Here is a 72089-nt window from a genome sequence, read left to right on the forward strand (position 1 = left end):
CCATATTAAGTTTAGGTTTCCCCAAGCAGACAAGATTAGTGGAAAAATTGAAAGAGTTCGTATTCATTTGGAGAAGTGTAAAGAGAGAAAGAAGGACACCGATGAACAAGAACCAAGACCTGGAAGCTCAATGAGCAATATTAGCCTCAAATGAGTCAAATGAGTCAGATACTTCAATTTCCGAAGGATCTATTATGTCCAGCTCCACACCAGCAAAAAGGTTTAAAAGTAGTAACTTAAATAACTTAGTAGTTAGAACATCAAATGATCAGAAAGATGCCATAGACAAGCAAGTTGCCCGGTTTTTTTTCAGCTCTAACATGTCTTTTAATTCAGTGGAAAATTGTGAGTTTCAGAAACTTTGTTCTCTTCTTTGTCCTGAGTATGTCCCACCAAGCCGAAAGAAACTGGGTGGAGATCTATTAAATGAAGTCTATGATGTTATGTCAGCTGGTATAAAGAACGAACTGGAAACGAAAGACACGTTGATAATTTGTCAATATGGATGGTCTAGTATTCAGAATGACCCAATAATTGCTCACTCATTTTATGATGGAAAAAAGAGTTATCTGTACAACATAGTTGACTTAGGATCAGAAAAAAAACTGCAAAATACTGCTTCAAAATCATCAATGAGGCTATAGTTAGCATAAAAAATGATTATAATAAGTTTGTATTTGCTGTCTGCACTGACAATGAAGCTAAGATGAAGAAATTGAAAGAGCTGATCAAACAAGACTATCCTGATATGTTAACATATGGCTGTAATGCACACTATATGAATTGGGTACAGAAATTCTTTTTCAACAATTCTAAAACAGGTTGTGGAAGTTCAGAAATATTTTAGAAATGTGCATATGGCCCATGGTTTGTTAAAGGAAAAAGGTGGATGTATGCCTCAGCTGCCAAATGAAACACGCTGGAACTCTCAAGTTGTCTGCATTGAGACATACCAGAAAAATTATAACTTCTACATGGAGATCTATGGAGAGAAGATGGAAGATTTTCCAGCCAATATTGGAAGAATAATTGAGAATATAGCAATCAAATGTGAGGCAAGTCATCTTGCCTCACATTTGGCAAAATTGGGGATTGCCTTAGACAAGATGCAGAGTGATTCTTGTCATCTCTCTGACGCAGTTCATATCTGGTATTCATTGATAAAGGATGAAGAGCTATCAATATACTATTATGCAATAAAGAAGAGATTTCAAGATGCTGTACAACCCTTTCATCATATTTTGGCCTATATAACTGACCATCGCTATGTAGATGATTACATTGATAATGATAATGAAAACAGTGCAGAACAATGGTTAGAGGACAGGAACCCTGATTTCTTGGGTTTAATATACAAGTTTAACTTGAAGGACAGGGAGGTGTTCCCCAAGTAAATGTTCTCAGAATCACTGAAGGTTATCTCTCCATCAGAATGGTGGAACATCATGAAAAGAAAGGTTACTAGATCTCAAATCAGGGATAAAGAGGTTTCTGCCAATTTCTGCAGCTTTCTAGCTTCTCTACACTCCTGTCCTGCTAGCTCAGCCTCAATGGAGAGATGGTTTTCAACCTTTGGATTTGTCTGATCAAAGATCAGGAATCGTCTTGGTGCAGATAAGGCAATGAAACTTGTGAAGATTTACAAATCATTTCACAATAGCTCAGCAGCTGACAGCAGTTCCTGTGATGATATCGAATCTGATCAATAAGTAGGTAAGTAGTAGAAAAATCGTTTTTAACTTCAGTATAACCATCTAAATTCTGAAAAAAATTCTATTTCTATTATTTAAGTGTAATTTATATTTGTTTTAGTTTATTTTTGATGATCCCAGAGGAAGTGTTTAACTGGAAATCTGTCAAAAACATCTGAAAAGCTGACAAGAATTGAAAATTATTGTAATAATCAAACAAAATAAAATTATGTAAGGAGAATTTTATTTACAGTTCTTCAATTTATTAAATTTTCCTTCTAAAAGCTCTTTTCAATAAATAAAAATAACTATTACCATGTGTTTTTAATTATTATTTTGAAAAAATTAAATGTTTAAAGATAGTTTGAATGCAAAATAGGTATTATGTCTTTCATTTTCTAAGCAAAAAAAGCTATTTTTAAAAAAATACAAAAAAACCCAGTGGGCTGGGTTTTTTAAAAAAAAACCGGGTCTTTTCCAACCCTGGTATATACTATGTATACTGTATATAATATGACAGTATACACTATGTACATAGTGTATATGTACATAGTGTATACTGTATAAGTACATAGTGTATGCAGTGTATATAATATGACAGTATACTCTATGTACATAGACTATGTATGGTATACACATATACAATAGTGTATACTGTCATAGTATATACAGTATACACTATTGCATATATAGTACTGTACTGCAGTTAAATAAATAAAATGTATATAAAGTACACTTGAGTGTACTGCAATACAGTACTGTCACAGTAATCGTCACAGCTTACCTTATTATTACTGGTGTTATCAATACTATAATTATTTTTTATTATTATTATATTGGGCTCACCTACAACCATATATAGCATCAAGAGGAATACAACAAATCTGGGAACCTTCCTTTACTTTTTTATTGTAATGTTCAATTTTTTCTTTTGAATCAATTTTAACGAAGTGAAAATTTAGTCTACAATATTCATTAACAGACTTTTCTGCTTCATCAAAATCATTATAGTTCTTTATGAAAATATCCTCCATTTTTTAATCTTTTGAACTCTTATTAAAACTCTTAACCCTTATTATTTCTACAAAAACTTTCTTCTGAAATAAACTCGTTGTTTTAAGCATGCGCACTTAGGAAAATGAAAGTAAATTTTCGAAAATATTCTAAAAATAGATTTTCACTGTACCTATCAAAAAACGCATCCTTATAATTAACGGTTGAATTGGTGCTTAAAGTAAAAATAGTTGAAGCGAAAAAGTAATAAAGCAATATTTTAGTATAATGTGCAAAACAGAGGGTGTTTATGTGTGAAATTTTTAATTTTGAGTTTTCAAAAGCGTTTTATTTAGTATTCAAATTTCTACTTGTTCTTACGACAAAAGAAATTAATGGCTTATTTAAGAAACTGGCGAAAATGCCACTCTAATGTTCTAGCTCTGGCAGAATCATCTTCTAGTAGTGAAGAAGAGAAAGTCAAAAAAAATAATGACAATTCAAAATTTACACAAAATATCAGTTAAGTAGAAGATAAAAATTCGGAAAGCGATTATGAAAGTGAAGAATTTTTTTATTATTATTTGTCTCAAAGTGACAATGATACTGTGTTTTTCTCAGAAGAAATTGAAAAAAACAATGTTTATTTTAATCATAAACTGGCGAAATGGTAGTAGAGCACTGCTGTTCACGTGAATAAGTAAACGAGCTGTTAGCTATACTGATAGCAGAAGCCTTATGCTATCTGCAGAAACAGCTTTTTGTATACCAGTCTCAAGACCAAAATAATAGTATTGACCACCACACTTGCTTTCGACAGTAACTGATTTTGGAGCTTGAAGCAAATTTCTTTTATCTTTCAGAGAGGATAAGAAAAAAGGAAACAAAGTACCAAAATTAGATAACGTTGATAAGTTCTCAATGGCTGAAGGCAGTATGTTATTAATTAGTTTTTAGTGAATTTTTGTTTAATCGTATTGGGTTTGTAAAAATATTCAACAAAAGTTGTTTTGTAAAACTATTTTAAATTATAGAGTTTTAAAAGAGAGTGTTATATTTTCTTACTGATATAAGAAATCCTAACACACAGTGACAACTATTAAATAATATATAATATATATGTAATAGTGAATTTATAAGCCAAATAAGTTTTATTTTGTCAGTAGCTAAATTTGTTGAAGTGGACAAGATATAAGATGACGAAAAAAACACAGTCATCAGAAGTGAGTTTTAATAAGTATTTTATTAAATAGTTATATCATTTAGATTCAGAACTTTTTTTAATTTTATTTCTAAAGCTTCATGTCAAAACTTATAAAAACTTATAACTGTATATATTAGAACAATGGCTTCTTATTTGGTAGTATAATTTCAATGGTTTAAGGGCAATTAATGTTAAATGTCTATAGTTTCATTTTCATTAATATGATTATAATACATTATGAGCGAGGTTAGGCAATTTTTACAACCAGATGCTATTCCTAGTGTTAACTTGTTATTCAGATCAGGACTGATTATTTTTTTCTTGTTATACTAACAGAAGTTTACCAGACTATATGGTGCTATGAAAGGTGTACCTTTATAAGATATATGAAACTTTTTTATTTTTATTTACAGCTTCTTCTATTGGATACAATGAAGCGACTGAAACTTTAATTGGTGGCATTTTGTCTGACTTCTTAAAATACGCTCCATTTCGAAAAGGTGGCGGAAAAGAAAGGAAATTAGATTGATTGTTATAAATATTTACATATATTTTAATAAAGAAATATTTTCTTGTTGTCTACTAATTTTTTTTTTCAGTGTTTATTCAACATTACCAAAAAAAACTTCAGTTATGAAAAAACGTAGGATTGAGTTGATGTTTTAAGTAAAATAAGAAAAGCTTAACTGATATAATATTTTTATTTTAATAAAAACAAAAATACTAATGATGTGGTATTAAAAATTGGAATTAATATTAATGTTTATTAGATAAGAAGATGTGTAAAAAATAAGTTACAAGTTATTATTTGGTCTTTAAAATTGTTTGAATGATAATTTATTATTTATTGAAATGTTTTCTTTTTTAATTTTTGTTGCTTTATATTTTCAATCAAACTAAGCTTTTGTTGTGTGATATTTTATAATAAACTTTATATTATATTTTGTTTTAGTAATTAATATTATCTATTTTTGTTCAATATTCTGTATTACTATTATGTAGTTAATTATGTTTTAGCAACCTGGGATTCTTTCATTATTTTCCTTTGATGCCTTGAGTTATTTAAACATAATATATTCAGAACTATGCAGATTAATATAATAATAAATATATTTATAAAAATGAATTTTTAAAATAATAAATTTATAAAATAAAGAAAATCTTATCTTTGCTAATAATGTCTACTAATATTATTGTTTAGCAAGTATCGTGGTTATAAAATGTCAAGATTTAGCTAGTTTAACTAGGCCTGTTAGTACACTTATATTATGGTTTCTTCATTTATTTATTAGTTCATATAACATTTTCAAAATCAAGTATGTGGAAAAGAGCTGTTTGGAATGAAGATTTACAAGGAGAAGAAGGTGTAAATCCATCTAATTGGATTTGTAATAAAACTGTTTATTGGCCTCCAGGTACTAAAGCATTGACTACACTAAAATGCTGAGAAGAATTGGCTTAAGTTTCCACAAATCAAAACTAAATTATCTTCAGGTATTATATCTATACATTACAATTATTATTTTTTAAATAATTTAATTAGGAAGAGTTATTTTGTTGATACAAAATATATAACTATTAATACAACTATATATACAACTATTTCAATTCCACAGAAAGCAAACAAGATTGTGAAAAACTTGAATTTACAACTACAAAAGAAAAATGTTATAATGAGAATGTCTATTTAGGAAAAAGAAAATGTAAACAAAGAGAATTTCCCAAGTATGTATTAGTTTTATGTGCTTTGATTTCATAAATTCCAATTTTTATACCTAAAATTAAAAATGTTTTTGTAATTTATACCATAAATTAGTAATTATATATTACAGGTTCAGTTATCAAAGATTTAGATGAAGTGTCAATGCACCTGACCTCCAGTTGTTCATTGATCAAATCTATAGGTAAATATATATATATATATATATATATATACATATATTTTTTTTTGTTATTTCACCTCCCCAAGACCCAGAAGGCCACTACAGATGAGGAGGCTACTTAATTGTGGTTATAACCCTCTCTCAACTCTATAACTCCGAAACACAAACCTTGACGAACAAGGCCGCTGCACGGAGAAACAAGTTGAGCGCGGTACTACCAGGGACGTGGTGGGGATCAAACTCGGAACCTCTCGCTTATGAAGCGAGCGCACTACCACTACACCACTACCGCATATATATATATATATATATATATATATATATATATATATATATATATATATATATATATATATATATATATCAGGCCTTGTTAAGAATTGCTACGCAGCTCGCATTTTGCCAGCGAAAAGGCGATTTGCCTACGCGTTCAGCAGTTTTGCGCTACGCAAAAACTTATATCTTTTAGAATATTTAAATTATCTTTTGATTACCGTTAACGTGACGTTTATTCAGAAGAAATAAAGTCGTAAGTAAAAGCATTTAACCGCAATTGTAAAATAATAGATTTTTTTGTTAAAGAAACAGTTTGTTTCATAATTTTTTTTTTTGTAATTAAAAATTATTTAAAAAAAAAATGTGTTTCAAGTTTTATCTTAAGGAATTAAATATATAAATTCCTTTTAAATATATAAAAATTATTTTTAGTCATAATAAGTTTAAAAAATGCACGATTTATTTTGATGTAAATCTTTTATTGATAAGATATTTTGTTTATTGTTAATTCAATAACGTAAAGTTTTGATGACGTTCATTTAATTTATGAAAATAAATTATGATCACGAACATGTTATCGGTAACTGATGAATAACAAAAAAAAACTTTATTGTTTAAAAACATTATTAAAAAGAGTTCACAAATTAAATGAGAAAAAATGTATTAACAGTTAATAAAATAACCAAAAACCAAATATAAAATAATAAGAAAATAAACAAATATTTTACGTTTCATGAAAAAAATACTTTTTTCAAAATAAAATTTAGTTCATATTTGAAAAAAATAAAAAAAAATAAAATTTTTTTAAAAAGAACTTGGATTTTCTTTGTAACTTTTGTTATAGTGAGAAAAAAACTAACTGTTTGTATGATTTTTAACGCGTTAATAAAATAACTTTAATTACAATGCGGTACTTGAAAAGATGCTAGTGACGCAATATAACTTCTAACGATGCAAAATATATTTGCTATGTTGAGTTACTTAGAAATGCGCTACGCGTTTTCGCTACGCAGCGTAATCTCGTAACAAGGCCTGATATATATATATATATGTATACATATATGTATATATATATACATATATGCATATATATATGTATATAGTAAGTTTAATTTTAAGTTTTATTCAGCAAGAGTGCTCGATGAATGATATCAGAGCTATACAATTGATTTTTTGATGAGATTAAATAAAAATAAAAAATACATACATATTTTTTTACCTGATGATTGCTAAACACATGAAACTTTTAGTAACGGGTGATGCGGAAGTTATCGGACAAGATAAAAACAACAATAACTTATTTATAAATAAAAAACAAACTACTATTATATTTTTTTAAAATAAAGTATTTATCTTTTAATATAAATATATTATTTTTTATATGAAAAAACACCACCATCTGCAATTGATCTCAATTTTGCTCTGACGCCTTTCATATGCGACTGTAAAAAGTTTAAATCAATTTCTTGTAGTTTTAGTTTAATGCGATCAATCAAAACTTGCTCTGTTTAAGCTTGCCAATCTCCCTCGTAAACCTTCTGTGCCAAATGTCCCCAAAAATTTTCAATTGGTAGTGCTTGAGGCACATTTGGGGGATTGGATTCTTTATCAACGTAATAGACATATTGGTCCTTCCAATTTAGAGAATCTTTAGAATAATGAGATCTTGCTAAATCTGGCCAAAATAAATAGTTAAAGTCTCCATGATACTTGTGAATAAATGGAAGAAGTCGTTTTTCTAAACATTCATTATTATAGACTGATGAATTATTCGCTACAGCCTTGGAAGTGCGAAACAATGGCTCGGACATACCACGGTCAGATATGGCTATCCACATTAATAATTTTTTTGGAAATTTCTCTTTTCCTATAAAACGAACACTTTCTGAGCATGTCTTTTTGTTGTTTGTGTAGTATCCAGAATTTCCAGGCATGTTGTCCCCTGCAAAACAAAAGTATTTTTCGTCATTGATGACTAGAAGCGATTTTGTGTTATAGAGTTGGTTAACTAGTTTTCTGCTTCTTTTCTTTGCCTTTATTTGTTGTTCTATAGTGAATTTTGGAGTCTTTTCACGTTTTCTATATTTAATATTCATTTTTTTTAACTGACAACCAATTGACGATTGATTTACACCGAATTTAATACCTATTTTTCTCTGACGGACCCCTTTTCGATTGTTAACAAGTCTCTTTAGTTCTGCTTTCTTTTCTCTAGTCCAGGATGTCGGACTACCAGGGTGCTTTCTATCAGAAAATGATTGAACAGTTTCAAGTCATTTTAGGTTATCATATATTGTACTTCGAGCAAATCCTTCCTTTTCAAAATGATTTATGATTTTTTTTTTTAATATTAGGTTTATTTACAAAAAACATTTTTAGTCACTTTCGAAAAGATTCTCGTTCAGCTGCATTTAACCTCATTTTAAATAATTGTGTTTCAAATAATAAAGTTTATATTTTATAGAACGTTTGCCTACGCATAAAACCACAAAAACTAATTATTATGCTCAAATAATGAAATTAGGATTTGTCCGATAACTTCCGCATCACCCGTTAGTAAAAAATCATGTTGTTATTTTTATTTAACCTCGTCAAAAAATCAATTTTATATATATATATATATATATATATATATAATATAGTGCTCAATGTTCTTAAAAGAACAGAGCAATTATGTATTAGTAGAAAATCACTTGACAAAACTTTTTTTTTATTTTACACTGAGTTTCATTAATAAAGACTCATCAGAAATGATGAGTCTTTATTGATGAAACTCAGTGTAAAATAAAAAAAAAGTTTTGTTAAGTGATTTTCTACTAATATATATATACATATATATATATATATATATATATATATATATATATATATATATATATATATATATATATATATATATATATAAATATATACATATATATATATATATATATATATATATATATATATATATATATATATATATATATATATATATTTATTGAAAGTGCAAGGGATTATTAAAAATTGATTTAGCAAATGCATGCTTTTTAACATGAAAAATGACATTATTGACCTCTGTCCAAGCCCCATAAGTGTAAAAACATGGGCGTTAAACCTAAATTAAAACAAAAAAATTCTCTATATTTGGTGCCAAATCTCCTCTAAAATCCTATTTTTCTTATGAAAATTTTATGTGGCCACCCCGATAATTACTTTTCAATGTTAGAGAAATTTAATATTTTGATTATTAATTTATTTTGAAAAAAGGTTGTTTCATTTAAATTAAATATTTGAAAAAATTATTAATAATCATCTACAGCAGGGCCAACCTGAACGGAGGGTGTAGGGGTGTAAGCATTTAAGTTGACACATTTAGCAAGTTTTGAACTATAGTTGGCTAATTGCAAATATTGAGGACCGTTTTTTTGTGTGTGTGTGTGTCTCTAGCTGGAAAAAAATACATACAATCTCCCCCCTTCAAAAAGGTGATGGAAAAGAGAAGAAATTTGTGTAGATTTTATTTAATTATATGTAGATTATATTCAATTATTTGCAGATCTTATTCAATTATATATAAATATATGTAATATTTAAATATATTTTTCAATAAAAAAAACTTTTATCTCTTGCTTTAATAATACTATTTTAACTAAACTAAACTGAAAAAGTTCTAAATAGTCTAAGTATAGACTATAAGTAGATTTAATATCCATAATATACCTTAATAATGTAATAGAGAAGTGCAACAGCACTATTGGACACGCATACTACGTTTTGATGGTGATCTCAGTTTTTATCAACGGTTTCTGTGATTACAAAACGTTTTTTAACAGCCAGTTTAACGTTGATAAATCAACGTTAAAAAAACTGTCATTCTTAACGTTGTTTCAACGTAAAATCAACGTTATTGTAACATTTTTTTGCGTCGAATCAACGTTGATATAACGTTTGAACCTAACGTTGATTTAACGTTGATAAATCAACGTTGAAAAAAACTTTCATTCTAAATGTTAAATCAATGTAAATTCAACGTTAGGTTTCAACATAAGTTCAACGTTATTTGCCGGCTGGGCAATCCAACCTTCAATAAAAAGTGTTGCCGTCAATAAAAAATGTTGTAATATATATTGTAAAATCTAATTCTTAAATTTTCATTTAAATGAGTTGACATTATCAATGAAAAGGTATGGCATTTTGTTAGGAATTAATTTTTTTTTAGAAGGTGGATGAAAGAAAATCCAATTAGTTTTTAATTATGTTAAATGATAAATTGTTTGATTTAAACTGTCATTGCTTCATTGGAAAAATATAAACACTTTAATATTTATAAGATTTAATATTTTAAAGAAAATATTTAATATTTATAAGAGTTGATATTTATAAGAAAAAGAAGAGGTCTGAGAATTGATCCTTGCGGAACACCACAGGTAATGTTTAGCAAATTCATTGGTGAAGGAACGCCAACGGATACAATTTGCTTGCGATTATTTAAATAACTTTTCAACCATTTAAGAACATTCCCATTTATTCCGTAATGTTTGAATTTTAAAAAAAATGTTTTATGGTCTATAGTATCAAAGGCTTTGAACAAGTCAATGAAGATGCCTAAGATATACTCAAATATTTCAAACGATTCAGTGATACTATATGTTAACTGGAGAACTGCGTGTTTCATAGAGTTGCTTTCTTTTAAATCTATACTGATGGTTAAATAACAATCGATTGTCAGTAAGATGTGTGTGAATTTTGTTATACATTATTCTTTCTAGAATTTTGAAAAAAACTAGAAAAACAGATATAGGGCGATAGTTATTAACATTTGTTAGATCACCTCCTTTGAATATCGGTGTAACCTTTGCTACTTTAAATTGATCAGGAAAAACTTCTTGTCTTATTGAAGATGAAAAAATCTTAAAAGAATGTTTTTAATAATTCCGTTAGAATTTTTAATTGTATTGCTATTAATATTATCAAAACCACTTTCTTTCTTTGGTTTTAGCAATGGTAGTCGCAATGGGCCATATATCAGTTTTTTTATATTTGGAATTTTTTCTGCTAAATTAGGTCCGACTGAGAAAAAAAATTTGTTTAGTTCAATTGCTACTTCATGAGAATCACATATAATTTAATCATTAATTTCAATGTCATTTTTAAAGCGCATGATTTGGATTTAGTTTTACCAGTAGTTTCTCTTAGAATTTGCCATGTGTGTTTGGAATGGTTTTTGTTTTGATTAAGTAAATTAGAAAAGTATTTTTTTTTTTTAGATTCCTTTTTAAGTCTTTTAAGAACTTTCGCATAATTACTAATTCAACATTACGTTTAAGAATGCAATTAACCATTGAACACAAAGATGGAATTAAATCATTATTACAATATACTATATAAATTATTTATTTTTAAAACCAGAATAATTTGCAGATAATTAAAAAAAAAGTTTCCACTTTCTTAATGATGATAATCATTTTTGAAGTAAATTTCTGAAATTTTTATATATCTATAAAAGCTATATTAGCCAGCTACATTATATAACATTAAATAACAACAGCAAGTTATTTATTTTACAATATTAATAGTAGATTCACTCAAGAAGTTTTGAGCAAATTCGCCCTCTTTAAAACCACTGATTAAATTATCATAGTAATACTAATAATATAATGAATATATTTACAATAATTACATTGAAAACAGCTTTAAATAGATTTTTATTTAAAATTGATTTATTACTATAAAAATTGATTCACAATGTATAGGCCATTTTGTTTGTTATTGAATATTTAAAAAAAAAAATCAAAAAAAAAATTTTTTTTAACCTAATTAAATAACTTAGTTAGAAACTTAAGCTATCATATCACCCAAAAAACTAATTAAAATCCAAATTGAGTTTAAAGTGCTAATATACATCTGCTTAAGTTTTTTGAGTTTCATATATGATATGTTTAACCTTATTTTAAAAAATTTTAAAATTAACTTACACGATTTTTTTTTAAAATTTTGAAATTATCATTTATATTATTATTATTATTATCATTATTTTGATTTATTTATAAAACAATTTAATGTTTTATTTTTGGTCAAAAACTAAAGAAAATAAATAAATCGATTTCTCATAAAATTCATAATTTTTTTGATAATTCCCATGAAAGAAAAATGCAAAAAAAAGATAGTATAAGCATTGAGGAAAAAATCATTTACTAAACACATCAAGATCTCACATCAACAATTATATTATATTATATTTTATATATATATATATATATATATATATATATATATATATATATATATATATATATATATATATATATATATATATATATATATATATATATGTATATATATATATATATATATATATATAATATTATAATAATTAATCCTCAAACAGTTGACAAGCAACTATTATTATATAAATTGGTGTATATTTGTTGGTATATAAACTGGTGTATACAAATAGTATAATGACCTTACCAAGTCAGAGCATATCACAACTTTGGACACATATTGACTTTAGGGGCTCACAAAAGAGCTGGTTGTTTTGCTCTCAGGAGTTTATTATTTGCCCTATAGGGATAAACATGTCCATAATTTTGATACATTTGTTTATACTTTTATTGCTATGGTAAAATATATATTTCCATATCATAACTAGTGCGTTATTTTTAATCATATCAACATTATTTAAAATTCAGATTTGACCAAATAAAATTTTTACTTTAAAAAAAAAAAAATTCTGCATTGAGTAAAAAAAAAATTATATAAAATAAACAGAAACCAAGCCCCTAAAATAGGTAAACTTTTGAATAACATTTTCTTTGGGTGCATCTGATGACATTTTTTATTGACATTGACATTTAAAAAAATGATAAAATATTTTCAAATTAAATCTAGTAATATAATCAATTTAAATAGAAATGAAACATTTAAAATAAAAATCCGCATTCAAAATAAATCTAACTGTATTTAAGATAAGTCTAACCGTATTTGCAGCTGAATACCACACTCACTGCTGCAATACTTTGAAGAATTACGAGCTGAGTTCACACAGCCTGGACCCAAGCATTGTTGAGGAGTTATAACTTCTTGTTCTTTCCTAGATGATCGAGTTGTTCTACTTGTTGCGAGCTTGTCATGGTAAGGTATAGTTTCCCTTTTAAAATTTGTTACATTTTCATATTTAGCAGGTTCTGAGTAGCGCTCACTGTAACTCTAAAAAATTAAAGCAACACTTTTCTCACTTTAATCTGCATTAAAAAACTGTTATTAAGAACCATTATTATATGTTTATAGAACCAATGACATATTCACACAATATAAATTGAAGACAAATTGATACAAAAAACTTGAAACAATATTTGTGGCAAAATGTAGTTTGAGCAACATAGTTAATCAAAGAAATAAAAGAAACACAATGTATGAATATGGATCATTATGACAACATTAACAAACACTATTCTCAACAATAAATTATTGCAAATAATTAGAAAGTAATAAAAAAATCTCAGAAAGTAGCAGTGCAACAAAGTACTCAGCAACATACATACATACATACATACATACATACATACATACATACATACATACATACATACATATATACATACATGCACACATATATGTGTATATACAGTATTGGACAAAACATTTGCAACCAACATCGAACAATGCTAAAAAGTGTTCCTAATTTTTCATGTCTTAAAAACGAAACGAACTATACTACCACAGCAAACAGTTCAGGAGTCTCGAGTCATAGCATGCCATGACATGAGCAATCAGCTGACAGGTGACAGCACACAGGCAGAATTTCGTTGACAAGTGCCATTTTGCAGCGGACAAAACAAGTGCAACTTTTTTGGTTTGTTTCTTTTTCTCAAGTCTGGTCTGTGTCAAAGTTTTTTAATAACTAAAGGAAGTATCCAGAAATTTGCAGAAGTTCCCAGAAGTATGCAGAAGCTTCCAGAAGTTTCCAAAAGAAGCATCTGGAAGCATCCAGTAGCATCCAGAAATATCCAGAAACATTCAGACGCATCCAGAAGCTTCCAGAAGCATCGAAAAGAAGCATCTAGAATCTTCCAGACCCGGTTCACACAGGTTCATTTTACTATATAAGATACACGTAAATCGACATGTAATTCAGTCAGTATATGGAAGTCAATCAGTCAGTATTATCAAGACAGTTTATCGAAGTGAGTTTTATCAAAGTGTTTTATCGAAGAACATCAATACAAGAAGTGAAATACAACAAGTGTTTCATTACATCAATACAGTCCACATCCAACCAAGACGTTATGTTTCACAGAGCATTATTGTATCATCACAAGGTAAAAGTAACACGGTGAGCCTTGAGAAGCATGATTATTTATTTTTATTATTTTTATGACTTCAAGTGCAAAAATGGCTCCCGACAGTCTTGGATTTGAACTAAGAAAGAAAATTATTGGCGATTACGTAAGTGGAATGTCACAAAAAGTATTTGTGATAAATATCGCGTGAAAAAATGGACTGTATCAAGACTATGTTCCTATGACTAAGAATGACATCATTCTACGGGGAAGTTGGCAGCAGATAACAAAGGTGGAAGACCGCATTCCACCACTTCTAGAGAGGATTCTATGATTGTCAGATCCGTCAAGAAGGATCCCTGGATATCATCAGTCGAGATACAAAAGCAATTAGAGCTGCCTGTATCGGACCGAACAATCAGACTACGTGCTGTTGAAGCCGGATTGTTTTCTCGACGCCCTGCAAAGAAACCACTGATTTCACTAAAAAACCAGAAGAAAAGACTCCTGTTTGCTACATCTCATATTGACTGGAATGTGCAGAAATGGCAAACTGTCCTGTTCAGTGATGAATCGAAGTTCAACATCATTGGGAGCGATGGCATTTGCCGTGTACGTCGACCGGCCGGAAAACGTCTCGATTTATGTTACTGCCATAAGACCGTGAAGCATGGTGGAGGCAATGTAATGGTCTGGGGGTGTTTTTCTGCTAACGGTCTAGGTCCAATACATCGAAACGATGGAATAATGGACCGTTTAATGTATAAAAATATCCTGAAAGATGTTATGTTACCTCATGCTCAATGGAATATGCCAATAAAATGGGTTTTTCAGCAAGACAACGATCCAAAACACACTGCAAAAGTAGTCAAACAGTGGTTTCAAGACAACCACCTATCGGTGATGGATTGGCCGCCTCAATCTCCGGATCTTAACCCTATCGAGAACCTGTGAGAGATCGTCAATCGCAGAATTAATCGTGAGGGTGTTCAGAATAAGAATCAACTGTTTGAACAAATCCAAAAAGCCTGGGCAGCGATTCCATAAAGTTTCATTGATCACCTGATCGAATCTATGCCTCAAAGATGCAAGGCTGTGATCGACAACAAAGGATTCGCCACGAAATATTGATAGCGAAATACTGCTTGGTCAACACTTTGTCAAGTTGCACTTGTTTTGTCCAGAAGGAAATCAACTTTTTTTAATACTTTTGATTAATTTATTAATTTTCGTGTACAAATAATAAACTTTGTGATGAATAAAACTTGAAGAACTTTGTCTCTAAACAGTTACATAGTTATTTCTCTAAATTGAAAAAATGCAGCACTTTTATATAAAGAAACTAAATTAGCATTATTTGATTGCACTCGTTTTGTCCGATACTGTATATACATATATATATATATTTTTTTTAACTACAACTCAGGTTGACCATTGTACTACAACTCAACCACTTGTTTGTTGGTATGTCATCCAATTTGTATGACAACTAAACCACTTGTTTTGCTTGTCATACCAACTATGCAGAATTTCTAATTGAATAAAGATGAACTACCATAGTACTCATCAAAATGCTTGGAGTTTTTTTAACAAAGAAGGCAAGGTTTTAAAATCCACACCAAAATCTTGAAAGTTATATACTATGCACCTTCAGTTTGTTAACTATTTTACCAATCATCAAGTTAAGTATGGAACATTCACTTTATTGTCTGGTAATTCTGAAAATATTGTTTATTTTATATATGAAATAGGCGGTGCTTGTTAAAGGAGAAACTAACAGTGAAAGCTTAAATTAAATAAGTGTTTTTCTACTACCTTTTTACTAAAATTCTTTTAAACCATCTTTTTGAGTTTCAATATAAGTAGATTCAATAAGTCTTTCTTCATTTTTTAGTCCATCTCATGCTTCCTGAAATTCTTGCATGTTCTTCACAGATATTCCTCTATTTTTGATCAAATTTCTTACTTTGCTTTTCAATGTGGCTCTAAAACCATCAACTACTTATTTTCTCTTGTGTGATGAAATGCATAACAAACTTGCTTTTGAATTGACAGCAAGCATTGTTGGATTAGAAGCTTATATTGATTAGTGTTTCCTGAAATGTTTTAACAATATCTTCCAAAATTGGAGCGACAAGAAGTTTGTCATGTTTACTAACATCTCATAATGATGTGTAAGCCAAATAAAATCTGGAAGTGACGGATAAATTACCTTCAAGAAAAAATGAAGAGAGCCTTTTTTTTCAACCTTTTGGATCTAAATGTACTGATTGGCTTAAATGGTTTTGCTTGATTTTTTTGGAGGTTGACAATTTTTGGCCAACCTCAAACACTTTTAGGTCAACAGTTAGGTTGGCATTCGGCAATGCCAACCTAACTGTTGACCTAAAAGTGTGTTGACTAATTCCGAGGGTTGTATATATCTATATCTATATCTATATCTATACCTATATCTATATCTATATATATATATATATATATATATATATATATATATATATATATATATATATATATATATATATATATATATATATATATATATATATATGAGGGTGTCCTTTAAATCAAATAAATCTCATTCTATAGGGGCTTATATTATATAATAAATATTAAATGATAAAAAAATTGTGTACATTAAAATTACATTTACTATAGATTTTTTTAAACATTAAAGGCATAAAAGTTTAAAAAAAAGCTTAAAAACTTTTATTAAGTTATTGTTATCATTATTTTTATTATCATTAAAGTCGAAATAAATATAAAGTAAAGCAAAACTGTTATGAAAAAATATTCGTTTTGATTTTTGGTTTCCTTAACATAAAATAAAATAGCAAGCTAAAGATTAAATTCTCATTCAAAAATTAGGTTTGCATAATTACTACAATAACTTATTAGGTTTTTAACTTATTATTTATTAAATTTTTACTTTCGTTTATTTATTATTAAAAACAGTTATTATTATATCTTATTATTATATCTTAAATATTATAACTTATATATTATATCTTATATATGTTATATCTTATATATTATATCTTATTATTATATCTTATTATCATATATAATTGTCAACATGCAAAAGTTAACTTTGAAAGAAAATATTTTAAAACGTTCTATCTTTAAAAACAAAAAAATTTCATACATTCCATTGTCTTTAAAAAAGGTTTTGGAATAAATTTTAATTCATTTTTTTAAATCTTATTTTAAGTTAGTGACCAAATGGTTTAGAATGTAAAAGTTTTAAATGTTAATTAAATCAAGGAATCTAATTACTTTTAATTCCATTTTATTTTTCTGAAGAAAAAATGAACTAGCTAAAATAAATTAAAAGTTTTGTTATTTCTACTCTGGCTTAAGTTTAGGGTTAAAGGAGGCTGGCTGAGAAATTATTAGGTACAATAGGTACAATTAGGTACAGCCAAAATACCTAAAAATGAAAATAAAAAATGAAAAAAACCTCAAAAGTCAAAATTTACATCTGCTACTTTTTATTATACGAGAAACCAGAAAATTATAATACAATACAATACAATATAATACAAATATATTATTACTATTCAGAGCAATAGCTCCTATAGAATGAGATTTATTTGATTTAAAGGACACCCTCATATATATATATATATATATATATATATATATATATATATATATATATATATATATATATATATATATATATATATATATGTATATATATACACAACCCTCGGAATTAGTCAACATACTTTTAGGACAACAGTTAGGTTGGCGAATGCCGAATATATTGCTCTGAATAGTATTTATTTATAAGTTTCTGGTATAATAAAAAGTAGTAGATGTAAATTTTGACTTTTGGGGCACATTTTCATTTTTAGGTATTTTGGCTGTATTGTACCTAATAATTTAATTGTACCTATTGTACCTAATAATTTCTCAGCCAGCCCCTTTAACCCTAAACCTAAGCCAGAGTAGAAATAAAAAAACTTTTAATTTATTTTAGCTGGTTCATTTTTTCTTCAGAAAAATAAAATGAAATTAAAAGTAATTAGATTCCTTGATTCAATTAACATTTAAAACTTTTACATTCAAAACCATTTGGTCACTAACTTGAAATAAGATTTAAAAAAATGAATTAAAATTTATTACAAAACCTTTTTTTTTTTATAAAGACAATGGAATGTATAGAATTTTTTTTTTTTTAAAGATAGAGCGTTTTAAAATATTTTCTTTAAAAATTAACTTTTGCATTTAAATAAATAGCAAATAGTAGACCTTAGATTCTTTTATTTTTTTTAAACTATGTCTGGAGTACAAAGCAATTAGTGCTTAAAGTTGCCTAATACCAATGATTGCTAGCAAATACTTAAAAAACTTTTGCCTATCTGAACACTAAACAACGTTTAGTGTTAAGGTTGTCAAAAGTTTACATATTATTTTTTGACATTTTTATCCGAGAACTTATTATCTTTTTATTTCCGTAAATTGTGCGACAATTAAATATGATAATAAGATATAATAATAAGATATAATATATAAGATATAACATATAAGATATAATATATAGGATATAATAATAAGATATAATAATAACTGTTTTTAATAATAAATAAACAAAAGTAAAAGTTTAATAAATAAATAATAAGTTAAAAACCTAATACGTAATTGTAGTAATTATGCAAACCTAATTTTTGAATGAGAATTTAATCTTTAGCTTGCTATTTTATTTTATGTTAAGGAAACCAAAAATCAAAACGAATATTTTTTCATAACAGTTTTGCTTTACTTTATATTTATTTCGACTTTAATGATAATAAAAATAATGATAACAATAACTTAATAAAAGTTTTTAAGCTTTTTTTTAAACTTTTATGCCTTTAATGTTTAAAAAAATCTATAGTAAATGTAATTTAAAGTACACAATTTTATTATCATTTAATATTTATTATATAATATAATAAAAAAACTATTGTTACTTTTGATTTATTTGAAACGAACTCTTAAAAAAAAATCTAATAGATAACTTAACTATTTTGATTTCTTTACTTCCCATAAAAAAACTTCGAGTTATCCAAAGAAATTCGCTGAAAGGGGACAGAAAATTGGTTTGACTACCTTTAACTACCAACTATTTCTGTCAAAAATAAAAACAATACCATGCCGGTATATTCCATTACACAGACTAGCTTAAAATGTTGATTTTATTATTGCTTTATTATTTGTTATTATTTATTATTGTTTATTAATTTACTTATTATTTATTATTGTTTCTTATAATTTGTTTCTCTAATTGGTATTTCTATTAAAATACTTAGGGATGTTTTTAAAGAAATGTCTGCCGAATATTTCAGCTACCAAAATTATTTTTATACCACTTAGCCGGAATATTACGGATTTATATTGCAGAACTGTAACAGCTTTATTTTATTATGTTTTCAAAAATAACATTCAATAAAAAAGTTTACTCTTTGTAAAATGTGATAAATTACATTAAAAAGATGTGATAAATTACTTAGTTTGGATTGTGACAATGATGACAATGACAATGGAAAAGATATCGATGGTTCTTACAATAAGATTGAATTAAATATTAGCAATTTTAATGAAGATTGTAATAATGTTGAAGACATTGAAATAAATATTGACAATTTTGATGAAGATTGTGCTATTGTAGATGTAGACAACAAAAATATCAAAGAAATGGAAGTTGAAAGTCCTTTAGATTATCATATAGTAAATAAAAAACAAGTCATCAACCTAAGGACTTGTCCCAACTTAATAAACAGTACATGGAAGCCTACAAATGGTGAATTACCAACACTACATCAGATCCTGGATACATGTATCACTTCAGAATTTATACAAGAAAACAAAGTCTAACTGATGCTATTGATATTAAACTACCAGAATGTTCAAACTTTAAAAATACTGAAAACATTGTTGTATACATGATGTTGCCACTTCTGAATAAAAGTTATATTTGGATGGATAATTGGTATTCTTTATGTTTATTCCACTTTCTGCACCACTATGGAACAATAGCATGTGTAACAATTTGATCAAATCGCGTTCCACTAGTTGTAAAAAATGCAAAAATCTGACTAATGAAATTGCTGCATTTTGCTTTGGCCCACTTCTATGTTTGAAGTACAAAGATAAAAAAGATTTTTATATGCTTAGTAGTCAACGTGATGAAACTATATCTCCAGTAAAAAGACATAGAGGAAGACCTACACTCTCAGTAAACACAAAACCAAGATGTATCGCAGAGTATGATTATAATATGGGTTCAGTTGACAAACACGATCAAATGTTTAAACCTAATTCAAATGCCAAAAAAAGTATGAAATGGTATAATAAATTAACATTTCATTTGCTGCATATTGCCTTGTTAAATAGGTACATCTTATACAAGAAAAACTATGCCAACACTAAACTCTTTAAGTTTCAACATGATGTTGCTGCATCTTTGGTATTTAATGATAACAATTCAATCGATTTTATAAAAAAAAGATAAAACGGGGATGCTCCATCAAGACTTAAAGAGAGACATTTTCCTGACGCATTAGTTCCTACTGCAACTTGAAAAAGCCACAGGCAAGATGTCGTGTATGTTTTAAGAAAGATATTCGATGGGATGTCAAGACCATTTGTCCTTTATGTCCAGGCAAACCAGGTCTTAGTGCATAAACATGTTTTAAATTATGGCATACTGAAATAGAGTATCGAGATAAAATAGAAAACAACTGGCTTTTTATACTAATAACAAACACCCTGAAGCAGTGTTTTCATACTATGTAAAACTTTTAACTGTAAAAATTGTGTTCTATTTATAAACTGTAAATATTTAAGAAATAAAATGTTTCAAGTTAGTTGTTATTATTTAGTAGAACTAATTAAGTCCAAATAACTATGTAACTTTATGATATTATTTTAATAAAAAATACTAAATGTTTTTTCTTATTTTATTATATTTGTGGCTGCAACCTTTTTTTTACATAAAATTAAAACTATCATGTTATTTAGCTAAAAAAAGAAGATTTAAATGCAGTATATTATTTAACTACGTAAAATGAAATGCCTTTTTTAAAATAGTTTTTGCATTCCAGTTATTAATAATAGTTATTAAAATATTCGTAAACAAACATCTGAAAATTTTAATTAATTTTATGGAAAATTTAACCAGAAATTTTAACGGTAAGCTATTTATAAATTTTATGTTTTTAATTTATAAATTTTTTTCAAATTTCAAAACTTTTAAATGTTATGTTAATGCAATTTTCAAGTGAAAGTAAAAATGTAAACATAAGTTAGATATTTGCATACACTTTTTTTTGACAGTTTCTTATAAAAAAAAAGTGTTACAACTCTTTCTCGTTATTAACTCCGGTGTAATGGCTGCCACGAGCTGTCGTTACACAAATGAGCAACGACAGCAGCAGCAACAGCATTGAATTTAGTACTAATATATAACAGATTATGAAAAATAATAAATAAATTGTAATATACAACAAGTATATCAAAACTTTTATTTTGTATCTTTAACAGTATTTACTAGTATTTTAATTACTATGAGTACTAGTATTAGTATAAAGTAGAATCTAGTAAAAAGTGCATTTCATGTATAATACATATTAAACTATATTGAAAACAAGTTTGTCAAAAGCTCAATTCATTCAAAGCAAAAAAAAATTCATTGATATAGTCAACTGTTGAGTCAAGGATTGAATTAAGCGATTACAAAATGCAAAAATCTGGAAAAACATCTTGTCTTCAAAATTTTAGTTTATGCAAAACTGTGTTCTTTGTTTTCAAGGGGCAAATCAACTTAAATTTGTTATAAAAAATAAAAGAATAAACTTACAACTGCAAAAGTAATAGCACTTTAGTAACTAACTGCTTTATAAAAGTAATAACGCTATAATAGTTTACTTTTACAACACACTTATAACTTTGATAATTCATTCTTTGTTAATTTTAAAATCAACCAATAAAAATTTTTTATTGGTTGACTTTAAAATTAACACGCTTTTTTACGGACTTTTAGCAATATTTTTTAAAATGCTAAACTTTTTGTAAAGTTGTTTAAGCGTATTTGTAAAAGTTATTTAAAGTTGAAGTTTTTAATAATATTTGAATATCCACTTTATATTTTCTAGATGCTTTTCTACTTTGATTAAAGTTTGGAAATACTAATATTGTTTTAACAAAAAAAGAACTTTGAAAGTTATAACTTATAACTTTCAAAGTTCTTTTTTTGTAACTTATAAGTGCTTTATAAAAGTAATAACACTATTATAGTTTTATTACTTTTATAATGGTAGAGCGTTTACTTTTTTAATCGTAAGTTTATTATTTTGTTTTCTTTTTTATAACTTTTTCGCAAACAAACTTATAATAATTTGCTCCTTGAAAACAAAGCACATGGCTTTGCATAAGCTAAAATTTTGAAAACCAGATATTTTTCATAAAAGGTTCAGTTGATTTAATAGTAATAAATACATCATCTGTTTCTTGCTCATTTGCCTCTTGCTCCAATACAGGTGACAATGTGGGATAGTTTGTTAATAATTTTCCAGTAGATGTAGTGAGTGATGTATTAAGCTGAGAAAAAAAAAATTTAATTAAATAAACAACAGAACAAGAACACGAGGATATGCTGTAAGCGTTCTATATTTAATTTTGTTAGTTTAATTATATTCTAACTATAATATTATATAAACTTTGATTTTAAGAACTTTTGTTTTATGTAATATCTAGTGTTGTTAGATGAACTTAATAATAAAAAATCTAATAACTTAGATGATATAACTTCGACTAAATCTGACTATGTTATGATCGACTTGTTGTTTATCTTTAATGTAATAATTAATAGTTAATAATAACTAATAATAGAAATCAATAAATAAGATAAAAAAAAAAAAAAACTGAAATGTCAAATGTTGTAGAAAACAAATATAATAAATAGTGAAACTTTTTAGTTCCAATGATATAAATATGTATTAAATCAAAAAATACTATAAATTATGGCAATAGGAGCAAATTAATAAGTAATACAAACCACAACAATAACAAATTAATAATTAACTTAAATGACAATTTTAATGAAAAGAGAAAAATTCTTAAAAAACACTTAAAAAAAAAAGAAATCAAAAACAATTAAACTTTAACTATGATTGATTAATGATGATTTATTTGATGCTGATGATATGATTGATGATAATGATATGATTGATTAATGATTAAATGCTTATAAAAGAATTATAAAATCTTACAGAATCTGAGCTGTCTGATAAATCTTTGGATCTTCTTTTTTTTTCTCTATGAACTTGGTCATTCTTTTAAAAGAAATATATTTTTAATACTAACAACTACCTAACAATTATTATGTGAAATATATGATATATATCAACCTTCGGAATTAAGAGAAATGAGGTCAGCAATAGAATACCGACCTCAAACTCTTAGAGATTGGCAAAAAAAATTTGACACAAAGGGGTTACCATAAAATATAGAAACCAGGTAAGCAATTTTTTGTCGAACTCAAAAACTTTTAATTTGGCAGTTTCGCATTGATGAATACCAATCCTAATACTGAAGGTTGATATAAATATGTATATTAACCCTCAGAATATTTTAGGTATATATATATAAACCCTCAAATGCTTTAGGTTGCAAAAAATCGCCAAACTCATTTCTATGTTTTATGGTCAAACCTTTGCTTCACATTTTTTCTGACCTGATGCCGACCTCACACAGATTAAGGTCAGAAAAAAATTGCCAACCTTATTTTTCCAAATTCCAAGGACTGTGTGTGTGTATATATATATATATATATATATATATATATATATATATGTATATGTATATGTATATATTTGTATATATATAAATATATATATAAATGTATATAAATATATATATATATGCATATATATATACATATATATATATATATATATATATATATATATATATATATATATATATATATATATATATATATAATATATATATATATATATATATATATATATATATATATATATATATATATATATATATATATATATATATACATATATATATATATACATATATATATATATATACATATATACATATACATTAGGGCAAACCAAAAAAAAAAATTTTTGGTCGCGCTTTAAAAACCTATTCTATACATAAAAATAAGCAAAAATATGAATTTTCATTGTTCTATCTCAATTCTAGGTGCCAGAAGATGAAATCAAGATATTACGAAAATACGCAAAGTATGATGAAATTACATGAAGGATGGCAAAATAACAAGATTGCACCATTTTGTGTTTAGTTTAAGATTACAATCACTACATGACATATCTATTATAAACTGTTAATAATTTTTTATAGCTTAATAGTTAAAAATAGTTAAAATAACATTAACTTTTTCAAAAGAAATGGGTCCAAAAAAGAAGAAAAATGTCCATGTAAGTGAAAGTGTCAGACGACCATTATATCTGTTAACTAACCCAATTTCACAGCTACCAAATACACAGCTTCCAACCAATGGTAGTATTTTAAGATATTATCAATATTTAATTTCAAGTAAAAAGAAAAGATTTATTAAAACACAAATTAACATGGCCTGTAAGAAGCAAAAAGGAAGAAGGAACTTGGTGTGCAAAAGTAAGACATAACTGTAAAACATAAACATTTTTATTCCTAGATTAAAGAGGACTAAATAATTATTTTTTCAGGTGCAATAAATGTTAAATAAATAAAATATTTTTTAAAAATCTAAATTAGGTAGAGATTTTTGTGACCTTGAGACGCAATCAGACTGCTTGATTAGACAAATAGTCAACATTTGGACCAAAGCAGGATTTCAAGCATACATCATTTCAGAATATTCAATTCTTGACAAACTTCAAGCTCTACACAAGAAGTATCAACTTTTGAAAAAACGTGTTACCCTGAAAGATACCAAAGATACTAGAGAAAATATTAAGAATGAACTCATTTCAACAATGGAACAGTTGTTTGACATAGGCAAAGATAACTTAGAGCAACTGATGAGAAGTGACAAAATAACACCAAGAACACAAGCTGCTATTGAAGAAGACCTAAATTTCTATCTAGACCAGCAAACAGACAGGTAAGAGTATCAATTATATTGTAGCCTTTTTGTAAATTTCTCTATATTAATCAAATTGTTAGTAGCGCAGCTACTTTATGTAGGGCTTTCAGTCTGTCTGTCTTTCAGCTATCCATCTGTCTGTCCATCAGAGTAAGTTATTGCATTCTAATGTTATACATTTTTGTTTTAGGAAGTGGTTTATTTCTAAGCCAGATAAAGAGCTAGCTACCATCATTGAGAAACGACTAGAAAGGTATAAATGACAAGAACAAATGAGAATGAAGTACCTAGAGGAGAAAGAAAGATGTAAATCAGCTCCCCCACCACTTGATGAAAGTGATGAAAACTTGACGCCAACTAAGAAAAGGTAAAACAAGTGTCATAATTACTTTAAAACTGTTAAAAAACTTACTTCTTAAAAATGAAATCCTAACTTATTTATGTAAATATTTTAGATACAAGTCTGGTCCAGCCAATTTGGATATGTTTGACTCAACTTTGACAGATCCAGATTTTGCTGTAGAAGAAGACTCATTCGAAGGTAGTGATGATGACTTTGAATATGGTGCTGCTCATAATAAAACCCCAAAAGTCTTACCTAAAGGCTCAATGAAAGTAAATAAAAGATTACAAGAGAAGAATTGATGGCAGTAACTACACCTATTTGTGCTAGAGGGTTAATCAGCATTGAATTACAAACCTGGCTGTTGTCGTCTGTTGTTAATTATCTGGGAGGAGATGTTAATCAGATGGGCATTTCTAAATCTAGTATTTCAAGAGAAAGAGCGAAAGTAATTGAACATCAAGGTAATTTTTAAAGGGACTCCTAAAGAAAAAGTCTTTTATGCCAACTTTTTGCCAGTCAAAATTAAGTTTTTTTTTTCAAATCAAAAAGTTTTTCTTCAGATGCCATATTTCTTATCCCTGATTTTCTAATGTAAGTCTATTATAAATGAAAGTTATGATTAAAATCTTACTATACCTTTAAAGAGTGGAATATTTACCTAAAAATAAACCATCATAACAATAATATATTGTGTTAAAAATGATCTTTATTTAGGCAATACCATCAGAGAAAAATACAGAGAGACAATGGCTGGAAAACATCTTGTTCTCCACTTTGATGGCAAGCTGTTAAAACATTTAGATGAAAATACCTTGCAATCTGTTGTAAGAGATAGAGTTGCTGTCAGTGTTACTAGTCCTGAATTTGAGAATAAAAACGATCTCTTACTTGGTGTTTTACCTGCAGAGTCTGGCAAAGCTGTTGATGAAACAGAAATTATTCACAACTTACTTGAGTCCTTTGAAATATGCAATGAAATTTTCGCAATTGTTGCAGATACTACCAATGTTAACACAGGAGCCCATGGAGGAATTATAACCAGGTTGTGCTATATTTTGGGAAAACCTGTTCTCTGGCTGTTATGCAGACATCACATGTTTGAAATAGCAATACATAAGGCAATTGTAATTGTCCTTGGACCTACTGCTGCACCAGATAGACAGTTCTATAAAGATTTCAAGAAGGACTGGGAAGTATATCACGCCATAATTCAAAAAGCTAACCTGTCTGAGTTTAAGAAATTTGATGAGAAGAAGCTGGAAGTTGGATCTGAACTTCATAAACTTTACCTGGAAGCTCAGGAATATCTGAAGTTTGCTCTTAATCACGAAGTGTTTCCAAGAGATGATTATAATCATCTAGTTAAGTATGCTGCTTTTTATTTAAATGTCTCATCACCAAAGCTGAATGGTTTTAAAATTTATCAACCAGGAGCCAATCACAATGCTCGTTTCATGGCTGACAGTCTTTACAATTTAGCTATTGTTATGACATCAGGTATAATAAATTTTCTGCCTAAAGATCAGTTACCTCACCTGGAAAAGTCAGCTTTTATATGTGCAGTTTTTTATGCTCCATGGTATTTACATTCATACAAAGCAGAATATGCTGTTAAGAATGATTTCCTGTCATTCAAGTCAGCTTATGTTATACAACAAGAGTTTGATGTCAAAATTGGCAATGCTTTTCTGAAATTTTTTCAGCAGCACTCTTGGTACCTTGCCCCAAAGGTTGCTGTGTTAATACTGGCAGATCCAGATTTTGAAGAGAAGCTTGCAGTTCTAGACAAGCTGTTAAACTTTGAGGTACCAGATATCAACACTATTCCCAATGGTAAACCTGATGCTGTCCTAGTTTTACCAACCTCTGAGGTAACAGAGTTGATTACAGAGGAAAGTTGGGCTCTTTTCATTGTTCTAGGCATACAGGACGAAATTCCTACCTGGAAAACAGGTTTAGCTGCTGGAAAGCTGGAGGAAAATGATTCCTATATATCATTTTGTGAGTTTGTAAAATCTCTAAATGTTACAAATGACCCAGCAGAGCGGAATATCAATCTTATACAAAGATATACCAGTAGCACATTAAAGGAGGACAAAAAACAAGATACACTGCTAGTTGTCAGAGAGCACAGGGCATTAATATCATTAGAAGCTGACCAAAGTGCACTGGCCAAATTGTAAAATATCTGTTATAGTAACAATATTAGATTTTAAACTAAAAAATACCTTTCCTAACTTTTTTATTTCTTCATTTTCAAAAAAAATATTTTTTTTCAGAAAAAAACAACGATTTCTCGTATTTGCGTAAAAACCTAAAATCATCTTCCAGCACTAAATATGGTCCTAGAGAGTTCAAATTTGGTTTATATACTTCTTTTTATGTATAGAACAGGTATTTATACCGCGACCTTTCATTTTCTGAAAATCGTGATATTTTGGCATGGCCTAATATACATATACATATACATATACATATATATATATATATATATACATATACACACACACACACACAGATATATATATATATATATATATATATATATATATATATATATATATATATATATATATATATATATATATATATATATATATATATATATATATTTAAACAACTTTAAAAAGTATTCTATGCAATTGAGTGCTCAATGTTCTTAAAAGAACAGAGCAATTATATATAAGTAGAAAATCACTTAATAAAATTTTTTTCCATTTAAGACAGTGTTTCATCAACAAAGACTCATCAGAAATGCATTTCTGATGAATCTTGATGAAACACAGTGTTAAATGGAAAAATTTTTTGTTAAGTGATTTTCTACTAATATATATACATATATATATATATATATATATATATATATATATATATATATATATATATATATATATATATATATATATATACACATATATATATATACATATATATATATATATATATATATATATATATATATATATATATATATATATATATATATATATATATATATATATATATATATATATATATATATATATATATATATATATATATATATATATATATATATATATATAGATTTGAAGATCAAGGAGCTGTAAGTGATCTGCCACGTTCTGAAAGACCTAAAGCTGTATGTACGGATGAAAACAAAGAAAGGATTCATGAAAATCTTGAAGAAAATCCAACAACTTCCACCCGAAGACGATCATTGAAACTTGGAATTTCTCGAACATCTTCAAGAAGGGTTATGAAAAGTCTAAATTTTTAATGTTTTTAAGGTTTTAATGGAAGAATTATTTCTCGATTTGGTGATGTCAATCTCTTTCTTCTGATCTCACTAGCCCAGACTTTTTCTTGTGGGTATATCTAAAGGAAAAGGTTTATGCCAACAAGTTGCAATCTTTAATGGAGCTAAAGGAAAACATCACTAGAGAAATAAGAGAAATAACCCAGAAACTTTGGAAAAGGTTATGGCAGAGGTAATCAAAATAGCTGCAATTTGTGAAGCAGAAAACGGAAGGCATATGCAGGATGTTATTTTTCACACTTAACGATAAAGTTTCTAAAGCTTACTAAAAGTAAATTTGCGATAAGAATAAAATTAAATTTGTGATAAAAAATCAATTTCCATTGCCTTGACTTTATGATACTAAAATTTCATGCATATAACTGTTAAAATAAAAAAGTTATTTAAAATTGAAATGGTTCAATTACTTTTGGCCCACCCTGTATATATATATACATATATATATATATATACATATATATATATATATATATATATATATATATATATATATATATATATATATATATATATATATATATATGTATATGTATATGTATATATATATATATATATATATATATATATATATATATATATATATATATATATATATATATATATATATATATATATATATATATATATATATATATATATGTATGTATGTATGGGCAATTATATATGCGGTAGTGGTGTAGTGGTAAAGCGGTAATATGCGGTAGTGGTGTAGTGGTAAAGCGCTCCCTTCATAAGCAAGAGGTTCCGAGTTCGATTCCCACCATGTCCCTGGTAGTACCGCGCTCAACTTGTTTCCGTGCAGCGGCCTTGGCCACACACACATATATGTATATATATATATATATATATAATATATATATATATATATATATATATATATATATATATATATATATATATATATATACACACACACACACACAGCATTATATATATATATATATATATATAAATACACAACAGCAACTTAAAACTCAACTACAGATTATGTGGTCCCTGAAGAACCTGGTGTTCCTACAAAACTAGTTTGTGGCCATCAAGTCTATAGAAAAATAAAGAATAGAAAAGGTCAAAGCTATTTAGCAGTATATATACTAGTGTTTTAAATACTTTAGTTGCAACCGGCAATTCTAGGAAATGAAGTATCTTCAACTTTGAAAGTTGCATTATCAGATGCTAATGCCATGCAATTGTTTTATTAATTTTTTAAACTGCTTCAAATAAGCTAATAATAAATATAAACATATAAATTTATCAACTAATTGCACAAATTGTTCTAATTGTTATTCTTTTGAAGTTTTGGATACTGCTTTTGGATAAATTTTGGATACTCCAACCAAACATAAATTAAAGGTAAAAAAATTATCTATTTAACTGATTCTTAAAATGATTGGTTATTTACAAAGTCATTTTTGTAATCTTTTTTTTTTTTGGTTTATAATGTATATTTTTGTCTGTTAAAATTTATTGTAAAGTCTTCAAAGTTTTTTTTGCTTTATTTTTTCTATTATACTTTTATTAACAAAACTCATTTATCTTCATCTATTACTTGTTGCAATTTTTTTTCATTTATGTTTTTTTTCTCCCAATACAATTATCATCAGCAGCATGATTGTTCCAGCATTCTTGTTTCCATGCTTCCATGGGTTGGACATGTATTATAAGTACACTATAAAACTTAATATGTAGATACTTACTTTTTTCCTCACTTGGGAAAGAAACAAACATTGTTTTGCTCTACATTTCTGCCTCAGTTTACCAGGTCCACCAAATTTTTTCATATCCTAAAATCTCCAAAATTAATAAATAATTAAATAAACAATTTATAAAATAAACAATGCAGTAGACTATTGTTAGAACACTTAGCTCACAACCAAGAGGTTTAAAATCCATCTCTCTAGAAATACTGTACATAATAAAGCCTTCTCTAACAAGGTTCATGGTTTAAAGTATAATCATCTTTATTTAAAGTAAAATAGAGAGAAAGTTGTGACTCACTTAAAAATAATAAAACTACTTAATTAAAAATACTAAACAATAAGTTATATATAAGTTACCGCACAAAAATCACACTGCCCACAATCCATTTCATTTGTGCATGATGCACATACTCCACATGTTCGGTTCTTTCGCCGCTATCAAAATAAAAGAATGTAAAAATAGAAACAACAAAAAATTTGCTAACTTTCATTTTGCATTCTTCTGTTTTCATTAAATGCAAAATGCAATGAGAAATAAAAGAAAATACTGAAATTTTTTCAAAAAAATAGCAATAATTAAACCTGACTTTATAAAACACTAGTATAAAATGACTTACTAAAGTATCACTATTCTTTCTTTTTCGTTTAAAATCTTTATCCTCTAACTTACTAACATCATCAAATTTCTCATCATAATTTTCTATTTTCTTTTTCTTTTGGCTTTCTTTTCTTTCTTCTATCAGTTTATCTTTAAAAACGATTTGCAAACCTTCATAACTATCTTTAAAAATTAAATGCAAAATATTATTGCAAATATAGAATAATATTTATAACAAATACCAAAATAAGAATACTTGTAATAACATAGTATAATTTATAATTAACATAAGATAAACATAACAATATCAAATAAAAATTGAATTTACTATTTTTTAACACAATAATAAAGTTTATTATTTCATCAGAAATTTTATACTAATCTTATTTGGTCATAAAAAGTTGATGAATATAATGTTTGTTTTTTTTGAATGTTTTTAGTACATTGATTTTTAAGTTATTTAATTGATTTTTAAAAGTTTTAAAATAATCATATATTAAGTTCTTTGATACGAAACATACTTTAAATATATAATAGCAACAAGCAAATGCTTTTATTTTATTGTGATTTTTAAAAGTTTTTTCCACATGCTTAACAGATAAGGGTTGCAAGCTTGTATGGCAAACTCCGAATGTGATCTAATTTATGCAGTATAAAGTTTTTTCAAATGTCAGTGTCTTGATACAAACATATATTTAAGAATTCTGACTTCTATTAGCTTTGTTTGCTGCAATGTTGCACGGCTGAGCATATTTAAGATTCTCAGAGATTAGAATTTCAAGATCTCTTTCAGAAACCGTGACTTCTAAAACTTTGATTTTGTGCTTAAAGCAACCAAATTTTATTTTCCAGAGTTAAGATACATAATCTTTTTACATTTTTTATCATTAGCAAAGTTTGCCTCAATTTGATAATCTCATCAAGAATGAATTGTAAACTATGTCTTCATCATTCTTGATAACTTTCATGTTTTAAGCTTTTACAACAGTCTAACATGTATTACTTTATTGAATTTCTTTACAAATTCAAGAAAAATTTAGTTGACTGGTTTCTTTTTTGATTTTACTGTGAGTCAAAAAGTTAATCTTTTCTCAAAGATTTGTGACACAGTCTTTAATGAAATTAAAACCACATTAAATTTTGAAAAGCTATTTCTTATTTGGGCAATTCCACATCAAATCACCCAGTCCATTGAACCATGTGTTTTCCTTTTGTGTTATATTTTGACACATTATTCCTAATTATAAAAAAATATTGCATGCAAAATTTCAGCTAAAAAAGTTTAGCGGTTGACAAGATATTGCAATTTTAATACTGACCTGGTTTCCCAAAATGACCCGGTTTTCATAACACTCTGAAAAAACATTTTCCTTAAAATAATAAGAAATAAAAATGACAAAAACATGAAAATGAACATATATAATGTTTTTTTGATGCTGAATTCAATAAATGTACTTAAAATGCTCAAATATAAAAAGAACATGCATAAAAATTAATAAAACAACTAGTTTCTTTAAACCAACTTTGGGGCCCAATATCTCATAACACCCCCATCAAAAAAATTTTTTTTTTGCTGTTAATATTTTCAGCTGTTTATAATGTTACTAGGCACAAAAAATCTAACTGGAAAAACAACTAAAACATACGGAACTTTAACTTCAAAGATGTATTACTTTTTCAAGAAATTCCCAAAAAATATTTGTAAATAAAATAAAGTTAATCGTAATTTAAAAAGGTACTTAAATATACAAGATTTGTAAAGGTATCAAAGATGAAAGTTATTTTGACTGTGTTTGTAATAGTTTACAACATTGCTCCCATTTTACTTGTACTTCCTCTATTTCAGCATTTTCAAACACATAGTTTCTACCAGAACCAGAGCAAGCTTGTGGAACAGATAGTTTTTTCAATATGTTGGTGTTTGGAATAAAACAGTAGTCGTCTCTTTCAGGCCAGTTAAAACAGATTGATGGACCATTTGGATGAAGAAACTTAACTTTAGCATCAACTTCTTCTAAGTTGGTTTTAGTTACAATGCCGATCCACCACTTATCATCACAGACTACAGCGACATAACAACCTAAAGTGACAGTATCAAGTTGAGATATGTCTTGTTTCTTTTTAAGATTGTGGATTGTTGTATAATTAGTGTCTGTACTACACCTCTTTGCCCCAACCATGTTATCTCCAAGATGTATAAATTGATGAAAGCTACGAGTACCAGGTAGAGTTGTTACACCAGTGTACCTTTCTTTTTGCTCTTCACGTTGCAACTGTAAGTCCAATCCCTTTATGTAAATGAAGTTAACAACTTTGAATTTATCAATGCAAAATTCATACATAGCTTCTTTTGCTATGTATCATATTTGTATTATCAATACAAAATTCATACATAAACTTTCTTTTGCTGATAATCTTTTTACAGTACCACCAATCCCATCGCATGGTGACTTTCCGTGGGACGTGGCAAAAAAGTTCCATTCAATTTTAAGGCAAAATTCGCTCTCTAGTTGACATAGATTGTAAAAGCTTTTACAACTTTTGTACTGTCCTGCGCAACCATCAGTGAATAAGTGTAATTTAGACAGATTGGAAAATTTTATGTTTAATATTGGTATGATTGGTTGGAATATTTTGTTCACATAAGTTACATCATGTATAATGTCATCTGATATAAAACAGTAAGAAATATGTTTCAGTTCACCTTTATCATCTTTATAGTATATGACTAATGGATGTAAAGAACATTGTTGGGTGTTCCAATGATAGCTCTGTATTTCATCTTGGACAACAAAAGCATAACTTTCAGCAAAGTTGCCAATAATGATAATGTTTGATTGATCCATATATTGTTTCAGTTGGTTAAGGTACTGTGATTGAGAGTGAGCAATAAAAGAATGAGCTTGTAGCTTTTCAAAACAAGATGCTAATAGTTCAACAAACGTTGGAACATCAGCTGTTAAACTTAATAGTGTTGCACGGTCAGTAGTTTGCCATTGCTTGTAGTGTATCTCAAAATCATCTTCGTATTCTCCAAAAATCTCATACAAATATTTGGTGAGGGGTTCTTTACCAGGACAATCATCACACTGTGCAAGCATGCATTCTTTGTTTTCTACTGAGCAAACGGTTTTTGAAAGTAAGTACTTATACTTTAGTCCAATATTTAAAGCATCTACTAGCAATATGGCATTTTGGTGATAAGAACAAACACAAACAGAATGTGTACCACTTGCACCTGGCAAAATGCACCACTTTGGTCTAAGTGAAGCAAATTTTGAGTAACTTATTTGTATTTCTGGATTGTTTTCTTTGTATAATAAATATAGTTCCTTTAAATTACACAAAAGCAGTTTTTTTTGTTTATGGACGTTCTTTTGAATGCTAACATAATCTTTTTTTCCAGGCATAGTTCTACATAAATCACTTGAATCATAAAAAAGTTTAACAGAATCTTCTATTTCTTTTTGTAAGACTTTCCCTTTATACAAAGGTGAGATAGCCAACAATCCTTTTTTATTAAAAAGTTGTCTAGCCTTTTTTGCTTGGTATTCTGTAACTGCAAAGTTATTTTGTACTTCTAATATTGACCAACTTGGGGGTGCCAGTGTTAGAAGTTGAACAATAGTTCTTTTGTCAGAATATAGAATTTTTTCTTTTATCAAGCTCATAATTTCATCAAAGTTTTCAGCCTTCTTTTTAATGTCATTTGGTTCATAACACAGTTTTAAGGGAACATTGAATTGACTTTCAGTTTTTCTAGTAAGGTTACTTACCATTTCGTTGATGCGCACAACTTTTCGCTTTCCTTCTGAGAGTATATGTTTTGATGACTTTGAATGAGATTTTAGAGGAGATATATTAAAATTTTCAAGTTCTTCATTGATCTCCTGTCTTTTTGATTTGAATGATGATATTAGAAAATCTTCATCTTGTTCACCCTGACTTTGCTTCTCTTCTTTAAGATCTGCTTTTTTGGCAATCTTTTGCTTACAGGGTTTGCAAAGTTTCTTCCCAGGAGCAATATTTAAGCTACTTCTCATCATGTCTTGTGACTCATTTATCGTAACTACTCTAAGATTTTCTAAAAGTAATTGAATTGTATATATAATTGCATATAGCTTTATGTATTTTGTATATAGTATAATTGTATGTATAGTTGTATATAGCTTATCTGCACAATTGTTTAAAACATTGTTTATGTTTTGGAAAACACAAATTAAAAAAATATATATATTAAAATACTTAAATTCCACTTTTACTTACTTGTAATTTTCTTTGTATGTTTTTTGAATGGATCACAGCATGCTTTCTGCCATATAGGATACATTTTTAAATAATTTGTAGCATGTTTTTCACATAATGTTGTTAAGTTTGATAGTTCAATGTTACAGCGTAATGATATAGCTATTTTTTCTTCGTTGCTTAAAGTTCCAATAACATCTTGTTGGCCTTTGTTGTCATTAACCCAATAGAACACATCTTATAATAAACTACTTTGTATAAATGTATTTCCTAAAAAAAAGAGAATTCTCCTACTTAAATAAAAGAATTTTCCTACTTAATTTTTAGTAAAAAAAAAAATTTAATATAGAAATAATTCAAACCTTTTCACAATCCCACTGTTGTATAATTTTTTACACTGATAGATATTGTTAATTTTCTTTATAGATATATTTATATATATATACAATTTATATATATATCAAATTGTTAATTTGTTAAAATTTAAATAAAATTTACGAATGCTGTTTTTTAACTGAACTTTTTATAAACTAGTTATTATAAACTTTTACAAAAGTTGTCAAAATTTTAAAAACAAATGCACATCCATATCACACTAATTCAGTTTTTATATAAAACAAAACAGGATGTTTTTTTCAGTTGTTAAGTTCAAATAACTAAGTTATCATATAATTAAGACTTCCTTAAATATAACAAAATTGTTTGTTCTTTTTAAGGAGTCTTTTAACTAAATATAATACTTTACAGAATTCTATTTAAAAGTTTTTTAAAATAGCTTATTGAAAATTTGATACATCTTTAAAATAAAGTTACGTATGTTTCAGTCGTTTTTCCAGTTAGATTTTTTGTGCCTAGTAAGATTATAAACAGCTGAAAATATTAACAGCAAAAAAAAATTTTTTTTGATGGGGGTGTTTTGAGATATTGGGCCCCAAAGTTGTTTTATTAATTTTTAAGCATGTTCCTTTTATATTTTAGCATTTTAAGTACATTTATTGAATTCAGCATCAAAAAAACATATATGTGTATTTTCATGTTTTTGCCATTTTTATTTCTTATTATTTTAAGAAAAAAGTTTTTTCAGAGTGTTATGAAAACCGGGTCATTTTAGGAAACCAGGTCAGTATTAAAATTGCAGCATCTTGTCAACTTGGATCTATTCTTTTCAAGTTTGCAATTGCATACCAGACCTTTTCCCATTCTAATGAGCTTTATTAAATTGTCTGTGATCCAGGGTTTCTTTTTTTTTATTGGCAGTTGATGGGATGCCTTTGGAATAAACTTATGGCACGCTTTATTGTAGAGGTTAGACCATATGGAATAAAATTCTTAAACATCGCAATCGATAAATCTAGCTTGCCAATTATTTATCTTGATTATAAAGGAACTTTTTGCTGTTAAAACTATTTTGATTACTACAGCCTAAATTATACCAACTAAGAGATAAATGTCATTGTATCAAGACAGAGTCATATCAAAACTTTGTTTATCTTACCTTTTGATTCTGATATAATTAGATCGGATGTGTTGTTTAAATTTCCATCACTTTTTTTAAAATTTTGACACCTAAAATTCTGGTAGAGGTAGTTGTTATAGAGAGCTCTTTAAAAAGTAGGAGACTTGATAAATGGTATAGAAATATGTATAGGATATATATAGCATATGAGAAGACAAGAAACTATATATGAGCATCTGAGCTAAATAGTAAGATACTGTGTTTGAATAAGCATTTCAGGTACATTTTACTTATATAATTTAATATATAAGTAAAATGTATATGGTATATTTTATAATTTCAAATTATTTCTTTTAGTATGTAGAAATTAATTGAAGGTTAAAAACAGATTTGGATTACTATTTTTGTTTACTGCAAGCTGTGATTTTGTTTACAACTGCACCTACATTTGCTTAATTAAGAAACTTAATGTTGTCCTTATTAGAATACCTTATTAATTAGAACAATATTTTGCCAATGAAAAACTGGAATTAAAAATTAAATTAAATTCTAAACTTTTTTGAACTTTAGTTCATTATTTTAAAGCCTTTTAAATTGAAACCAAATTTCAATGATAAATGAATAAAAAATGAATGAATAAAAGAAAAAGAAATGAATAAAATTTGAATAATAAATTGAATAAAAAAATAAATAAATAAAAACTAAAAAATAAATTTTATTTTTTAGTTCTTCATAAATGTACTTTGAAAACTAAATAAAAATATTTACCGAGACACTGTTGACAGTACCACTCTTCAATCTTTCTTGCAGCTCTTTTGTTTTCAATATTTACACAATCTCCATGAAGCCATTCCATACATTTATCACATGCACTATTATTAAAGTCAAAATTTGAAACATATAAAAAATTAAAAACAAAATAATATAAAAACTTTACTAACAAAAATAAATTTGTTTTGCATACATCATAAATCTGTCTATGTCTGAACTTCGACATATGCAAAACAGTTTAGTGTCTTTCTCATTTTCAGTTTTACCAACATCACTTTCTTTTTCAATATCTTGCTCTTCTTCTATATGATTGCTCGATTCCACTTCTTGTGAAAATTCATCAAAATTCAAGTTTTAATAGGCCATTAACCCAAATGACACCAGAATTAAAATCTTATTATAAAAGTTTATAATCTAAAAAAGTCAGATGTCAGACATGTTATTTAAACACGCATTTATACATACATATGTATTTACATATAAATAACATAAGACAATATTGTTTCATCCTTTAGGACTAATATATATATATATATATATATATATATATATATATATATATATATATATATATATATATATATATATATATATATATATATATATATTTATATACATATGGCAGAAGCTAGATTTGCCAGAATCGTTGAAAAATTCTGGCCAAAACAAGATTTATATTTATGTAGTTATTACCTTCAAAATTGAAAGTGATAACTACACAAATATAAATCTTGTTTTGCACCTCAGCACTGAGACTACATAATATATATTTACAACCTATAGTATATACATACATATATATATATATATATATATATATATATATATATATATATATATATATATATATATATATATATATATATATATATATATATATATATATATATATATATATATATGAGTATATATATATATATATATATATATATATATATATATATATATATATATATATATATATATATATATATTTATACTTTTATTTATACTAATTACTGAACTAGGCATCCTATACTTTTTAACTATTTAAATGTTAAGAAACATTAAAAATGAAACTACTGAAAGAGGCAGGTAACATTTTTTGTGAAAAAAGAGCTTGTTTGTTGCCCAAAACTAGATAGCAACTCTTTTTGCTCCACAATATTCCTAAACTTTTATAAATCTTGACATAAGTGATTACTGCAAATAAAATTAGACAAAGCAACAGTTAGGCGTTCTAAAATAATTTTATTTTCTTGTTTGCTGCACTTTTGTGTAGAGACTTGCTCAAAGTGGTGACTTTTTAATATAAACATAAAAATATTTATTGGCTTTAATACATACATCGACTGTCTTATAGCCTGCTGCTACAAGGGAGTATTGCTACATCGACTATCTTATAGCCTGCTTCTACAAGGAAGTGCTGCTACATTGACTGAGAATTTAGCATTGGGCAGCAATCTTTTTTCTTTTATTATTTCAATTAAAATTTCTAATGTTTAAATACTCTCCACTAAAGAGAGCGCAACAAGCGAAAAAATAAAAATTTTTTAGAGCGCTAAACTGTAGCTTCAGCTAAAATTACATTGTATTTGTTAAGAATTTTGTTAATTAAGAATTTTACACCTAGGTTTACCCATAGTTCTTCATTGCCCTGTAGGACAATAATTTTTTGATTTAATTTACAGTCTGTGTCACATGTCTTAAATAAAATAAAAAATAAATTCTGGCATTCCGGCCTGATATATTATTTCGGAACCAAAAAAACGGAACCGGAATGACCTAAAAGTCACAAACTCCGGCCAGAATTCCGGTACATCCATAATATATATATATATATATATATATATATATATATATATATATATATATATATATATATATATATATATATATATATATATATACATACATACATATATATATATGTGAGTGTGTTTGTGTATTTATGTATGTATATATATATATATATATATATATATATATATATATAATATATATATATATATATATATATATATATATATATATATATATATATATATATATATATATATATATATATATATATAAATATATATATATATATATATATATATATATATATATATATATATATATATATATATATATATATATATATATATATATATATATATATATAACCCTCGGAATTAGGAAAAATGAAGTCAGCATCCGATTGGTGAAAAAAATTTGATTCAAAGGTCTTACCATAAAACATAGAAGTGAGGTCAGTAATTTTTTGCCAACCTGATAAACTTTTAGTTTGACAGTTAGGTCAGCATTGCCGAATGCCAGTCCTAATTTCGAGAACTGCATATATAAATGCAGCAATAGACGCACACAGATGATCAGATGGTGTCATGAAAAAACAGGAAGTTGCAGGGGCTTTAGTACATACATTGACTATCAAACAGCCTGACCTGCAATAGAGTGCTGCTTCATCAACGGAGGGTTTGGCATGGGGCAGCAATATTTTTTTTCATTATTCTTTGCAATTTCTTCTTTTTCTAAAAAATTAAAGCACACTTTTTTACCTTTAGAGCGCAAAAATTATATTAGAAAATTGCGACATATATATGGCTGTTAACAAGGAATATATTTTTTACCTCGCTTTTGCAATATTGGGAATATTTATTGTTATTGTTTTACAAAATATTGGGAATTTTTATTGATATTGATGTTTTAAATTTTTAAATATATTGAAATTGTTTATTTTTTTGACTTCAATGAGTGTCTTTATGTTTTAGTTTATCAGTATAGTATATTTCTATAGTATATCAGTAATAGTTTAGACCTTATTCTGTTAAAAATGGGTAAAAGAAAAGAATTAACCATTACTAAAAGAGAAAGAATTCTGGTTTACCACAAAGAGGGCTATTCACAAGTTCAAATAAAAAAAACAAAAAAACAAAAAATTATCAAGATGTTGTGTGCAAAAGACATTACTACAACAAATAGAAAGTGGTGCCCATGCAGGTAAAAAACGCTCTAGAAGACCTAAAATAAAAAAAATATCTTTATCAAATAGAAGACACAATTAAAAAAAAATGATGTTAAGATTAGCACTTTAACTGTCAAGGATCGACTGAAAAATTTTGGCTGGCATGGAAGTGTAGCTGCTCATAAACCATTATTAAGACCAGTTAATAAGACAAAATTGCTAAATTGGGCCAAAACACATGCACATTGGTCAATTGTACAATGGAGAAACATTCTTTGGATAGATAAGTCAAAATTAATTTTTTTGGTTCAAAAGGTTGTGCTTTTGTGTGCAGATATACAGGGAAAAGGTAATCAGAATATTTACTACCAACAGTAAAACATGGAGGTTGCTTTGTCACTGTTTAGTGATGTTTTGGTGAAGAAAATATTGGAACCTATACAGAATTGATGGAATAATGACAAAAAAAATTTATAAAGACATTTTAGAACATCAAGTAGAGGTTATTTGAGAACATCAAGTGAGAGATTATTTGCGAATCAGTATGCATTTATGCATGATAATGATCCAAAATATACTAGCAAGCTTTACAAAAGCTATTTAGAAGATCTTCAACATTAGCAAATACTAAAAATAATTGAATGGCCACCAGAATCACCAGGTTAATTAGATAGATTGCTGTGGGAAGAACTAGGCAAGAAGGTGTGAGAAGAGCAGTCATCTTCTATAAATAATATATGGCAATAAAATGGAACACAATACTACCTGAAACACTTCATAAATTAATTAATCGTATACCGAAGATCTGTGCAGCTGTAATAAAGAATAAAGGAGGTTATTTTAAAACATTATATATATATATATATATATATATATATATATATATATATATATATATATATATATATATATATATATATATATATATATATATATATATATATGTATATATATATATATATATATATATATATATATATATATATGTATATATAAATGTGCGTGTTAACTAGTATTGTGTATTGTATACATAAGATTTCATACTAAAATAGCCTGCTGTTAGTGGCTACAGTACATGCATTGACTGACTAAATAAGTAAAGCATGTAGTGCGGCTACATTGACTAAGGGTTAGAGCTGGAGTAGCAATCTCTTTTTTTTTATTATTCTTTGTTTTTGTCTTTTTTTTTCTTCTGAAAAAGCCGCCTTAACTTAAACTCTTAGTTGATGTAGCAAGATTCCATACATGAGCTGATACAGTTTTTTTTTATGTTTGAAAATGCAGAAATGAAGCAAATTCCAACATTTATGTTTATATATAAGTCAAATAAATATGTTTGCAAAAGTTGCGATGATTGTAGCCTGGGAGCAAAAAAGCCTTAAAAATTATTTTTTTTTTACTTTTCTTAACTAAATTTATATTCATCGACAAATTTTAAATTTTATACAATAATCTCTTAACGTTCAAAAATTTCAACTATATATAGTTTAACCCCCCCCCCCCTCTTTAATTTGAGGGAGTTACAAATTTTATAAGTTTTTGTTAGTTGTTAGTTTTTGAGCGCTATCAGATTATTGTATGATTTTTAAATTTTATCAGTGAGTATAAATTTTGTTAAAAATAGAAATTTTTTTTTATCATTCTGTTGCTCTCTTGTTTGGGGCAGCTATAGCCAAATTTTTTTGTTCCCAGGCTCCAATCATTGCAATTTTAGGGACTTTTATTAATTAGTTTTAGAGATATGACTGAATTTTTGTATTAAAAAGAAAAAAATTTTAAATTTTTTCAAGAAGTAATATTTTTATTAGAAAACATCATTAAGAAATGTCAAATCTTAAAAAACCCAACATAACGTTGTTTTTTCTTTTTTCGCTTGAGTGTTTATCTATTTATATAACATTCAATGAGAATTATAGTGAACTTTTGGATTGGGAATATTAATGTGAAGTATATATATATATATATATATATATATTTTTTTTTTTTTTTGCCGTTTAAAAATATACATTCCGTAATTTACTAACAAAATATAAATATAGCAGGGGCGAGAAGAAGACTAATATGTCTTATCACCAAGCCCCTTTATAAATTCCGTAAATATAAAGGTTAATTTTAAAATAAGAAACTTTGTTAAATTTATAAAATAAACAAATCTACAAAAGTGGTAAAATAATAAATAAAACATCTATTAATAAAAATTAAAAAAGTAAATAAAAAAAAGTGAAAAATTAGCTAGAAGCGCTATAGGCTTAGCAAAAAACAAAAACAATAAAAATATATATATTAAAATATAAATAAATTTAACTCAGTCTTTTTCTAAAATTAATATACTTTTCATGTATTTGATAGATAAATCATAATGTAATTTCAGAAATAGTTTTGTGGTAAATCATTCTTTATTAATAGCTGTCTTAGTTTTGTCTTAAACTCATTAAGCATTGTTAGAGTTTTAAGTTCAGTTGAAAGTATTTTATTCCATGCCTTTGGTCCTCTTATTTAAATTGAAAAATCAGTTGCTGCATAATTACTTTTGGGCTGTATATATCTGTTATTTGAATATCTAGTTAGATATTTGTTTTCCTTTATTTTGAATAACGGGTTAAATATTTTTGGAATGATACTTTTATTAATTTTGAACATAAAAATTAGGATATGATAAATATTTATTTGGTAGATATTTAGTATATTTAAGTTAATAAAAAAGGGTCGAGAGGGTGTATAGCGGCTTTTATTGGATATAATTCTGATAGCATGTTTTTGCATATTAAAGAGTTTTTTCAATTTATTTTTATTGGTACTACACCATGCAATGCTTGCGTAATTAAGATAGGAATGAATAAAGAAGAAATATAAGAGTTTTAAACAACTTAGATTTAAAAATGGTTTTGCCCTATATAGCATGCCGATGTTCCTTGATATTTTACCTTCAATATATTTTATCTGACATCTCCAAGTTACATTTTCGTCCAGGAGTACGCCTAGAAATTTTAATGATACCTCTCTTTTTATTTCATAATTGTTAATACAAAGATTTGGAAGTTTTAATGGAATTTTGTCTCTTTCATGATAGCGATGGAAAAAAGTATATTTTATTTTTATTACATTTAGAGATAATTTGTTTGCTCTAAACCATTTAGAAAGATATTGAAGTTCTATGTTTACAGTTTTAAATAAGATTTTTATGTCATTGTGAGCATAAAATAGATTAGTATCATCTGCAAACAAGGTTGAGTCTAATATATTACAAGATTTACTTAGGTCGTTGATATATATTAGAAATAAGAGCGGTCCTAATATAGAGCCTTGAGGTACTCCACAAGTTATATTCATATTGTTAGTTTTACTGCAATTATGAGAATTGTATTGCTGTCTATTTGACAAGTAGCTTTTAAACCATTTAAAGTTCGACTGTTTAATACCATAGTTTTTTAGTTTGGCTAATAAAATATTATGATTTACAGTGTCAAAGGCCTTACTGAGATCAATAAACACGCCTAAAGTATATTTATTTTCATCAAAAGATTTCAGAATATCGTGAACAAGATAGGCAGTTGCCTGATCAGTGGAGTGACCGTTTTTGAATCCGAATTGTTTATTATAAAGGATGTTATTAATATCTAAGAAATGGTACAATCTTTTATACATAATATGTTCTAGTATTTTTGACACGACACAAGTTGCATCTCCAGATTTTAGAACTGGTATCACTCTGGCCACTTTTAGTTTGTCAGGAAAGATACCTTGTTCTAAAGAAAGACTGAAAATGTGCAAAAGCGGAGTTTTTAAATAAAATATTGATTTAATTATTATATTGCTACTTACATCATCAACTCCATTACCTTTATTTGATTTTAATAAATTTACAGCATCAAGTAGTTCTTGTTCAGATAACTTATTATTTTCCATGAGATCATTATTAGAGGTCAAATATGACTCGAAGCTAGTTTTGCTGTTTTTTACTTTGGAAGCCAAACTCGGGCCTGTATTAACAAACTCATGATTGAAAGAATTAGAAATTAACGTTTCATTAGTAATTTCACAATTATTTATAATGAGTTTTTTGGGAAGTTCATTAGCGCTAATGTTTTTTTTCCTATCACCTCTTTCATTATGCGCCACATTTTTTGTGCATCATTTTTGCAGTTATGTAATTGGTTGGTTTAATACTGTTTTTTCGAATACTTTATAACTGTCTCGAAAAGACATATTGGTTTATATAGATATAAACAACTAAATATATTAACAAATTTTTTTATACAAAAATTAGTTTATAATAAAAAAGTTTAAGATTATTATGAAAGAAGAGTTTCATCAAGAATTCAATAGGCAAAAAAAAAAATAAAAAAAAAAATACTATAAATAACTCAACTACTAAAAAGTTAAACTTTCAAACTATATAAATTTTTAACATTAAACTAATATATCTAAATAATATCTAAACAAAACTTTAAATATTAAATTTTTCTCCAAACATTTAATATTTTTGATTTTTTAATATTGATTTTGATGGCCTAAAGCTTTCAAGACCTTTATGAGTATTGCATTGATTCAACTAGTCAAGCAGCAACTCAATCTGCTTTTGGATAAAAAAAACTCTTTTTTATCCAAAAAATAAAGGTTTTTCTTTTGGTTTCTTTGACAAATGCTTAGGGTTGTTATCTTGTTAGAAAATAACAGATTTTCACAAAGTTTTTTGCAGGCTAGAAGACTTTTATAGATATTTTTGATTGTTGATATAAACCTCGCAATCCTCGCAAACCTCGCAATCCTCGCAAATCTCGCAATCTATAATTCTGTTAATAAAATCCAGCTTTCCTGTTTCATTCCAAGTGATCCATCCCAAGACCATAACATAGCCTTAAAATTTTACTTTCATTTGAATACAACTGATTATGGATGCTTCGCTATTTTCATCATACATTTTAAGCTCCTTCTGACTTTACAAAATTAAATTTTGACTCTTTAGCCCTTAAATCTTTCTTTTAATGATAATGATAATGGTTTGAAAAATGAATGATAATTTACATATATTTTTAGCAAATGCAAGTCTTCAGTCTTGGTGGGTTTTTGAAAGGAATAGTTTCTTGTGCAGAATCTTGCTTTAAATCCACTTTTTTCCATTGGTTTTGAAAAGTACATGCACTCACTTGTACTCCAAACTCAAGTAGGCATGACACCATCTTTACAAGTTGTCAATCAATTTTTTAAATCATTTTATGCTTGGTAGATTTTTCACACATTCAAACCTTTTTTACTTTTTAATAAAGTCACTGATGGTTCCTAATGTCAGAATAATCTACCTCTTTTTTTTTAAATGTTTTATCTTGCTTAAACAAGTCAATAACTAAATTGTGCTGAGCTTGTGACAATTCCTTGAATTAACTTCAGCATATTGATGGTAGACCAAACAAATTAAAAAAAATGTCAGTCAATTATGAACTTGTTATTAAACAATGACTAAAAGTCTTTTTTAATAATCATAACTTTGCGAACAAAATAAGATGTTTGGATAATTATTTTTTGTTAAGGTTTTAACACTCCCTTCTTAAGAGTCATTAAACTTTAACAAAGCAAGTTAAACATTTCTGAAATAACCTGAAAAAGTTTTCATTACAATAAATATATTGTTCAGAGATCTTGTGATATCTTGACGTTATTTAAACACAGTCATTGTTAAATATATATACATATATATATATACATATATATAGACATATATATATATATATACATATATATATATATATATATATATATATATATATATATATATATATATATATATATATATATATATATATATATATATATATATATATATATATATATATATATATATATATATGTATATATATATATATATATGTATATAATATATATATATATATATATATATATATATATATATATATATATATATATATATATATATATATATATATATATATCAACTTGTTTCTCCGCGCAGCGGCTTTGTTCGTCGAAGTTTGTGTTTCGGAGTTATAGAGTTGAGAGAGGGTTATAACCACTATTAAGTAGCCTCCTCATCTGTAGTGGCCTTCTTGGCCTTGAGGAGGTGAATAACAATATAATAAAATTATACTTGTTTAATATCTATTTTTGTACAACAGATGATGCATTGTCATCTACTCCCAACCAAGTTTCCACTTCAACAGCCATCCTTTTATAATCAACTGAAGAAGTAAACTTTACTTTGAAATAATCTTCTGATACAGCTTCTTTTATTTCATCTATGTCTGGTACATTTTTCTTTGTTGGTTAAGAAGTTGTGTTATAAGATTCTTAAACTTCTTATTTTTAAAGGAATCTAAACCACCTTTCTTATCATTTTAATCAACGGATCTTGTTTTGATACCTATAATAAAATTTTTAGATTCAACTCAAATTAAACCATCAATAGGGGCATTAAAAAATTTAAAAAGAAAACAAGCTAGAGAAAGTCTCTTGGTAGATGGAAGTTTTAAAAAATTGAAAGCAAGTGTTTTAGGGTTAGAAAAAGAAAGATTAGAAAAAGAACAAGAATTAAGAATTAAACCTTTGAAATTGGACGTTGATCTCAAGCTAATGAATGACAAATTCCAACCTTTAAGGCAGCATCATTTTATAAATACAGAAACGGTATTTTAAAATTAATTTATTGTAATATTTAGTATCTAACTTTATAATTAATAAATTTTATAACAACACATTTTTTGTTGTTTTAGGAGGAAATTCTTGAGCATTAAGGGAAGAGCTATATCATAATTTTATGATAAATTTCGAAAAATATTGTATAACAATATTTAAACATTCGCCTGGAAGGTATTTTTATGTAAAAATAATTTACTTAAAAAATTGCGTTTTCACGAAAGATTTTTTTTCTCGAAAAAAACTTCGAATTGTTTACAGCATTGGCTCCAGAAAGCAAAGTTAATTCCAAAAACTAAGTAAGGAACTATAATAAAAATCAATAATAAATAAAAGAATAATGGTCGATAATGCTATTGCATAGCATTATGAATAGTTTGAATGCTAATAAAAAGAAATGCCAATAAATAATACCTACTCTTGGATAGCTTGTTTGATAATACAATCTTTAAAAATATTTCTGTTATATCTAGTAATGCGCTGTTGACAAATCCAATTAATGTCAATGTTAAAACTATGGTATATATATTCATCAGTGCTAGACCTGCCATTCAATTTACTGCAATGTGCAGGCATTTTGAAGCAGAAATGAGACATTGAGGAATTGATCTGTGTCTGCTTTACTTAATGTTTCTAGCATTGAATCTGATTGAGCTGAAGACCTTTCCCAGAATTCAATCCATTTCTTCAACTCGGACCAAAGAGCCGATAGTGTTAGTAGATCCTCAGACCAAAAACTAAGATTCGCACGAATCTCTGGCAACTTTTTCTTATGTTTTTCTGCGTTAGCTGGTACTAGGCTAAACAAAATTTCCCCGTTTCAGTTTTCTGATGCAAATCTAGACTTCATTTGTTTGAACAAATATTCTACAAAAAGAGTGCTAACGTTTAGACGGTCCTAATCTTTTGTAACAGAACTTTGAATGTTGGATCTATTGATCTGTGTGCCAGTAAGTCTGGGAATAGTTACTTTAGCACCAATTATGTTTTTCAACTCTTTAGCCTCTTCAAACCAACCATTAAAATCACTATATAACTCTATAGAACTTCGGATAGAAACTAGCCTCACAATGACACTATCAATTTGCATATATGCATCGTATATATCCAGATCACTTTTTGAAGCCTTGAAGCCAGCTTTTTAATAGCTTCTAGAGTATTTTTGGTTGCCAGAATGCCACAATATGATTTTGTGGTTTTCTAAGCAAAGTATGCCGCTCAACCTATCTTGTTTTGTAGAGGCATTTTAACGACTGTGTTGAGAGACTCAAGTTGATTGTGGTTCCAAATTTAAAGAAGAGAAAAATAACTTTTAAATTTGGTGAGGTGCAATTTTGTGATTTTAAATTGCAATCACCTTGAACGTTATAATAGAACGCTTGCTAAAAAATTGTTTGCTTGCCAGTATGCAAAAGAATTGCTTACGACATCGCACGACTCTTCTAAAAGATCAGTTGCCTCGGTGAAGAGTTTGCCGACCGTTGTATAATCAAAGGGGAAACTGCACTTTATTGTCTTGTAGGTAGGCAAAATAGGTGCTTCGTTTAAAAAGAGCTGTAGCTCCTTCCTTATGAGATCAAGTTGTTGTTAGATAAAATTTTTAAACGATGTTGTGAGCAATTCTTTTACATACCGGCGAGCAAAAAAATTTTAAAATATTGTTTTCTCTTGATAAGCTAAATATATATATACCGTGAAATACATATATACCGTGAGGAAAATATGCGATAATGGCGCAAGCAGAAATAAATTCACCATCCAGATTTTTAAATTTGGTAAAAAATGTATTGTTGCTGTAGAACAGCTGGGATCCATATGGAAATCCCCTCAGGATTATGGTCGCGATTTTAAGCTGGGGCCCATATGGGTTTGTCCACCAATATCCAATATACGGGATATATACTTGGGACTCAATATTAGTCCCAACTATATTCCGTGTGTAAAACCCATATAAGACTTATATGGGTTTGCTACTGGGACCCATATTGGAAGCCATCCGCAATCCCGCCATATTTTGGCCGCTGTTTCCACCTGGGAACCATAATGTCTGACTCGCTGGGTAACCGTTATGAGTTCCAGCTATGTTGTTATTTCAGTATCTTATATGAGAAACTCGTGAAGTTTTTAAAAACTACTTTTAAATTACACATAAAAGCCAAACCATATCATTTCATTTCAAATAAAAAAAGCATTAAAACTGTATTGTCTTTACGGTTTCTCACAAACCAAAAGTTTTACCGTTGTCGTTAAAAATACTTCTTCGAGCATCTATTGCGGGATAAAACATATTTTTCAATGTGAGCTGTAAAAAATTAAATCTAAAATATAGAGCCGTAAAACGACATTTCTAAAAAAAACATAAAAATTTAACTCAATTAAGGGTGCAAAAATAATACGAAGAAAAAGAGTCATTTTTAACATAAAAAGGCATAATTGTTATAAAAATTAAAATAAAAACCCTTTTTTTAGACCCAGGGCGCTTACCACTCTCGCTACGCCAATACATGTTGCACCATATTCTATACGTATTATTGATAAATACGAATATAACAATATACATTTATTATTATTATCTAGTTTAAATACTTCGTTACATTTTTACATACATATTTTCACATTTCGACAATGCATCATCTAAGAAAATTAAATCTTCAGCGATTTCAGGTTATAATCTTGTACGATCATTTGCAATAATGATACCTGCTGTGGAGAATAAGCGTTCAACTGGAGCTGATGTTGCCTGACTACATAATTTTCTCATTTTCATATGAGCTAGCATGGAAAAGCGAGTAGCTCTTTGGGACCATAATTATAAAGGTTTGGTTTAAACCACCTAATACATCTGCAACAATTCTATTTATTTCCTTTCTGCTTGATACTGTAATATCTTTGCATCAATAAATCGAGAAGCCATAATAATCTAAGCAATATTAGCACAAGGAATATCGTCGTCGTCGTCGTCGTCGTCGTCATCATCATCATTACCTACATCCATCATATATAGTTTTGATAGGTATCCCTTATTATAATAGCGCCAGAATGTGCTTTTGGTACCGGAAGATTATTGATTTTTAATATTTGATTGTTTTCAACTACTCGTACTGCACATAATTTTAGTTTCTAACATATCTTCTATGTCAATAGGTCCAATTCTAAACCTATACCATTTTTGGTTCTTGGATCAAGTGCGTCTGCTAAAAGTGTATGAATACTAAAACCTATGATGCAATTGCATGGGCCTACTCGTATATGCTCACTAACTACAGCAGCAACTAATGTAATACAGTATTAAAATCACATAGCAATATATTTTACACAACAAAATTTTCTGGAACAACTGCACTTTCTCCCCTTTTTCAATTATTAAATTTTGTCTGATACTATTAACGTTACACAGCTAATGATAACATACTTTTGACCTTCCGAATACTTTCGAGCTTGCTTAAAAAGATTTTTAGTGTGCTTCAATATTTCCAACTCTTCATCGGTTAGATAGGTTGTTATCCTTTCATGGGCATCTTAAATTGTTGCGAAATATATTTTCAGTATAAGAAGTTGTTTGATTATAGAATAAGTCAACAACCATCAAGTTTGTATATTATGAATTACAGTAACAGCTTTCTTTCCTGGTGATAAATTAGTTTGAAAACTTTTTAATAAATTATTTAAATGACTTGATGCAACAAAACTATGAACCAAGGTACGAGCTTTCATCATAGTTGGTCCATTATGAATGTATGCTTCTTTTGTTATTAAATTTAAAACATTCACTATGCAGGCTAATCAACCATGCTGAGGTATTTCAACTGCTGCTGCAGCATGCTGTTTAAACAATGTTAAAGAAGCTGTCATGGTTGCTTTGGTATCTGTAGCATTTACTATAATGCTTTTATACGCTAGAGCCACTTTTTAAATGCGCAGTAAAAGTAAAAGGTACCAGCAATCCAAGATACTTTAGTAAAAGTAAAAAATTAAAATGCATTGAAAATACTTTTTCATTACAAAGTAAAAAGTAATTTTCTTAATAAAATGAAATTACGCTTTTATTTTTTTGATAAAACTTTAATAAAATAGAAATAAAATGAAAAATATTCCAATGTTTTATCCTAAAATGTCATTATGAAATCAAAATTTTTTTGAATTGTTTTTATTAACACGCGATAACAGTTGCTGTTCGAAGTGTTCATCCGTCATTGTTGCACAATTTGACCTAAAAACACTCCCTGTTACACTAAACAGACGTTCACAGGCTGCATTTGCAGGCAATGCAGTGTTTAATTCTAGAAAGATGATTTTCAGGGGTTTAGAGTTATAAAGTTCATCAAATGAGGTGTTTACATTATTTGTATACATTAACAAAATGTTTTTAATAGAAGTATTGTAATTATCCTGTAATTGAAAGTGAAAAAACTCATTATTGGATTTTGTTGCTTCTTCCACAGAACTTGAATTGATAGCATCACTATAGGTTATCATTAATTGTTGATATTTGTTTTCCAGAAATTCCAGACCAACTTTTATTTTATGTTCATCATCATTTATCCATGCCGTTTTAAATTTTGGGTGAATAACTGTTGCAGCTGTTAATTCTGGGCTCATCAATTAATAACTGAATCGTCTGTCAATTGCGGAATGAATGCTAATATTCAATGGTTTGCAACATTGGATCAAACTCTTGTGAAGGAAGGATTACATTTTCTTTTTCAGTACTGTTAAATTGGGCAATAAGTAAGCCATATATAGTTTTGTCTCACACCTCAGAATATCAAGGGGTTAAGAAAGTGGTCTCTTAACAGTGATATATTCTGTAATAAATGCAAGTTCTGCTCAACGAAACTGTGGGATACTGAGCTTCTCACAAACAACATTTATAGGATCAACCCCTTTTTCCATTATAAGTCTGTTTATGCGTTCCATTGACATGTAAAATGAACTCTAACTTGTTTGATTCGGAACAATAAACTTTATTCCAAATGATGAACAATAAACTTTAGTCCAATAAGTATTTCTGAGAATAAATTAGTACATGATTGTTTGTTCCATAATGCCTGGCATTTTGCGAATACAGTTCAACTTTTATAAGTTGTATCATTGTCTGTACTTGCAACATCATGAGTGGCTATTAAATTAAGTGAGTGATAAGCACACCGATGATGAGGTGGAAAACAATGCTCAAGTTCTGTTGTTGAATTATGATTAGTTATTATATCATCAATGCCCAAAAAATCCATTTCTACTTCCTAATCTATATTTTCAGTTCCATCATATTCAAATATATTTATAAGATTCAATTATAAACTTCGGTGCTACAAACTAACTCATGTGAATATAGGTTAAAAGCTTTGCAAAAATTTGACCAATTATCAGTTATGGTTTTGATGGTTTGATCTCGAATTCCAAATTCAAAATGTACTTTTTCTAATTCAGCTGCTAGCACAGCATAGGTGTGACATCCTTTTAAAGTCACACCTATGATGCTAATACATAATTGGTGTGACATCTGCATCTTCTTTTCAAAATCGACTCATCAATCCAGTGAACTGTAATTCCAATGTAAGATGCGGTAGTGGTGTAGTGATCCCAGTGGGCACGGTACGTTTTTAAAACGTTTTTCAGACGTTTTTATAAGGTTTAAACCTAATACTAAAAACGTCCTAAGAACGTTTTAAAAAAGGTGCTGTGCCCACCGGGGTAGAGCGCTTGCCTCATAAGCAAGAATTTCCGAGTTCGATCACCTCCACGTCCCTGGTAATACCGCGTTCAACTTGTTTTTCCGCGCAGCGGCCTTATTTGCTGAGGTTCATGTTTCAGAATTATAGAGTTGATAGGGTTGTAACCACAGTGGGGTTACAAGTGGCCTCCTCGACTGTAATGGCCTTCTCGGCCTTGGGGAGGTGAATAATTAAAAAAAAAAAAAAAGAACGATAATGAGCTGACCAACAGTCCGTTGTAGTTGCAACATAAACGCTATTTCTGCAAGAGATCTATGAGATTTTGTCGCATTGCCTGATATCTTTTTCCAATTCGTACCATGACTATTTTTTGACTAATAAGTGTTTGATTTTGACTAATAAGTGTTTGATTTGGAGCCAGAGAAGCAATCAACTTTTTAAAATCTAATCCCTTTGCTCAAAAAAGATCGGTTGTTTTATGTAAGCTGAACTTTAACTGATTGAATCTTATCAGAATCAGTTGTTCTTTTTCTGCTTGCAATAAGTCTATCATATTCTTTTACTTTCATTGAATGAATTCTCTATAAAAATGAAAATATTATAACATGAAGTAAGTATATAGTCAAACGAACCATGCAATAATTTGTCAAAAAATAAACCAATAAGTAAAATAAATAAAAGTTAGTACCACAATAACAGTTAATTTAACTCAAATTATTAACTGATGGCATAGTATTTATGGCATAATAATTATGATGAATTTAAATGCGTTAGAGTATGACTCGAATAAAAATGTCAGAGATTTTCTTAATTTAGTATTTCAAAATGGATTTATTCTATCCATAAATAAACCAACTAGAATCACCAAAAATAGTGCAACCACATTTGATCAAATTGTAACAAACAAATTTACAGACAGAAAAGTTAAAACTGGAATATTTATATCCGATATATTGGATCATTTTCCAATTTTGATTGCAACTCAAAAAATCCTAACTCGCAAAAAGTGAAAATAACTAGGCCAATCATTAATAAAGTTTCTATTGAACTTTTTAATCAGTCTTTATCTTCTGAAAACTGGGAAAATATATAACAAATAAAACGCAATAACAAAGCCTATGACAATTTTCTTCAAATATGTCAAAAACATTACAATGCATTTCCAGAGATAGCAAAAATTATTAAATCTGCTGGAATATTAAAATCATCAAAAAGAAAAAAAACGTTTGTACGAAAAACATCGTAAAAAAATAACATTTGATAATGAATCCAATTATAAGAAATATAAAGGTATTTTTGAGCTAGTTATAAATCGTTCAAAAAAAATGTATTATTCAAACCAATTACTGAAATTCAAAGGCACTCAGAAAACCTGAAATTTCATTAACGAATTAATTGGTAAAAAAATGTTAATAACTTAATTTGCGAAAAACAATAAACTTTTATGGCGTTGATATACTTAATGAATCGAAAGTTGCACAAACATTGAATCAAGTTTTTGTTAGTGTAGGATCAAATTTAGTCTTAAAACTAAAACCCGGTAAATTTAGCGAAGAGTCATATTTAACTGCTAACAATACAATAATGACCAACAATAAACTGAATAAAAATGAGTTATTAATTGCTTTTCAAAAGTTAAAACTAAACAAAGGATTAGGAGTTGATGAAATAAGCAGTAATGTTGTAATAAAATCTATGCATTATTTAATAGCATCGTTATTGCATATTTTTAACCTTTCTTTAAAACAAGGAATATTTTCAGAAAGTTTTAAAACGGCATGAGTTATACCGGTTTTAAATCGGGTGATTCATCTAATGTCTCTAATTATATCAATTTTTCCTTGCTTTTCTAAAGTTCTGGAACAAATAACAAATAGTATTTTAAAAGAATATACATTAGATATTTTTAGAGACCTGAGCAAAGCTTTCGACACAGTTGACCACTATATTTTATTGAAAAAACTAGTAAATTACGGAGTTAAGAACCTAAATATAGTTTGGTTTAAAAACTTCTTGTATAATAGTAAGCAAGTGCTAAGTGCAGCACCAATAAAAAAAAACTAAACATACTATTCATATAATATCCATCGCAGACCTTCTCTATCATTCACAATTAGTATTTATTGATCAAAAATTTTAAATGTGTATTAAATAAATACATATCGTCATTTAATTTTTATGTACAAAATTAATAACGGTACGATGCTAATATTCTAAACCAAAGCTAAAAGAAATAATTTTAATTAATTAAAACATGAAGGACTTCTTTTAGAGCAATATTTAATTATTGGTCTTTAAAATATTGTCTATATTCGCAATGAAAATATACTCATTTTAATTGCGAAGTTTAAAATTTGGTTCTTTAAAAAATTCTTATTTTATAAAATTAAAAATTTTTCTTAAAATTTATACTTCTTTTCATTATATTTCTTCATTCGGAAAAATTGTAAACTGTTATAATTTATAATATTACAATCAGTGCCGGTTTTAGCACTACCAGCGCACTGGGCGAGATTTCTACGGCGCCCCTAGCTCGGCCTGTTCGGCGCCCTGGGCCATCGCCCAACCAGGCCCTACCCTAACGCCGCCACTGATTATAATTTATAATTGTATAATTTTGAATATTTTTTTCGTTTGTAAGTTTTTTATTTTTGCTTTGTGTTTATTTAATATTGAAAATTTTATATTTTACAAGATTTGATGGCTATATTATTTACGGATTAGTGGGGGCTTGGCGATAGGATTATTTTGTCTTTTTCTTGCCCCTGCCACATGTACATTTTACAAATACAAGAGTTGTAAACATTTTAAACGGCAAAAAAAGAAAGAAAAAGGTTAACGTTGGATTATATACATTGGATCAGCGTCGCTCCATGCACATCGGAATAACGTTGGATTATATAGTGGATCAACGTTGTGTTTGCATCGAGAAAACACAACGTTGTAATGAGAATTATTTTTCATCCAAATATTTCAGTTGATTATGGAAACTAACAGTAAGCAACCCGCAATACGGGTTATTAGTAATTAAATCATTGCTTATAGTTAACGACAAAAAAAGACTACATTAACATCAGTTAAGTCCTTTTTAAAATCTATTACAACACAGCAGGTACCATAAAAAGAAAGTCAAGTAAAACCTGCCAACACCTAAAAAAAAATGAAAAATAATTACAATTTTTAATTACAAAAGTATTTGCATTTATTATTTGCATTTTATTGTTAGTAGAATTAGGATAATAATATAACAGAAATTATAAAGAATTAAAAAAACTAGCTATAACAGTCCAGCTCTATCAACCCAAAAGACAGTAACAATAGCGCTGTTTTCTTTTTTAATTATTTTGGAGAGACATAGTAATAAAAATTACTAAGTCTCTCCAAAATAGTTAAAAAAAAAAGGTTATAAAAAGGCCAGACAACTTAACGTAAAAACACAAATAACACTACAAACTAATAAGAAATTTTTTCAACTAAAATACTTGAACTAAAAAGATTTTATTTATTGCAATATTGAACAATGATGGTTAAACAATTTGAACATTTGTATCATAAAATAGCAAGCATAATAAAATATTTTATATACATGGTCATTATCGATTCAGATATTAAGAAATACGCAGGAGCTCCGTAATTACATAAGTTTTATTGATGCTCCTTGTACAAATTCTCATTTAACTCTCATCTAAGAGAGAGAGGGAGCGAAAGAAAGTGTTTGCAAAGCAGCATTTTAAAAAAAGTAAAAAAGACACGCAATAAATATTATTAACTGGTTTTATTAATTAATAAAATTTTCTTTACTGGTAACTTAAGTTACCAGTAAACAAAATTATTTTTACTTTTACTATGTAAAGTTCTCTCTAACAGTTGACTAATGATTAGTTTAGTAAATTTCATATCATTAAATTTAAAAAATTAAAACCATGTTTCAACAGTAAGCAAACTAATCAAGTGATGACAAAGGCAACTAAAAAGAAAGAACATAATTATGTTTGAATTTATAAAAAAATTTAAAGTCATTTAAATTTAAATCTGTTATCAACTGTTACTATAAAAAATAAAATTCATGTTAAGTATTGTTTGAAAGTGTTTAAAATCAAATAAACAAACATTAACACTGCTTGAAACTGAATTCTAGCAAGTAAGTTTTCTGATCGCCGAGCAGCATTTTTTTACAATTCAACAACGACTAATTTCATCTTGCCTAGCTCTATCTCTTTTATTTGGACAACAATTATTTTTGCCTATTAGAATTTACACAAATAAATTCTTCACCTTAGTTAAATTACAATTTATTTACATTAATAAAATGTAACTCAACAAAGAATCTAGACTACAATACACAATCTAAATATAAAATAAAAAAATATAGCAAACTTACTAAAATCAGTATCAGTTCTAATGTCTAACAATTTTTATTATCATTAATCCTTCTAATAATAATAAAAAATAACAATAAAATGATCTGAATTGACTAAAACTCACTTCACCTATTTCTAATCGCTCTCAAAAATAGTTTTCAGCTCTTTTCAATTGCACTAAAATATAAAACAAAACTTGCTTAGCTAAGTTGGTTAGTTCTTAAAAATCTGCAAACAAAAAAGTAAAAAAACTGAAACAAACATTTTTTAATAAAACTACTATATTTAAACAAATTAAATTAAGCTCTAGGACTTCCTACATAAGTTGATGGCAACACTAAAACACGCCCTGGTCTAATATGATTATTTCATTAAGTTTGTTTACATGTTAGTGTAAGGCATTATACTGCTCGCTTCTCTGCATGTTTAGTCTAATTGTCTAACAGAAAGTTTATAATTGTAATACTGCGATAATGTAACATGATTTCTAACCAATGTAGCACGTTCAGGGTTGTGAACCAATTGATTATGGCAACCATCATTACCCCTTGGAAAAAATAGAGAATAAACCATAGGATCTAAGTAAGCAGACAAACTTAATATATTTTCAAGAGGATGACCTCTTGGGTATATAACAACTTCCCTGGAAGCAGGTAATACACCATCTTCGCCAAAAAATGCAACTGCAACTTCATTATGTGAAGGAAGATTATAGCAGCGTCTATCTTGCCCTTCAAGACGAATTTCATTATCTTCCACTTCAGTTGTGTTTTTAAATGCAGGAGCAAACGGGTTCTTTTCACTAATAATAGTTTGCAATCGAAACATTAAATCATTTAAGCAAAGATCATTACCATGTTGTTGCATCCTAAAACTTACTGCTGCAATTGGATATAGGTGTATAGTTGACAATATGTTGGCAGAACATCCTGATCTGACCTAAGATTACCTATACAATAAAAAACTTGACCACATATTCTAAAACATGGCGACCCATGATTCATGAGTTGAACTACATTAGCTGTAAATGAAGCAACAGAAAGACAGTCATTATAATTTCGAGTATTTAATTTTGGGATCTTTTGTGATTGTGATCTTTTCTATACAATTTTTTTCTACGACTCTAAATAGCACACAAAAATAATTTTTTTAAATACGACATAAGAAATTGTCATTTAAAATAAATCAATCAATAATCGGTTTGGTAAGCCAAATGTATATCAACTCAAAACATTACAAAAAAACAACAACACACAACAATAAAACACACCATTAGACAATATAAGATGTATATAAGAGAACTGAAGTAACATAACGTTCATATATTACAGAACATAAGTAACAACATAACGCAAAATGCTATTAAAAGAAATTATTATATATTTCCAGAATAATTAATAATAAAGGCTAGAAAACACCTAGACCTAAAGCAGTATCTCAGTTTGACACTAAACACTATCAAGTCACACCTCCGCTATAAGTATATTGCTTGGCTGTCAAGGTTGACAAATCTTGCTCTACACATTTTCCAAGTCACAGCACTTTGAAAACAACAAATTATAAACATATGTACCAACTATAAACACTATATATATATTTATTCCTATATAAACATATTTAAACACATTTATAAAACAATTATATAACACATATTAACACAGACACAAACAATAAAAAAACACTTTACATTATTACAAAAACACATTGATAAAACAGCTATAAAGCACAAATTACCACATACGCATACTTATTAAAAATGCATATATGCAAACAATAAACATATATAACTTGAATTGTGTAAACAAAAATTTTATAAAACACATGAGAAAATTTAAAAAGATTCAAAGTAAACAAAACATAAATATATATATATCCAAACAAAACTCTTTACCTTTATTATTATTATTTTTTTTCATAAGAACCGTTATCCTCATAACAAAATTTAACTTTTACATACAATAACATGTGACATGGCATGTCAGTGTTGACACAAAATTTTAATTTATTTTTCTAAATTTCCTTAAAAAGAACAAAAATAGTTAATAGAATCACAGAGATTTCAAATCGTAACAACCAATGTTATAGAAATTGCATTAGTATAACTTTTTTTTGTGCAAAAAAGTGCATAAAAATAATTAGGCCTTATGCATACCCTCATTTTTCTTCTAAAAAATAATAAAGTCAATAAAAACAAAACTGCGTAAAAAAAATAAAGCTAAAAGAAAAGCTAAAACAAACAAAATGCAAACGATTTTAAAGATTAAAAGGAGTGATCCTTTCTAATTTATATCTAATAAAAATGTAATATATAAATTGCTAAACTATTTCCTATACTTACTTCAAATATAATATGATCTTAATGTTGATTATTTATCTTAATATGACTCTTTACCTAATATTTCTACACTAATAAATAATAATTAAATTCCAAAAGGTAAAAGGTTTTAACTCGCTTGACAGATCTTTCTTCAATGACCGCGTGCATTTTGAGAACGCGCTCCTTCAAGTTCACAAAAGCCTAGTAACTAGTTAAAACTACTTTTCAAAACGAAAGTGAAACGACATTGAACGTTTAGTCTAGCAATTATATTAAGATAATAAAATATTTTTTATCCACTTTTTTTACCAATTTAAAACTTTTTGATAATAATTTATAAATTGAGGTTTAATATTAAATGTAAAATTAGTTATAACTCATATAGCTAAAAACTAATAAATGGAGTGTCATCTTGAAAAATTAATTAAATAAAACATATTATAACATATTACAACTGTTAAAATATTTTAATACAATTAGTTGAGAATTTAAACTTTTATTTGCATCCATTCGAGGATTTCTCTCTGGGGAACTAATTTCATTTAATTAAGCAATAACTTTTCTACTTTATTGTTCAAAAAATTTTTTAATAGTTATATTAGCTGTATCAACAAGGTCATTAATTCTATTAAGATTTTCATATGATATATGTTTTTTTAAAATCAATTATCCCCAAATCTCTTTTCATATATATAGTTTAATATTATTATATAATTCATAGCCTTAAATTTTTTTCCATGTTTTTTTGTTAACTGAATTCTGTAAAGTTTATTTGACGCTATATCATCAAAGATAAGATCATTGTCAAAATAGTGAAACTTGCCCCTAATTTCTTTTTATCCATTTTAAATCCTTTTTCCTTCCCAATAATCTTAAGTCTTTTAAAAAAAACACCGAGCTTTTTTAATGCTTTAAATTGTGTCTCTATATCACCTATCTTAAACAGCTATATTTTTATTATAGCCGTTTTCATCTTTCAATTTATTTAAATCACTTCTGAAAAATGAGTTTTTTTCACTGGGTTCCACCGGAATTTCAAGAATTCATATTTCTATTTTTGGATTTCCGTCAAATAGTGTGTCTTCAATTCCACCAGTTTCATCAATTTTCATTTATTAAAAGAATTTCTTCTTCTTGTTGTACTAATTTTTTTATTAACAATATATTAGAAAGTAACTCTAAATAAATAACACAAACAAACAAAAACACAAACAAAAACACAAAGACAGTAATCTCTCAATAAATAACACAAACAAAAATGGTTTAAAGCCTTACATATAGCTATGGGACTTTACTCAATCCAAGCCGTAATCTTATTAAAAGAGGGGATAGTGAAACTATAACAGTTAACCTCAACCAGTCAACTATTGCATTACTATTAAGTACAACTTTACTTGTTCGTTTTCTTACTTTAATACCAAATATGATCGTTGTACCTGGATCAGTTTTATTACTATATGATGTTATTTTAACCAGAAGCTAAAAGCTTGACTGGTTGCAAATTTAGCACATGCAACCATTAAAATCATTTATTCAAATATCATTCAAATAACAGTAAAAATGCAAGGTCAGGAAATAAGTTGTAACTAATCGTTAGTAGATTATGGGGATCACTATTCCGGAAGAAATCTTTTCTTACCCCTCACTCAGCGAGCTTAATCTGACAGTTTATTGTAGGGCATAGATGATCAAGCAGACCCTGGAAATTTAACTCTTTTAAGTTCAGGATCAATAACCCACAGCTGGTTAGCGAGATTTCCTAAGGTAGTGTAAGCAGCTTCAGACTTGCCTTTGAGAAAATTATACACCGTCACCGTATTTAACGAAACGCAACTCAAATCTCGTGCCTTTTTGGTTTAAATATTTTATTTGAAAGTCTCAAATGCGTCCTCATATACTGCCCACAGTTTACCAATCTCGCTTTATAGCCTGAAAAATGAATTGAAATGAATTGGCTTTCAAGCTGTAACACCTCACGGGATTTACTTTAAAACCCAGCAATTCCTCGCAATTGACTTCAGATCTGCAAGCGACCAACATTTATCAGGAAGTGGGTAGCATTAAACCCACCATATACATCTACTCGGGGCGAGGGTCCTTATAAGCTGCGGGTGGTCTAAACCATAAAGTTTGATAAAAACTTATTAGAAAGGTTAATTAAGTTTCTTGAGAACTAAGAAAATTCTTAAGAATTAAAAAATTAAAAATTTAGAAACTTAACTTATCTTAACTAAAAAATAAAAAAAATAAACCTGTTACCGGTTTTTGTTTTATAGAAGTTTATAATTTTCAATAAAAAGTTATTAAACATTCGTTTAAACATTAATCGATACATCGTTAGCATTCGTTAACTTTAAAGAATGATTTTAAAGATTTTTATTTTCTCCCACTAAATATATTGAAATAAAACTAAAGTTATTGAAATAAAACGATTGTATAAAGAATAAGTATAGAAATTGTCGGTGCGGAATACACTTACCATGATCCGTGTTACACCACACTTCATTGTTTCACATATTTTCAAGTTTATTTCCACATGCTTGTTAAACTTTTTATAATGATTGTAATTAATCAACACATTTCAAGCAGGTATACTAAATATTATTTAGACCCGTTTTAATATCCGAAGCGCTGATAAATAGGGGTTTTTTTAACAACTACCGAATTGTTTTAAATTTTTTAAATTTAATTGTAATATAAATTTTTTTTCATAATTTTAAAAGGTAGACAATATGCATAGTCTCTCTCTCTCTCTCTCTCTCTCTCTCTCTCTCTCTCTCTCTCTCTCTCTCTCTCTCTCTCTCTCTCTCTCTCTCTATACATATATATATATATGTATATACAGTGGCGGACGGTGACAATACCATTTGGTGAGGCCAGGAAATGTTAACCGAACTATCTCGCAACAACTTGCTGTCAGCGTAATTTATGCTTTGATGTTTGTTAGGACGCTAGCGTTTTTTGATTAGTTGAGAGAGTCATAGTTCAAAAGTGTCTTAACTCTTTTTATAGTAATAAAGCACCGTTCAGCTGAAGACGCAGGCGTGACCAGAACAATCTCTATCAACTTTGATACTTTAAAAAATTTTTTAACTAGGTCATTTTCATGCATAATTGGGATAGCGCATTAATTGTGCCGATAGCACTAAAAACAGCATTTTCAACAAAACGGTTAATTCCGACATCAACTTAACTTCGCTTAGTATTGGTTACCTAATATTTTATATATGATTCCGAGGAAAATATTGTATAATGAAATTGAAATTTTTAGGATCCAAAACTGGTTTTTGGATTCCAATGACGAGAAACGTTTAGCCAATAAACTGTCAATTTTGTTCATGTTAATTTATCTTATTAATGAATCTAAATTATTGATAAGATAACTTTAAACTATATTGTAACTATGACTTTGGCATGATTTAAAAGCAAATTTTATCGACAGTAGTTTAGTCAAGAAGGGCTTCTTAATTACCAATCGATAAAATAATAAAGAATGTAACATTACATATACATTGAACTCTCTGATAGGTTCACATATAGTTTTCTGAGAATGGCGAAAGGGTCAACAAAAACAAAAAAGATACTTTTACAACATTAAAAAATTTTTAAACATGTTTTTTAAATATTTTTTTCATAATACAACACAAATTTTACTTAATTAAAATCCATAATTCTTAAATACAATGTCAGTCATAAATAATAGTAAACTTCACAAGATTATTTACATTGTCAAAGATGCTTTAACGATTTCATGTAATTAAAGATAAAAACTTAACTGTTTGTAAGCATACATAACAGTACTTAAATTATATAGTTTATATAGTTTTAGCTATTTGGCTTTAGCTTTAACCCCAAAAAAAAAACATTTCAATAAAATATTCTGATTATTTTATTTCTATGGTAATGGTAAATGTCAAACATGTTAAAATAATCTAAACTTTGTATATTTTTTTAATTAGTGTCCTTTTGGAAGTTCAATTATTGAAACTGTATTAAGAAATGTAACAGTACCACCAGTGGTACAGTTTTTGTGATTGAAAAAAAAATTTTCTTTATATCTTCTGTTGTTTTAGTTGTTTGTACCTTTGTTGTATCAAACTAATAATAATATTGACTAATTTTAAAATATTTCTTGAAAACCCAGTTGCATTTTTTTGCTGATAAAAAATTGTTTAAAACTTGTGATTGATGTTTATCATCATGGTTGAAATTGGCTCTGGTTCAGCGTCGATCTAATTGGCAACTTAAAAGGTAGAATAACTCAACTGCCACCAAACAATGTAAACAATTTTCAATGGCTGATTCATTATGCCGCAAAATATAATACATTAGCTATTTGGAAAAAATAAACTTTAGCAATCCCTCATTGAGAGTAGAACAAGAATTTCAAAAGTACAAACAGTTTGTAGCTCTTATTATATTTGTAGAAATGACTAAGTTTTCTTGTGTCACAATATATAAACTTGCTAAACATTGCCATACACTTGCAATACATTTGTTCAATTAATACACAAATCAAGATTCTCATTAATATGGCAGAGTCATACTTTTTCTCTGTAAAAAAACAAACAAGCGTTAAAAATTGTTAAAAAAATAAAACAGTATATGCCTGAAAATGTAGTTCACTAACAAAAGTTATAAAATGTACAAGATTGTTGATTATAAAAGAAATGCGAAATTTTTTCATGATATTTTAAAATCAATTTTCTAAACTGTTCAATTCCCCTAGAATTTCTAAACTTATAATTTTATTCTTTTTACAATTATTACTTCTGTTATAATTATAGAAAAAAGTGAATTGTCCTCGAAAATCTAGTTTCTGAAAATTAATAAAAATTAATTTTTTTTACCTAACAGTATCTTTTTAAATGTTTATGTTTATTTTAAACCAACATTTATACCAGTAATTTCTGCTACATTATTTTAAATATCATGTTTTTGCCATGTTCCTATTCCTATTAATTTATACTCCTAATAACTACATGGTAAATTTTATATCTACATATCCAGGTGAAAAAACCAATATTAACACTGTTGATATTGTAATATTAACACTGTTAATATTCACAGTAAAATGACAATATTAACAAATGTAAGATGTTTGCAACATTATTTTTACAAATAAATGTTTACATTTAATGTTATAAAGGCTCCTAATATTACTGTACCTTTTTGAGTCAAAAATACTTCTGACTTTTTGCAGCAGTAAATTCTTCACTCTTTGAATCGAGAGTTAAAAATGGTGGATGAAATTTTACAGCTTAGTTATGTTTTTAAACTTCTTTTTTTCTCGGGCCAGTTCAATGAGGCCCTGCGGTGCGCTTTTTCGTCCCAGCTGAAAGCACAATAAATTCTGCGCGCGCACCAAAAATTATATTACTACAAACAAATTAAATAGGGCCAGTAAAAATCGGCCCAGCCATTATTGGCAATGAATTAAAACAACGCTATAGTGCTTTAAATAAATTGCAAATAAAAATATTACTTATAAAATAAAATAATTTAAAATTAGAACTAACTTAGAAATATTTATTTTTATAAAACCTGTCTGCAAATAGTTTAGCTAATAGTTGCATATTTACATATATATAAATACATATTTACATTAACAAATACTTTATTTTAAATAAATCTAGGTGGGACCGGGCCCCTATGGCCCCTATTGACGAGCCGCCACTGTGTATATATATATATATATATATATATATATATATATATATATATATATATATATATATATATATATATATATGTAAATTATGTTAGTGTATTTTACAAATAGAGTGCTCAATGTTCTTAAAGAACAGAGCAATAATAAATTAGTAAAAAACACTTATCTAACTTTTATCTTCTACTTTATGTTTCACCTTTGCTGGATCATCAGGAAGAGTACTCTCTGAAGAGGATACTTCCTGATGATCCAGCAATGGTGAAACTTAAAGTAGAAGATAAAAGTTAGATGAGTGTTTTTTACTTATTTATATATATATATATATATATATATATATATATATATATATATATATATATATATATATATATATATATATATATTTATACACACGTGGCTTGTTTTTGTCCATTAGGTATATGTATTTGGTCTGCGAATTTTTAGGCTGATTGAGCAACATTTACAAATCAACTCATTATTAACATTACTTGTCTGGCATCTTCACAAAAACTTGACTGGGATATAAATGCTAGTGAAACTTTTTTAAAATTGAGTAAGATGGATGATGTTCACACTGTTCCAAAGTACGAAATTTACATTGATGATAGCCTCTCATTTACTATTCGTATATTTTTATGGCTTCTGCCAGATAATCATGAAATATACTTGCATTTAAAAATATGTTTAATACAACTATTTCTAACCTTATTTCAATTTTGCTATCATATGTGGTATGCCCTGGTATTACAAATAAATCAGTTAGTTCTTATGGATATCTTATTCATGTTATACCTAAAAAGTTTGAATTATTTAATAGTTATTCTTTGCCTTTAAATCAAGCAGAACATATCCAATCTCTTTCATGCAAAGTTATTATTACTAAGGATAAAATTTGTAAGGCATGCCAATGTCTTCAGTCTCAAGAGAAAATATCTTTTCAAAAAAATAGTGATAAATTACTTATTCCAGCTAAACTTAGAGCTCCAATTTCTAAAACTGCACCAGAAAGTGTAAAATTAACCTACAAAATTATCGTTTGGAAAATAAATTGCCAAAAGAGAACATAAAAGAAATGCAAAAGGAATTAAGTAAATCCTCTCATCTTGTCAGTAATGACCTACACAAAGACTTGGTTTCAATCATATCAAAAACTTATAGGACAGTCACTCCATTTATGAAGCTATTTTGGGATGAGCAGCAAAAATACTTAAATACTTCAAAACATGGAATTCGTTATCACCCAATGATTATTCGCTATTGTTTAGGTCTTGTTGCAAAGTCTCCTGCAGCTTATGAGGAAATTTGTTTTAATGAAAAAACAGATTCTGGATTTGTAATTTTACTAAGTCAAAGGCGTTTAAGAAACTACAAAAACTATATCCGACCACAAAGAGGATTTAACCGTGAAATTGTCAATGAATTAAGTTTAAAGGTAAAGGATTTTTTTGAGCAAGAACGGTTTATCACTCTTTCATTTGATGAAATGAAAATTCAGGAAAATTTGGTTTGGGATAAGTATTATGGTGATCTTATTGGATTTGTTGATCTTGGTGACACAAATATTAACTATGCAACTCTTAAAGTTGATGAGACTGCAGCACATATCCTTGTTTTTCTTGTGAGAGGTATTGCAAACCCTTTTAAATATAGTTTTGCAAACTTCGCTACGACAAACATCCAAGCTATTCAATTATTCCCCTTGATTTGGAAGGCTGTCAGTATTTTAGAGCTTTCATGCAATCTTAAAATAATTGCAACAACAAGTGATGGTGCCTCATGCAATCGCAAATTTTTTAGCATGCATTTTCATATGACGGAAGAATAAGATATTACGCAAACGTTAAATTTATCCATCGCATCAAAAATAAATTTGCTAATGATGATCGCTATATATATTTTATAGCTGATCCTGATATATGTGGAATACTGATAATCACATTTTGTGAAACCACATATCTGAATTATTTTATGAAGATCTAAAGTGTGGCCTTCACACTTGCCCAAATCTCTTCTTAGAACACATTAGGTTAAGCCCATTTTCCAAAATGAATGTAGAATTAGAAGCTCAAGTACTTAGTTCATCTGTTAGCACTGCTTTAAAGGTATTTGGTCCTGCTGAAGCCTCTAGAACTGCAGAATATTGTCAGATGTTAAATGATTTTTTTAATTGTGTAAATGTAAAAAATATTACAAATTGCACAAGAAATCAAGATTTTCCAAGCCATTTTATTTGATGAATGATGAAAGGCTAATATGGTTGACTGAAGTCTTTTTAAAATATTTTGAAGATTGGAAATTGTCTATAGATCAAAGACCTGGAAATTTTACTAAGGCTGATCGGGGGAATATGTTTTTATCTTGGCAAACATACGAAGGGATCAATATTACTGTTCACTCAGTTATTGATTTAATTAAATAAATTTTAAATATGGGTGTCCAATATGTTTTAATTGAACAGCTATGTCAAGATTCATTAGAAAATTATTTTGGCCAAAAACGAGCCATTGGAAGAAGAAAGGATAGCCCATCTTTACATGATATTGGGTATAACAAAAATATGATAAGAAACCAATGTAATTTCAAAGTAATTATAGGAACTAATAGTCTTGATAATAATCCTAAACCAAAGACTTTTACCAAAGAGAAGTTACCGCGCCGAAATTGAAACAAAAAATAAACTCATCAAAAAAAGGAAATTAAAAACGGCCACAAACCTTATAAAAGCATTGTTTGTATAAAACAATTGTGTGTGTCTATATATATATATATATATATATATATATATATATATATATATATATATATATATATATATATATATACACACATTTGTCCTTAGTATGCAAGAAGGGTTCCCAAGTCTTGAATACTATTTTTTAGTATTCAAGACTTGGGAACCCTTCTTAAAAATAGTGAGATGAAAAGATTAAGGTACATTGTTAACCTTTAAAGTTCTCTAGGAGGCTGAAAAGTGGCTCTTAAGTTGAAGTTGTGTTACAAAGAAAGAAGAGGCTAAATTAAAATTCTTAACATTATTTATTTCAAAACTATTTTAATAAAATAGTAAAAATAAATAACTATTAAACTAGTTTTATTTATATATTATTTATAATAATAATAATATTTGATACTTAAAGTAAAAACTGACTTATTTCATTTGGTTTTCACTTTATTAATCATTGCATCTCTCCATTATGGTGCAATATAGTTCCTATGCAAGAATATCTTTTTAATGACATTTGTGGCTATGAAAATAACCTTTTCTAATGTCTATTTTTTATCTAAACTATTCAGTGGAGTTTAAAGTTCCTTTCTTGATTTCTTTTTTTAATGAACTTGTTTTTTGTTCTTAGACTTGATTTTATGCAAGTTTACAAGGTCCTTTGAATATGAAAATGAGCAAACACGAATATAAAAAGTTAAAAGATGGTCTAGAAGATTGAGGGACATTTCTTTAGATTGTTTGGTAGAAGAAACATTGCAAATTTTTGAGATGTGAGATAAAGCCCTAACATCTTGAATTAACTCTGCAGTCATCTTGCTGCCGTCAATATTTTTACTTAAAAGTTATGTTGATTTTCTGAATGCTATTTCTGCTATTTTAAATAGTGACAAAGCATCAGAAGATATAGACCCAAAGACCACCTCGATTTTTTAAACTAGCAATTTTTATTAGTATCATGATTATACTCATCAAAATAAGAATCATTTTCTACTTTTTTTCCAGCCAACAGAATCGAGAGTGTTTAATTTATAGTAATAGTAAATAATAATAGTAAATTTTCCAGCCAACAGAATTGAGAGTGTTTCTTGACAAAATCTGGTTTGCCAACTTTTTGAATAACGTATCCTTCAATAAAAAGTACTAAATACATACCCATCCAAATATTCAATTAAATTTTTTTCTTTATCTGTGAACTTAATTTCATCATCAATAACTAAAACAGGTGGCATTTTTAGACTTAGTCAAGTGAGCCAAAATATGATTTGCAAGGTCATATCCTACAAGAGTTGAGGTTTTATCTGTGAGACTTTTCATAAAACCTTTCTGACCAGCAACTTTGTAAAATTGCAGATAAAAAAATCTACAATTTTACAAAGTTGCTTCCGCATCACTATTAAAATTTTCAATAACTTCCTTTATTAGATTAAATGAATGCTTTGCATCATCTTCAGAGAAACTGTACCTTGAAAGCTCATGTCTGATATATGGAGGATAACAAAGATCGTTTTGCACAAAAATCAATGCTTTTTTTAATGAAAGTTATGAACTCGTCTGCAGTACACGCACGCTTAATATCAGTTGTTGTATTTTTTTGCAGTGTTGAAGAGTCAATCTTAAAGTGATGTGTTGTTATGTGGCGTTTGAGTCCTTTCTCTGATTTGCATTTTTTCACACACTGCTGGCAGTTAAAGTTGTTTGAAACGCTTCCATTCTCAATTTCTGTAAGAAAAGCAACGACATCATTATGAAACTTACTTTTTTCAAAAAAAACGTCTGATTCTAGATCTAATATAAGAGATCCAATAGACAGTTCTTCTCCAAAGTTTGCCATCTTTTGGATTTTTGTGCACTTATTGGTAGTCTGGGCACGATAAATAAACTACTTTCAACATTAATTCAAATTTTTAACTTTTATTATTAAAAAACAAAGCAATCTTGCAAGAACGGCCCAACTGGCCGGACTATATGTTGTTATGACTATGAATATACTAATATCAAGGCCTTCTTAAACAAGCTGAAACAGCTCATTTCCCGTAAAATTAGCGAAGGCCGACTTTTTTACGGTTAAAATTATTTTTTATCTTTGCTTATGTAAACTAACTTCAGAATCAAATTAAGAGCTTTATTAGGACAAATCATTTTGATTAGATTTCGGAAGCAAATATTGTAGGAATTTTTTTTGCGTTTATAAATAAGTTATAAATAAGTTAATTACAATAAAAATTTAGAGAGTTTAGCTAAAAATGACTCATTTTTATGACTACATGTTTATTTTAGCTGTTTAACACTTGTAATACAAATAATAAATTTTTTGATAAAATAAACAAATATATTAACTTTATTTTCATAAAATTATTTTGACTTTTTGAATCAAAGTATTTTATTTTGAAGTTGAAAGTTTCGCTTGTTTTATTAATCTTCCTTCCCAAAATCTTTAAGGTGTTTTTTACAATAACTGTTTAAAAAAATGTTTGCCAAAATGCAGCAAAATTTTTTAACACTTCCAACAAGCAATTGGAATTTACTATTGCAGTTAATAAAAATGTCAACTAATCCTCTCCTGCACAGCAATGGTGAAACTTTATTCACAAGTGTCATTTCAAATATAAAAAAAAAAACAATAAATAACAAAGTCGACTAAATTGTCAGAAGGTTCTCTTAGTCATCCCCTGTTCAAAGAACTGATCAAAGTTCCATATATTTGAAACATATCAAAGGTGTCTGTTTCTTCTAAAATTGAATGTAATTCTGGAAGTTTGTAAGCAATAAAACCTGCAATATATAAAAGCCCTTGTTTGCATTCATTTGGCAACTGATCCTCACAATTTTCATATATTGACATATCAAACTCCACATCAAGTTCACACTTATCACAGTAGTGATGAGCATTTGGAAATATTGTAAAATCTGCTTGCTTGTCTAGCAACTTTCTAGTTTTGTCGATTCTAAATTTTTGAATAACATTTTGCACAGTTATCAGATATGTGCCACCTGACCTTTTCCGATATTTCCCAAACTGTTTTTCTAGTACATCTGAATGCATATGTCTTAACAATACATAAGATACACAGCAATTCAACAAATACTTGGCACAGCTTGCTAATCTTTTAGCAGTTTTTTGCAAAGCACTCTGGGTATCCATTGTTAACTTTTTCTCTCTTGATTTTGAATTTATGCATTTCAAATTTTTAGCAAAATAAGAAATACAGTTCTCTACAAAACCTACTTGCCAGTCATTGACTGATGTAATAGGTTTTCTTCGAATATTATTTAATCTAATATCTAGACCTTTTGCTTTGCTGTTCACAATAAGCCACCACTTGACAACTGTTTCAATAAAGTGTAGTATTTTCAGCTTCAGGAAATCTTACACGTAATGCTGCAACATTACAAAAAACTTTGAGAACTAATCCAACATTTTGTCGCTCAATTGGTTTTGATGACACAGCTTTTTGTGTTAACGGTGACAACTTAACTATTTGATTATCTGCAGCATGAAGTTGAATTATAAATTTCCACTCTGCAAGTCCTCAGTATCGTTATCATTTAGCAACTTATATTTTAAACATTGTAATTTTTCAGCAATCCAATTATTTCGAATACATTTTAAAATATGCAGTGTCATTTAAAAAATAGTATGGTGGAACATTTTTTGCATTGAAATGTTGAAATGTTTTTTGATTTACTTGACAGTTATCCATTATTAACCCAAGAGGCTTTCCACCTGCAATTATGACTTGTTGATTTAATTCTTCCATTAGGCTTGTTTGAAAATTTGTTGTAACTTTATAAACTGGAGAAACTTTTATAACAGCGGTAGTGTTGTATTGGTAGAGCTTTCGCTTCATAAGCAAGCGGTTCCGAGTTTGATTCCCACCACGTCCCTGGTAGTACCGAGCTTAACTTGTTTCTCCGCGAAGCG

At 27.7% G+C, this 72089-nt stretch overlaps 3 protein-coding genes across 3 annotated transcripts; all 3 read right to left on the bottom strand.

The window, feature by feature from the left end:
* Positions 1-7555: 7555 nt before the first annotated feature.
* Positions 7556-8143, bottom strand: LOC136091102 (uncharacterized). Its single transcript, XM_065818090.1, has one exon. It carries the CDS (start codon positions 8141-8143, stop codon positions 7556-7558), a length of 588 nt encoding a protein of 195 aa, XP_065674162.1.
* A 4827-nt stretch (positions 8144-12970) lies between these two features.
* LOC136090543 (CXXC-type zinc finger protein 1-like) lies at positions 12971-38242 on the bottom strand. The gene is made up of 8 exons (XM_065817320.1): positions 38020-38242; positions 37824-37927; positions 31374-31537; positions 31114-31191; positions 30754-30840; positions 23569-23631; positions 22796-22897; positions 12971-13238 (listed from the first exon to the last, which is right to left on the bottom strand). The coding sequence occupies exons 1-8, from the start codon at positions 38022-38024 to the stop codon at positions 12993-12995; spliced, it is 849 nt and encodes a 282-aa protein (XP_065673392.1). The 5' UTR covers positions 38025-38242; the 3' UTR covers positions 12971-12992.
* On the bottom strand, positions 33133-35915 carry LOC136090492 (uncharacterized). Its single transcript, XM_065817192.1, has 3 exons — positions 35621-35915; positions 33753-35438; positions 33133-33707 (listed from the first exon to the last, which is right to left on the bottom strand). The coding sequence occupies exons 1-3, from the start codon at positions 35682-35684 to the stop codon at positions 33133-33135; spliced, it is 2325 nt and encodes a 774-aa protein (XP_065673264.1). The 5' UTR covers positions 35685-35915.
* Positions 38243-72089: the final 33847 nt, after the last annotated feature.

This window comes from Hydra vulgaris, chromosome 14 (genome assembly GCF_038396675.1).
Source record: "Hydra vulgaris chromosome 14, alternate assembly HydraT2T_AEP".
Taxonomy (NCBI): Eukaryota; Metazoa; Cnidaria; class Hydrozoa; order Anthoathecata; family Hydridae; genus Hydra; species Hydra vulgaris.

Excerpts from the sequence above, each read along its gene's own strand:
- LOC136091102 (XM_065818090.1), bottom strand. The coding sequence starts at position 8,143 with ATGAATATTAAATATAGAAAACGTGAAAAGACTCCAAAATTCACTATA.
- LOC136090492 (XM_065817192.1), bottom strand. The coding sequence starts at position 35,684 with ATGTATCCTATATGGCAGAAAGCATGCTGTGATCCATTCAAAAAACAT. Across the intron at positions 35,439-35,620 it reads ACATACAAAGAAAATTACAA|AAAATCTTAGAGTAGTTACG; the intron begins GTAAGTAAAAGT and ends AATTACTTTTAG. Across the intron at positions 33,708-33,752 it reads AAGATTATCAGCAAAAGAAA|CAAAAGAAGCTATGTATGAA; the intron begins GTTTATGTATGA and ends TATGATACATAG.
- LOC136090543 (XM_065817320.1), bottom strand. Across the intron at positions 31,538-37,823 it reads GTACTGTCAACAGTGTCTCG|ATAGTTATGAAGGTTTGCAA; the intron begins GTAAATATTTTT and ends TAATTTTTAAAG. Across the intron at positions 30,841-31,113 it reads GGCAGTGTGATTTTTGTGCG|GATATGAAAAAATTTGGTGG; the intron begins GTAACTTATATA and ends TGGAGATTTTAG.